Genomic DNA, 72,089 nt, shown 5'->3' on the forward strand with positions numbered 1-72,089 from the left:
GAGATGGGAATCTCCAGCTTCAGCGATTTTTGCAGTTTGTTCCAGTCAGTGGCAGCAGAGAACTGGAAGGAAAGGCGACCAAAAGAGGAATTGGCTTTGGGGGTGACCAGTGAAATATACCTGCTGAAGCGTGTGCTACGAGTGGGTGCTGCTATGGTGACCAGCGAGCTGAGATAGGGCAGGGCTTTACCTAGCAGAGACTTGTAGATAACCTGTAGCCAGTGGGTTTGGCGACGAGTATGAAGCGAGGGCCAGCCAACGAGAGCGTACAGGTCGCAGTGGTGGGTAGTATATGGGGCTTTGGTGACAGACTGCATCCAGTTTGTTGAGTAGAGTGTTGGAGGCTATTTTATAGATGACATCACCAAAGTCAAGGATCGGTAGGATGGTCAGTTTTACGAGGGTATGTTCGGCAGCATGAGTGAAGGAAGCTTTGTTGCGAAATAGGAAGCCGATTCTAGATTACATTTTTGATTGGAGATGCTTAATGTGAGTCTGTAAGGAGAGTTTACAGTCTAGCCAGACACCTAGGTATTTGTAGTTATCCACGTATTCTAAGTCAGAGCCGTCCAGAGTAGTGATGCTGGACGGGCAGGCAGGTGCGGGCAATGATCGGTTGAATAGCATGCATTTAGTTTTATTTGCGTTTAAGAGCAGTTGGAGGCCACGGAAGGAGAGTTGTATGGCATTGAAGCTCGTCTGGAGGTTAGTTAACACAGTGTCCAAAGAAGGGCCAGAAGTATACAGAATGGTGTCATCTGTGTAGAGGTGGATTAGAGAATCACCAGCAGCAAGAGCGACATCATTGATGTATACAGAGAAGAGAGTCGGCCCGAGAATTGAACCCTGTGGCACCCCCATAGAGACTGCCAGAGGTCCGGACAACAGGCCCTCCGATTTGACACACTGAGCTCTATCAGAGAAGTGGTTGGTGAAACAGGCGAGGCTATCATTTGAGAAACCAAGGCTGTTGAGTCTGCCAATAAGAATGTGGAGATTGACAGAGTCGAAAGCCTTGGCTAGGTCGATGAATACAGCTGCACAGTAATGTCTCTTATCGATGGCGGTTATGATATCGTTTAGGACCTTGAGCGTGGCTGAGGTGCACCCATGACCAGCTCGGAAACCAGATTGCATAGCAGAGAAGGTACGGTGTGATTCAAAAATGGTCAGTAATCTGTTTGTTAACTTGGCTTTCGAAGACCTTAGAGATGCAGGGTAGAATAGATTTAGCCTGGACCTGCATGCATAGTCACTTCACTCTGTCCAGCTTGATAAAAGTAATCGAAACAAAAGCTAGACAGTCAGGGAGCCTGGAATATTCCAAAATCGATGGATAGAGGACGAGTTTGAGCAAATGTTGACTGCAAGGAAGTATCTAAATGGGGGTCATCGCTGTTGGGTCACCTGACAGGTACTCGCCACCCTGAGTATTCTGGGAGCTGGATGGTACCGCAATCGCTACTCCTTCTTCCTCCATCAAGGAACTCAGAACCAGAATCACCTTTATTCACTAATGCATTTGTATGTACAGGAATTTGACTCTGTGAAATGGTGCTGCCACAGTAAACAGAATATGCAGACAGACAATAAACAAACAGATTATATACGGACTATAGACACATAATTAATTTAGCCTATAGACCAGGCTAAAAAACTACAAACTACACTATAAACAACAGGCTAAAAATGACAGACTACACTATAACCACCAGGCTAAAAACTACAGACTATACTATAAACACCAGCTAAAAACTACAGACTACACTATAAACACCAGGCTAAAAACTACAGACTACACTATAAACAACAGGATAAAAACTACAGACTACACTATAAACACCAGTATAAAAACTACAGACTACACTATAAACACCAGGCTAAAAACTACAGACTACACTATAAACTAAGTCAAAGGAGATGATTGTGGACTACAGGAAAAGGAGGACCTGAGCACACCCCCATTCTCATCGACGGGGCTGTGGTGGAGCAGGTTGAGAGCTTCAAATTCCTTGGTGTCCACATCACCAACAAACTAGAATGGTCCAAACACATCGAGACAGTCGTGAAGAGGGCACGACAAAGCCTATTCCCCCTCAGGAAACTAAAAAGATTTGGCATGGGTCCTGAGATCCTCAAAAGGTTCTTCAGCAATTGCTCGACAGCATCCTGACTGGGGATGTAGAGGTCCTGCATCACTTGTCAAAGCCTGGTACGGCAATTGCAGTTTTACCCCCGCCATAAGCCTCCAACCACAAGGCACTACAGAGTGTTGCACATTGGCTAACCGGGCTATCTGCATTGTGTCCCGCCACCTTCCGCCAACCCCTCTTTTATGCTACTGCTACTCTCTGTACATCATATATGCATAGTCACTTTAACCATATCTACACTACATACTACCTCAATCAGCCCAACTAACCAGTGTCTGTATATACAGTGCCTTGCGAAAGTATTCGGCCCCCTTGAACTTTGCGACCTTTTGCCACATTTCAGGCTTCAAACATAAAGATATAAAACTGTATTTTTTTGTGAAGAATCAACAACAAGTGGGACACAATCATGAAGTGGAACGACATTTATTGGATATTTCAAACTTTTTTAACAAATCAAAAACTGAAAATTTGGGCGTGCAAATTATTCAGCCCCCTTAAGTTAATACTTTGTAGCGCCACCTTTTGCTGCGATTACAGCTGTAAGTCGCTTGGGTTATGTCTCTATCAGTTTTGCACAGAGAGACTGAAATTTTTTCCCATTCCTCCTTGCAAGACAGCTCGAGCTCAGTGAGGTTGGATGGAGAACATTTGTGAACAGCAGTTTTCAGTTCTTTCCACAGATTCTCGATTGGATTCAGGTCTGGACTTTGACTTGGCCATTCTAACACCTGGATATGTTTATTTTTGAACCATTCCATTGTAGAATTTGCTTTATGTTTTGGATCATTGTCTTGTTGGAAGACAAATCTCCGTCCCAGTCTCAGGTCTTTTGCAGACTCCATCAGGTTTTCTTCCAGAATGGTCCTGTATTTGGCTCCATCCATCTTCCCATCAATTTTAACCATCTTCCCTGTCCCTGCTGAAGAAAAGCAGGCCCAAACCATGATGCTGCCACCACAATGTTTGACAGTGGGGATGGTGTGTTCAGGGTGATGAGCTGTGTTGCTTTTACGCCAAACATAACGTTTTGCATTGTTGCCAAAAAGTTCAATTTTGGTTTCATCTGACCAGAGCACCTTCTTCCACATGTTTGGTGTGTCTCCCAGGTGGCGTGTGGAAAACTTTAAACAACACTTTTTATGGATATCTTTAAGAAATGGCTTTCTTCTTGCCACTCTTCCATAAAGGCCAGATTTGTGCAATATACGACTGATTATTGTCCTATGGACAGAGTCTCCCACCTCAGCTGTAGATCTCTGCAGTTCATCCAGAGTGATCATGGGCCTCTTGGCTGCATCTCTGATCAGTCTTCTCCTTGTATGAGCTGAAAGTTTAGAGGGACAGCCAGGTCTTGGTAGATTTGCAGTGGTCTGATACTCCTTCCATTTCAATATTATCGCTTGCACAGTGCTCCTTGGGATGTTTAAAGCTTGGGAAATCTTTTTGTATCCAAATCCGGCTTTAAACTTCTTCACAACAGTATCTCAGACCTGCTTGGTGTGTTCCTTGTTCTTCATGATGCTCTCTGCGCTTTTAACGGACCTCTGAGACTATCACAGTGCAGGTGCATTTATACGGAGACTTGATTACACACAGGTGGATTGTATTTATCATCAATAGTCATTTAGGTCAACATTGGATCATTCAGAGATCCTCACTGAACTTCTGGAGAGAGTTTGCTGCACTGAAAGTAAAGGGGCTGAATAATATTGCACGCCCAAATTTTCAGTTTTTGATTTGTTAAAAAAGTTTGAAATATCTAATAAATGTTGTTCCACTTCATGATTGTGTCTCACTTGTTGTTGATTCTTCACAAAAAAATACAGTTTTATATCTTTATGTTTGAAGCCTGAAATGTGGCAAAAGGTCGCAAAGTTCAAGGGGGCCGAATACTTTCACAAGGCACTGGAGCCTCGCTACTGTATATAGCCTCGCTACTGTTATTTTTCACTGTCTTTTTACTGTTGTTTTTATTTCTTTACTTACCTATTGTTCACCTAATACCTTTTTTTGCACTATTGGTTAGAGCCTGTAAGTAAGAATTTCACTATAAGTCCTACTACACCTGTTGTATTCGGCACGTATGACAAATGAGCTTTGAGTTGATTTGAAACACCAGACTGGCAGCAAGCCATCAATAGAGGTCAAGTTAATGAGTTAGTGGGACTATGTGACAGACAAAACAGGATGCCAGTGATTTGAATAATGTGGTATAAAGTAAACATGGCGGGTGGCATAAGTAAACAAGAAACCTTTCAACACAATGGATCACTCTTAGTTTTTTTCAACTTTTAAAATTGCTATTTGCCATTGTTAAAAGCATGCTATACAAACATTGATAGGGAAAAGCTTTTACAGTATTAGTTATAACATTTTATACAGCAATTGCCCCACATTGATATTGGTAGTACAGTACAGTTCATTTGAGAGATATCATCAGCTCCAGCTCGTGGCTTCAGCCAATCAGACTGTCTCCATGCACCGGACACTCTGCCCATGCACTGCCCATGCATTCTGTGATTGGTCAGATGCTCCTAGCTAGCCCAACACTGGCCAGTCTGTTCCGTTGCATGCTCTCTCAAGCTTATCAGTATTAACTGCAAGAAAACACACATAGACTTGATAAAAGCAAATGAGATGTTTATGCAAATGTATTTCTAGTACAATAGGGTTCTGCTATAAAACATAGGAAGGGGAATAAGAATGTATTTTTAACTTAAATATTGTTCATCCTTCGTGCTGTCCTAATGCAGCGGGTGTATTCTGTCCTGATGGGGCAGGTGTGTTCTGTCCTGATGCAGCAGGTGTGTTCTGTCCTAATGCAGCAGGTGTGTTCTGTCCTGATGGGGCAGGTGTGTTCTGTCCTGATGCAGCAGGTGTGTTCTGTCCTAATGCAGCGGGGTGTTCTGTCCTTGGGGCAGGTGTGTCCTGTCCTGATGGGGCGGGTGTGTTCTGTCCTGATGGGGCAGGTGTGTTCTGTCCTGATGCAGCAGGTGTGTTCTGTCCTGATGCAGCAGGTGTGTTCTGTCCTGATGGGGCAGGTGTGTTCTGTCCTGATGCAGCAGGTGTGTTCTGTCCTGATGCAGCGGGTGTGTTCTGTCCTGATGGGGCAGGTGTGTTCTGTCCTGATGGGGCGGGTGTGTTCTGTCCTGATGGGGCAGGTGTGTTCTGTCCTGATGCAGCAGGTGTGTTCTGTCCTGATGCAGCAGGTGTGTTCTGTCCTGATGCAGCAGGTGTGTTCTGTCCTGATGGGGCAGGTGTGTTCTGTCCTGATGCAGCAGGTGTGTTCTGTCCTGATGGGGCAGGTGTGTTCTGTCCTGATGCAGTAGGTGTGTTCTGTCCTGATGCAGCGGGTGTGTTCTGTCCTGATGCAGCAGGTGTGTTCTGTCCTAATGCAGCGGGCGTGTTCTGTCCTGATGGGGCAGGTGTGTTCTGTCCTGATGGGGCGGGTGTGTTCTGTCCTGATGCAGCAGGTGTGTTCTGTCCTGATGCAGCAGGTGTGTTCTGTCCTGATGCGGCAGGTGTGTTCTGTCCTGATGCAGCGGGTGTGTCCTGTCCTGATGGGGCAGATCTGTTCTGTCCTGATGGGGCAGCTGTTTTCTGTCCTAATGCAGCAGGTGTGTTCTGTCCTGATGCAGCAGGTGTGTTCTGTCCTGATGCAGCAGGTGTGTTCTGTCCTGATGGGGCGGGTGTGTTCTATCCTGATGGGGCAGCTGTTTTCTGTCCTGATGGGGCAGGTGTGTTCTGTCCTGATGGGGCGTGTGTGTTCTGCCCTGATGGGGCGGGAGTGTTCTGCCCTGATGGTGCAGGTGTATTCTGTACTGATGGGTCTGGTGCGTTGTCCTGATTGGGCAGGTGTATTCTGTACTGATGGGGCTGGTGCGTTGTCCTGATGGGGCAGGTGTATGCTGTACTGATGGGGCTGGTGCGTTGTCCTGATGGGGCAGGTGTATTCTGTACTGATGGGGCTGGTGCGTTGTCCTGATGGGGCAGGTGTATTCTGTACTGATGGGGCTGGTGCGTTGTCCTGATGGGGCAGGTGTATTCTGTACTGATGGGGCTGGTGCGTTGTCCTGATGGGGCAGGTGTGTTCTGCCCTGATGGGGCGTGTGTGTTCTGCCCTGATGGGGCGTGTGTTATGCCCTGATGGGGCAGGTGCGTCGATCCATTCTGATGGGGTGCTTGCATTCCATTCATGCGGGTGTCTGCTATGTTAAAATATGGCTGAGCAATGTCACGCCACTCACCAAATGTGCATTCCTTCTTGGTCGTTTAAGTGGCCCAGCGTTGTCTTTATTCATCTTTCTTCTCCATCAGCTTCTTGGCTCTGGTCTTGTCATTTTGAGTCTCCAATATTATTTAATAGAGATACAATTAATTATGGCTAGCCCAGTGCCACAACTCACACAATTATCATCAAGATACGTAGTCTAATACATCTTATTCAAGACGCAATACTAATATGCATTACCAAATAAAATTGTTAGGAATTTTGTCCCTTATATACAGTACACACATATGCTGAAATGCTAAGGCTACCAGCTAGGCAAATGTTATATTGTAATTCAATATGCATGGGGGTCTCGACTGAAGTAAATTATGTGATAAACTTGCATGACTAATACTAAAAGATAACGCTATTTTACTTAGTTAGCTCTTGCAAACACAAACACAACTTTTCCCTGTGAGTTTGTACAAGCTCCCTGGCAAAACCATATAACGTATATTTGCTCCCTGGCAACTACCTAATCAACCCTGTTTCGCGTTTATTTCAAAGAACATATAACTCATTGGACGACTTTACTTGAAATGTGATTGGACGACAGTCAAAGACCCACGTGAAAGACGGTTGGAATTAAGATTGAGGTCATTGCTTTGCTGACGATGAGTGATCCACGCGGATCCTTGCCACAGATAGTTTGAATTTGCTAAGAAGATAAGAATCATAATTAACTGAATACACTGTGAACGATTACATTTTCGTACCCCAAGGTGAAATAATAACATATGTAATATATCATTTTCAGGGCTGTATCAAAATGGAAAATGATAGCGTGCTGTTGTATTTCTGAGCAGCCAGCTGCATGTAGCTACAGTAATATAGCTACAACCGGGTTAGCAGCTAAGAAGAATTGTCCTCCATAGAGACAAAGGTTTTCCACAAAGAAAGTGCAGGATATGTCTCCAGAATTGGACCCAAATGAGCATTCTGGTAAGTACTGCACTAATCTGAAATCATTTGAATGTCTGCTACCTGTAGGATAAGCACCAGGAGAATGTCTCACGTCTCAACCAGTGATCTTTTGAGTGGCATAAGGCTTTAACATTTTCTCTCCCTCTTTTCAATTTCTCTTTCAGGACATTTTGCTTTTGTGAGGTGTAAGAATGGATGCACTGCAAAACTCTTCCAAACATCTGATATTCTAGGTGAAGAGGCAGTTCCTATCAGACAGCTGCAAGATCTTAGGTCAGGAGTAACCATTCTAGCCAAGTGGTCAGACGGCACATTTTATAAGGCCACTGTTGAATACATTGGGCAGCCAGACCAGATTGAAAAAAAGGTTTGAAAGAAAAACCATGGCAGATTCTTAGATATGAACGAGCAAGAGAAGGGCTGCCCACCTCAACTAACAGTACGTCAGTCACCCACATCTGAACATTTAAGCTTACATGTCAAGTGTCAAGTGACACTAATAATTGAGGAGCCCACTGTCTGAACACAGTGAAGATGTCAGATCAATACCTACTCTCTGCAGACAAAACACAGCCTGTCCATCTCTATGGTGGCAATGCACTCGCCCTGGTGAGACAGCATCAACCAGCCCCAATTGAACAGCACGCACCAACCCCAGTTGGACAGCATTCCCCAACCCCTATGAGACAGCACACACCCACCCTGGTGAGACAGCATCCACCAGCAGTGCAGGGACAGCTTCCCCTAGCCCCTGTGGGACAGCACGCACCAGCCCCCACTGGATGGAATGCATCAGCTTCAGTGGGACAGCACACAACAGCCCCTGTGGGACAGCATGCACCAGCCCCCACTGGATGGAATGCACCAGCCTCAGTGGGACAACACACAACAGCCCCTGTGGGACAGCACGCACCAGCCCCCACTGGATGGAATGCACCAGCCTCAGTGGGACAGCACACACCAGCCCCAGTGGGACAGCACGCACCAGCCCCCACTGGATGGAATGCACCAGCCTCAGTGGGACAGCATGCACAAGCCCTCACTGGATGGAACGCACCAGCCTCAGTGGGACAGCACACACCATCCCTCACTGGATGGAACGCACCAGCCTCAGTGGGACAGCACACACCAGCCCTCACTGGATGGAACGCACCAGCCTCAGTGGGACAGCACACACCAGCCCCAGTGGGGCAGCACACACCAGCCCCAGTGGGGCAGCACACACCAGCCCCAGTGGGACAGCATGCACAAGCCCTCACTGGATGGAATTCACCAGTCCCAGTGGGACAGCATGCACAAGCCCTCACTGGATGGAACGCACCAGCCTCAGTGGGACAGCACACACCAGCCCCAGTGGGACAGCATGCACAAGCCCTCACTGGATGGAACGCACCAGCCCCATTGGGACAGCATGCACAAGCCCTCACTGGATGGAACGCACCAGCCTCAGTGGGACAGCACACACCAGCCCTCACTGGATGAAACGCACCAGCCTCAGTGGGACAGCACACACCAGCCCCAGTGGGACAGCATGCACAAGCCCTCACTGGATGGAACGCACCAGCATCAATGGGACAGCACACACCAGCCCCAGTGGGACAGCATGCACAAGCCCTCACTGGATGGAACGCACCAGCCTCAGTGGGACAGCACACACCAGCCCCAGTGGGTCACCTCACACCAGCCGCTATGTGATGAGGGATGAGGTTTAAAAAATCCTGTGTGACAAGGGAAGGATGGAGGAAGTAATTTTGAGAATAGGTAAGTAATTAATATCATGTCACCTATCAAACTTTATTTTGTGAAGTTGAATTGTAAATAATTTTGAACAACTTTTCCAACCCCATTTCTGTCTTTTTTAAAAACATTTTTTATATATTTGGAAGAGTGATTGGGTCTAATAATAATGAATGTACTGTATGTGCTATTGTCTCATCTCAGACCCAGTCCAGATCCGAGAGCTGCACGCTCTCATTGACATCGTTGGAGAGCAACACTGTGAGCTACAGGAGAGAAAGCCATCGGTGCTGTCCGGCGAGCAAGAGTTGTTTCCTGACAGTGGCATGTTCCTCTCATCGTTCCACCTGGCTGCCATCCATCAGGCATCTAGGCAAGATTTTTTACATCTGTTTCATATCATTTTTGACCGTTTTTTCTCAGTGGAAGAATGTGTCAATTCATTTGCCTTTGGACGCCATGGCAAGATCCCAGAGAGGAAGCGAGTCCTCGACCAGAAGAAGGTCAGAGGAATTCTAAGTAAGTATTTTCTCAAAGCTAGGTTACTTTGTTACTTAACTGCCTACAGCAAATTAGGATTGATTCTTGATGAAAAGGATTTACGTATGTTATATGGTAATTTATCTCTGCAATCAAGTCTAATCAAGTTTCTGAAAACTGTATCTTAAATACCTCTAAAACAAACTAAAATCCCCAATGTTTTTTTAAGATGTTTCTGTTTTGCATACTGTGAGTCCTTGAGTAGAAATGTCAGGTGTTATTTGTCAAAATATTCATGAAATGTTTTATATACTTTATTCCAGCCTGTCTTGCGATGTGCTTCCTTGGATGGTTGGACTGGAATCGATGAAGGCATTCATCAACAAGTGTAGGACCAGAGCAGGACAGAGTAGTGACTCAAATATTTTTGTTTGTGTACAATGTTCATATTTGCAATAAGGTTCATTTAAGAACATACTGCTATGTGCTTGGTGTCACATGTAGGTTAGACTTTTTGTTGACTACATCTGGTGGGTGACAACTGCCTATTTTCATCTCTACAATATTATTTTGGGGTTTAACTAATACAAGAGTATAACTACAAGAACTTATGCTATATATTCATTGTTTTTACATTCTTACAGTTAATGGAAACCAATCTCAAATCAAACTTTATTTGTCACATGCACCAAATACAACAAGTGTAGACTTTACCATGAAATGTTTACTTACAAGCCCTTAACCAACAGTGGAGTTCAAGAAGAGTTAAGAAAATATTTACCAAGTAGACTAAAATAAAAAGTAACGCAATAAGAATAACGAGGCTATATAGAGGGGTCACCGGTACCGAGTCAGTGTGCGAGGGTACAAGTTAGTTGAGGTCATTTGTACATGTAGGAGGGGGTGAAGTGACTATGCATAGATAATACATAGCAAGTAGCAGCAGTGTGCAAAAGGGATTGCTGGGAATGAAAAGTGAGATGCTTTGTTAATATAATAAGCACTGTTGAATACATTTGTTGAACTGTATCAGTTTTCATTCTTGTTTTGAACAGCTAATCATTAATACTGCAAATGAATGCTAACAAATTCAATTCTCAACTGTCTCATCTCATTAATCAAGCTGATGTATAGCTTCTGTAGTAATTTTAAGATAAATGAGACGAGGATGAGACGTTGCACATTCAATGTAGAGATCTCCTTTATGGCTCATACTACTTAGACATTTCTGAAATGATCCCCTCAGACAAAGATCATTAGCCTAATAAAAGTCTCAAACTTGTCTCAGGAACTTATCATTATTGCTCCTTTAAAATAAGAGGCAAGGATGAGCTCAACGGTTTACAATGATGAGACCTCTGCTGATCATACTTCTCGAATAATGCTAAAACGATAATCTCAATTCAAGTGTCCTATATATGTATCATAGAAGTCTCTAACATCTCAATATTTTTCCCAATGGGCCTTTAGGAGCAATAACCCAGACACAAATGGTCACAGAATGATTCAAAATTGAGAAGCTCTAGGTAGTCACAAAAGATCTGGAGGATATCCGAGTGAACAACAGATTTTTTTCCTATGGGCAGTACAGTATAGAGTAGTATAGTACAGTATTAACTCACAATTCCTCCTGCCTGTATCCCAGTGGATCATCCACTCTGTAACTAATTCCTAAGGTGAGGGACACCACAACCGCAGGCAGTCCTAAAAGACAGAATGTTATTGCCTGGTAGTTTTGCATTTTATTTAACTAGACAAGGCCATTCTTATTTATAACGACGGCCTACCCCGGCCAATCCCGGACGACACTGGGCCTATTGTGCGCCGGCCTATGTGACTCCCAATCACAGCCCGATGTGTGAGAGCCTGTAATCGAACCAGGGTCTGTAGTGACGCCTCTAGAACTGAGATGCAGTGCCTTAGACCGCTGTGCCACTCAGGAGCCCATGCATGCAGCCATATACATAGCATTCGGAAAGTATTCAGACCCCTGACTTTTTACACATTTTGTTACCATACAGTCTTATTCTAAAATTGAATAAATACAATTGTTTCCTCATCAATGTACAAACAATACCCCATAATGACAAAGCAAAAAGAGGTTTTATTGAAAACCAAAACAGAAATACCTCATTTACAAAAAAGTATTCACCCTTTGCTGTAAGATATCAAAATTAGTTTCCATTGATCATCCTTGAGATGTTTCTACAATGTGATTGGAGTCCACCTGTGGTAAATTCAATTGATTGGACAAGCTTTAGAAAGGCACACACTTGTCTATATAAGGTCCCACAGTTGACAGTGTATGTCAGAGAAAAAAACAAGCCATGAGGTCGAAGGAATTGTCTGTAGAGCTCCAAGACCGGATTGTGTCGCGGCACAGATCTGGGGAAGGGTACAAAAACATTTCTGCAGGATTGAAGGTGCCCAAGAACAGTGGCCTCCATCATTCTTAAATGGAAGAAGTTTGTAACCACCATGACTCTTCCTAGAGCTGGCCACCCGGCCAAACTGAGCAATCAGTGGAGAAGGGCCTTGGTCAGGGAGGTGACCAAGAACCACAATGGTCACTCTGACAGTGTTCCCCTGGAGATGGGAGAACTTTCCAGAAGGACAACCATCTCTGCAGCACTCCACCAATCAGGCCTTTATGGTAGAGTGGCCAGAAGGAAGTCACTCCTCAGTAAAAGTCACATGACAGCATACTTGGGGTTTGCCAAAATGAAACCAAGATCGAACTCTTTGGCCTGAAAGCCAAGCATCACGTCTGGAGGAAACCTGACACCATCCCTATGGTGAAGCATGGTTGTGGCAGCATCATGCTGTGGGGATGTTTTTCAGCGGCAGGGGCTGGGAGACCAGTCAGGAACGTGGGAAAGATGAACGGAGCAAAGTACAGAGCAATCCTTGATGAAGACCTGCTCCAGAGCGCTATGGACCTCAGACTGCCTGGTAGGTTGGATAATGATAATGGCGCTGGAGGGGTTTCGGAGCCCGTAAAGGGCAGCCATCAACTGTGCTATGTTTGTTTTTTTGCATTGTTTGTAACTTATTTTGTACGTAAAATGTTGCTGCTACGGTCTCTTATGACCGAAAAGAGCATCTGGATATCAGAACTGCGATCTGACGCGAAGGATATAGGATATAGGATTTAGTGCTTCCCAAAGACCAGGCCCGAGTCCTTGTCATTCCCGTGAAGCAAAGACGGAAATACAGGGGGCGGAGATCGGGATGCCTTGTGAGAATTTGTCGGCGAGTGGGTGACCCATCTCTACCATCCGTTCTATTGGCCAACGTGCAATCACTGGAAAAATAAACTGGATGATCTCAGTTTGAGGTTATCCTACCAGCAGGACATTAAAAACTGTAATATCTTATGTTTCACAGAGTCGTGGCTGAACGACGACACAGATAATATAGAGCTGGCTGGCTTCTCTATGCATCGGCAGGACAGAACAGCTACGTCTGGTAAGACAAGGGGTGGGGGTGTGTGTCTATTTGTCAATAACAGCTGGTGCACAATGTCTAATATTAAGGAAGTCTCAGGCATTGCTTGCCTGAGGTAGAGTACCTCATGATAAGCCATAGACCACACTATCTACAGTAGGAAGAGAGTTTATCTATATTCTTAGCCATCTATTTCCCACTATAAACCAATTCTGGCACTTATACAGCTTGTTGAGTACGGTCTATGGCCATAAGCAAGCAAGGAAATCCTCAGGTAGCCTAGTTGTTAGGGCGTTGGACAAGTAACTGAAAGATTTCTAGACCGAATCCCCAAGCTGACAAGGTAAAAATCTGTCGTTCTACCACTGAGCAAGGCAGTTAACCTACTGTGCCCCGGGAGCTGAAGACGTGGATGTCGATTATGGCAACCCCCCCACACCTCTCTGATTCAGAGGGTTTGGGTTAACTGTGGGAGACACATTTCAGTTGTACAACTGACTAGGTATCCTCCTTTCATCCAGAAGTGGTGCTCCTAGTGGCTGGTGAGTTTAATGCAGGCAAATTTGAATCCTTTTTACTTTTATTTCTACCAGCATGTCACATTTGCAACCATAGGAAAAAGAACTCTAGACCACCTTTACTCCACACAGATGTCTACGAAGTGAAGGATGTTGAGTGTCAGATGTTGGCGTGCCAGTATTTGGACAGCCGGGTCAGGTGGGCTATCAGTAGTTGGATGGTCAGGGGTTAAAGGGGCAGCAGTAGTTGGAGTATCTGTAGCTGGACTGTCAGTTTGAGTGTAAGTAGTTGAGGTAGTTATGTCAATGGAGGTTGGAATGGCAGATGATGTGCTGAGATCCCCCTGTTGTAAAGAGACTTTAAAAAAGTTAATTAACTCAGTAAACCACATAAACAAGAATACATAGTGTCAGTTGCTATAAACATAGGAGATGATCCATGCTGTTCCAGTTTCATTGTGTCTGCATCCGTGTAGAAATGTTTTCTACTGTACTTTGAGAGATGTCATTATCACTGCCAATAAATGGTAGAGTTGATAGATAGTTGATAACAGTGGCTTTTGCTGAGACCTGATAGTAGTCTATTGACAGTCTGTAAACAACAGTTTAGCGATAAATCTAAATAGTTTGGATTAAAATAGTCTGAAACAATGTCTTCTTTGATGCTACTGTGTCATGACGTTGGCATGTTGGGGGAGGTTTATGACCCCCATAAATACCTTTCCACTTTTTCCTCTCTCTACTCTACCGATGTAACTATTGAGAATCCCTTTGTTAACATAGAGTCTGGGAACATCAAAAGGTGGGAAACGGAACCCTATTTCAGTAATCCAACCAGTTGAAAATATGCATTGGTACTTAATGAATGATGTCAGATCAGTTGGCGTCTGAGACATTATTACTGTTGATAGGACAACATAAACTGTATCTTGGAAAGTCTACACATTCTAGTTATCAGATTCACATGGAATTGTTGTGCAATTTAAATGTTTAAATATGAAACTATTTGTGAAAAGATTAAATGTAATTTTAGCTTCTAAATGAGAGAATTGGTTTTCATGAGTGAACTATGCTCAACTCAGTGGCCCCGCCCATGTGAACAGACATCGGTTGTAAACTATGAAACACGGCCCTCTCTCCCAACCCTATATAAGCCCCTTGTAACTTTCTGTTCCAAGGATGTGCGGACTTGAGGTCCCCACGTTGAAAGGACAAAGACCACCTACAGAACCAACCTAACGAAATTAGCATCGAATTAGCATTTCAATGTGAAGGTGACGACCTACATGCCGGAAGGATGAATTTCGACTATACCAGCCAGAATATAGCATGAGCTTAAAGTATGGCAACTTGGCATGAACTTTGACCTCTTATTCACTAAAGAAGTGATATCTCCTAGCCATTGTGTTAGCGCAGCAGCTGTAGACGTGGGCAAGGAGAGGACGGACAGAGTATCAGTCCTACCACACGACGACGGTACTACCAAGTAGCCGTTCTACCACCAGACATTCTTCAAAGGACAACCCGGCCTCCCATCTACGACCAACCGATCGAAGCGCAGCTCAGAGTAAATATTTATTGCATTTTCCTTTTCCAAATGGGCGGTTATTTAGAATGCATAAGATTCCGTATTTACGATAGAGTAGCTGCCTACAGCCCGATAGACACAATCTTTTTGCTCCCCAACCCCCTTTCTGTATGTAACCAGCCGTCATATCTGTTCCGTCCGCTAGGGACGTTATCCTTTATGACATTTGTAATCAATGTATGATCCATTCTGTGTAGATGTAATTCTGTGTGATTATTTAGGTATTTAGTAAATAAATAAACCACATTTTGTATTGCTGATTCAACTTGTTAGCCAGGGTTCGTGAAGATAACCAAGAATTTGCAACTTTCAGATGAGACTGAATAAGGCGACGATTAAATATGGACTGCTATTGATGTAAAAGATTACCAGGTCTTTAAGAGTTTATTCGGAAGATAACAGCTCTATAAACATTATTTCGTGGTTCCCTGACTTTCTAGGTAATTATTTACCTGATTAGCTCAAATCAGGTAATATTAATTACAGAGAAATGATTTTATAGAACAGCATGCCATATCACCTAATCCGGCATAGCCAAAGACACAACTGTATCCCTCACAGATTATGGCAGCCAGCTCCATAGATCAGGACTGAGACATAAAGAGGACGCTTTCTAAAGGCAGCAGAACAGGTCAACATTAAACCCTGGAGTCTCAGACAACTCCAGTCTTAATCTGTCCACAGGCACCAGAGCCAGGAGATGAGATAATGGAGGTTAGAGGGTTACCAGGAAGACGACAGGACAGTCTGCTGAGTATTCCAATTAGTCCTACAACTATCAATTAGGGATGGCGAGATGGGGATGTAGAATTCAAATATAGATGGAAGATGGGCCTAGAAGTGGTGTCAGACAGTGGCAGGCAGCAATAGTCATTCCTTGTCAGTTGTTTAAATAATTTAGTCCTCTGTCCTCATTTCTTCTTCTTGTCTTGTGTGGAGGTGAACCAGGCGTCCAGCAGCTTCTTGCTGTAGTAGATCTGCCAGCCGTGCACCTGCACCGCGATCACCATCACCAGGTACATGACGGACACGGCAGAGAAGCCGAAGATGAAGCGGTAGGCCTTGCCGTGGCGGTACAGCTGCTGGGCCACTGGGAACATCTCCATGCCCCCGTAGATGAGCGGTGCTATGCAGAAGAGGCCAGCACTGATCATGGAGATCACCAGGTAGCTGATGTTGTTTTTGGGCAGGGCCATGAAGCTGAAGAGGGAAGGGATGACACTTAGCAGGTAGGGGTACTCCCACTGGTAGGGAGCAGCCACCACACTGTGGGACACTAGGTTCAGCTGGCTCACTGTCACCTGGGCAGCTAAGAGGAGCCAGATCAGAACATGGACGATGTTCAGCTTACGGATCTCGGACTTGAGGGCGACACTGATGAGAAAGACAGAGGAGAAGCACAAGAATGTGATGTTTCAAATGGGTCACTGTGAACAAAACCTGTCATCTTGTTTTATGTAGGCACTTAACCCTAATCGCTCCTGTAAGCCGGTCTGGATAAGAGCGTCTGCTAAATGACTAAAATGCATTAACATTCAAATGAGAGCGAACCTCATCTGGTAGTGTGAGGCCACTCTCTCGCGGTGCTGAAAGTCACTTCCATCTGTGCCAGTAGCTCGAGGTCCAGCTCGGGAAGCCATGGTTACCGCCTGTCCAAAAAACTCAAAGTAAAACCTGTCATTCATTGTGTTAGAGCTTTCTAAGGTGCTCATTAGTGCTCATTAGTTATTTCACAACTGCAGATAAGTATACAGCATAAGCTATCACTCTCGAAGACATTGTAACCTAATGGCAGGCTAATTACATTAGACAACTAGCCTTTAAAATAATAGAACTAATACAATTTGTATGAAATGAGCAATACCAATAAATTAAGAATTGCATTAGTCACATGCTCTGTAAACAGGTGTAGACTAACAGTGAAATGCTTACTTACGAGCCCTTCCCACAATGCAGAGAGAATAATAGAAAGATAATAATAAATAATAAATACACAATGAGTAACGATTACTTAGCTGTATACACAGAGTACCAGTACTGAGTCAATGATAACATGGCTATATACACGGGGTACCAGTACTGAGTCAATTATAACATGACTATATACACGGGGTACCAGTACTGAGTCAATGATAACATGGCTATATACACGGGGTACCAGTACTGAGTCAATTATAACATGACTATATACACAGAGTACCAGTACTGAGTCAATTACAACTTGACGAAATGCATGGGGTACCAGTACTGAGAAATGATGACTTGGCTATATACACTGAGTACCAATACCGAGTCAATGTAATTGAGGTAGATATTTACATATAGGTAGGGGTAAAGTCTTTAGGCAACAGGATAGATAATAAGCAGTATCTGCAGAGTATGTGATGACTCAAAAGGTAGCTATTTGGTTAACTATTTAACAGTCTTATGGCTAAGGAGTAGAAGCTGTTCAGGGTCCCATTGGCAGTAGGTACCGCCTGCCGTGTGGTAGTACAGATAACAGTCTATGACTTGAGTGAATAAGGTCTATGCATTAGGCTAATAGATTAGTTGAGGCATAAATACAGAAATGACTTGTACAAAGCATAGCTGATCCTCCTAGTTTTCCTGAAGGTTACCCAGTTAACTTGACAGTGGACACATGAGGATGATGGGCATGTGGATTAATACTAGCTTGGCTACCCTCTGCTTTCCTGTCCCCTTCTGCTGGCTTTTCAGATAACGCCAGGCCAGGCGAGGATGATTTCTAGTTAGCCAGTAAAATATTTAAATCCCCCTGTGGACTATTTAGAAAGAGACCAGAGGCCCATGTGTTAAAACATTCATCAACAGGTCTGATTCCAATACAGTTTTAAGACCGAGTTAGTTAGCTAGCAAGCACCATCAGCTATTAGTATGTAGTTTATAAAACGACCTGCTGCTTGTAAACTAAACAAGCATACTCACAGTTCGTCCTGGACTGTCAGTGGGGAAATGCATGACAATGTAACGTTACAAGTCAAAATGTAAAAAGTCACCCAGACAATTTTAAAGTTACCAAGCTAGCTAGCATCATCAGCTATTAGTATGCAGTTTCTAAATCGACCAGCTGTTTGTACTAAGCAAGCATGATCACCGTTTGTCATGCATTTCCTCATTTACAATCCAGGACGATGTACAAGTCAATTTAGTGGTACTGCTAGCCAGCTTGCCAACTTAGTGGTACTGCTAGCTAAGTCTCATTGCCGTAGACACCTTGCAAAAACAAACTACAGACAACTGCAGCTAAAGTTTAGTTTGCTAGACATATGTTAATGTAATACTTACTGTATGTTCAGTACAACAATAGTCGTTACACGTTCAATTAACAAACGTATTGCGACTAAACTCTGTGGACATTCCTCCTTTCTCCCGTAGACATGTGCAATACGGAAGTGTTGACTATTCAATCTGTGATTGGACAGATGACTGAACGGATGGCAGTGGGGGACAATCCAAAAAGTTATACTACAGTTGGAAACAGAAACGCTCATTGCGACAGGCTATGATCTTCTTCTTCGTGAGGTTCGAAATAAGTTTGTTAATTGAACGTTTAAAAATCCATCGAACAATATTATAAATCCATTACACTTTGTGATACAAAATAGGAGAAGGGGAAACGGGAAAAATAAAATATATTTTTAATTACCCTACCAACTAACCTTACACTCATTAAAACCCACCACCTTATTTCACTACTTTAACCGTATCTGATTCTACCCCAGGCCAACGACCTGAGAGGACGGGACACTACCACTCAACACACCCTGTAACTCTTCTGAAGTCAAATCTCGTACGCCCAAGTACTTTTCTGCAGCTGCCACCACAACATATATTTTCTGTGACTTACATTCCATCACTGTGGTACAGTTGATAACCATTGGAGGAGCCAACCTTACTGAAACATACAGTATATCGCTCATTGGCCTATCCCTCTGTTCTGGCACAGATCTACTATTCACAGGGATCCTCTCAGAATCCCTTACCCTTTATCCACCCTCTACCTTCTTCACTGCCTCATAATAGGACAGCTTCTGCACTATGACCCTGGCCACCTCAACCTGCCTCTCTCGCACCGGACACCTCCAATTTTCCGCAACATGGGCACAGTATACACACTTTTTTTCCATCGAAACTACACATTGCTCTGTCCCATGTCCTCCTTCACACTTCCCACATCTTGGATTATCCCTCCTACACACTGCTGCAACCTGCCCATAAATGTGACACCTATAACACCGCAGTGTATTTTCTGATATTCATCTGTTTGTAGCTATATGAGAGATGTTTAACTAGTGGTCTGTCAAATATAAATGATTCTTTATGTAAACATTCAGCAACAAATGCATTATATTGAATTTTGTGAGTGTATGCAGTGTTGTACAGGTATTGACAAAAATGATGATGATGATGATGATCTTCTTGAAAACAGTGAGTAACCAACAATAGCATGTGTTGGACCCTCGAATCAGGTTTGTTTTTGAAATCCGTTTTGGAATATTGGCTGTACAAACAGCAAGTTACAAGTGACCAAATGGGATATGTGTGTGTTCAGACAGCAGTCTTTTTTGCTGACATGGCTATGGCAGTTGTCACAGGTGTGTGTGCTGTGATGTAGGCTGATTGGTGCTGGTGCTCCTGGTTCCTATCGCTCAAAAGTTATGTAACAGGCTAAGGTGACAACAATGCCTGCCATGGACGTTTACTAGTTGATTTAAATGTTCAAAATCATAGTGTAAGAACTCAAAGGATAAGATGATTCAACTTTAAAAACAAGTCCTTTTTGGATGGCCATAGCAGTCAACTTGCTCGCTAGGTAGCACATTCACTAATTTGCTTGTAAACAATTAGCAAGTTGGCTACCGCATGTTCTTGTCAAACTGTCAGAGTGGCCAGCAAGCAACAAGATATGCCAAATAAGTTTAAAAATAAGTCAGATTAGACAGATCAGACTCAAGTCGCATGGCCAGGACTCAGATTTGTATCTGATTTCATACCACCTACGAAGATGATTTGAAATGTGGCTTGAAATATCTGATTCCATGTGCTTTTTGGCGGTTCAGATGGCAGGAAAAATAACAGATTAAAATCGGATATACAAAAAAATTGGATTTGAGTCACTTCAAAATGCCAATGTGAACACAGCTTGTGTGCAGGCCCAAAGTGAACACAGCTTGTGTGCAGGCCCAATGTGAACACAGCTTGTGTGCAGGCCCAATGTGAACACAGCTTGTGTGCAGGCCCAAAGTGAACACAGCTTGTGTGCAGGCCCAATGTGAACACAGCTTGTGTGCAGGCCCAATGTGAACACAGCTTGTGTGCAGGCCCAATGTGAACACAGCTTGTGTGCAGGCCCAATGTGAACACAGCTTGTGTGCAGGCCCAATGTGAACACAGCTTGTGTGCAGGCCCAATGTGAACACAGCTTGTGTGCAGGCCCAATGCAGGTGAACACAGCTTGTGTGCAGGCCCAATGTGAACACAGCTTGTGTGCAGGCCCAATGTGAACACAGCTTGTGTGCAGGCCCAATGTGAACACAGCTTGTGTGCAGGCCCAATGTGAACACAGCTTGTGTGCAGGCCCAATGTGAACACAGCTTGTGTGCAGGCCCAATGTGAACACAGCTTGTGTGCAGGCCAATGTGAACAATGTGAACACAGCTTGTGTGCAGGCCCAATGTGAACACAGCTTGTGTGCAGGCCCAATGTGAACACAGCTTGTGTGCAGGCCCAATGTGAACACAGCTTGTGTGCAGGCCCAATGTGAACACAGCTTGTGTGCAGGCCCAATGTGAACACAGTGCAGGCCCAATGTGAACACAGCTTGTGTGCAGGCCCAATGTGAACACAGCTTGTGTGCAGGCCCAATGTGAACACAGCTTGTGTGCAGGCCCAATGTGAACACAGCTTGTGTGCAGGCCCAATGTGAACACAGCTTGTGTGAACACAGCAGGCCCAATGTGAAACACAGCTTGTGTGCAGGCCCAATGTGAACACAGCTTGTGTGCAGGCCCAATGTGAACACAGCTTGTGTGCAGGCCCAATGTGAACACAGCTTGTGTGCAGGCCCAATGTGAACACAGCTTGTGTGCAGGCCCAATGTGAACACAGCTTGTGTGCAGGCCCAATGTGAACACACTTGTGTGCAGGCCCAATGTGAACACAGCTTGTGTGCAGGCCCAATGTGAACACAGCTTGTGTGCAGGCCCAATGTGAACACAGCTTGTGTGCAGGCCCAATGTGAACACAGCTTGTGTGCAGGCCCAATGTGAACACAGCTTGTGTGCAGGCCCAATGTGAACACACAGGCCCTTGTGTGCAGGCCCAATGTGAACACAGCTTGTGTGCAGGCCCAATGTGAACACAGCTTGTGTGCAGGCCCAATGCAACAAGTAGCAATCGAAGAAGAGAACACATTGTTTTAATCACTTCATCTTTTAGAAAAACAACAATAGTGCCAAAAACATTATACTAAGTTCTTCATTTGGTTATATGTTTAGCACCATTGTCAGGTAACATTTATTTTTTCATTCAAGGCAGTCTCAACAGGGATACACATTTACAATTTCAGACAAAATCAGTAGTTAAACAAATAAATGACAGAGAGGAATACTGCCACATACCTTAGAGAAGTGTGGTTGACTTTTTAACTTAATGTGCATATTGGAAATGTTGACTATACACCCCTTCAAACTCTCATAACTCATTTATTTATTAATGCACAACAGATGAAATGGGCAGCTTACAACCAAATGTCTTCACTATGTTGCATGTCAATTTAATTTTATGTTAGGTTCCAAACCATGAAACAATCTAATTTCCAAATATGATATCAATAAATAAAAATGGTAGACTCTTCTGCATAATCTGGAACAACGTGAATAAGTGGATGATAAAAAAGAAATCAATCTGTCGTGGAGGAACTATGGGATCGGGAAAATCATGTTGTTAAAGGGGAACAATGTATGGTAAAACATACTGTGAATGTAACAGTGTTACTTATATGCCAAAAGTATAATCTGGCATGAAATAAAGACGTTAGAATGTCTTCTGAAAAGTCCACACATGGAAGAATGACCTCTGAAGAATAATTGTGTACTAACATTAGGTATGCATGACAGATAAAGCGGATGCGTTGATGCTTGCTTATGAAAGCTGCGGTAGACGGCTTGCCCTTTAGTGGCGTCATATGGCTGTTGGAATGCAAAGAACGGATATACTGAGTGCACATAACATAAATCTGATATGCAAATATAAAATACAAACAAATGCTATGTATTCACATAAGGAGAAGAACATGTTGGGCAAATGTAATAATTCCATCCTGAAAATAGTTCTCTTTAATAAAAAAATAACACATTGTTTCCAATGTAATATGCTGCTATCCACAGTAGCGCCATAGCATGTCAGCAACCATGTTTTCTCTATAAACACTGTCAATCACGTGAGGTGGATGACACTGCTACAACTGGGATAGTCAGTATTCTCAATCATTTGCAACATTTTTACCCCCTATTAACCAACAGAAATTGTAATTTGCATAATTATCTGAATATCTACATACAGACATCTCAAATAATTTATCTGAGGGTTTTGCCAAATTAATTTCTGGGGTAAATTAAATGTATTGCAGAGATTGATCTTTTTTTTCACCCATCTAATACTGCAATACAAAGGCAGAAACATACTATAGCTGTAGCACTCACACATTCACCATTGTCATGTGTGACTATTGAGGTCAACAGTTTAAAATGAATAAAACACTAATAAAACAGCTATGTAGTGAGTTGTGGTGTGGATGCCCTTTTTGTTGTTGATCTTTACATTGGGTACAATAAATATCCGGAGAATGAAGAGTGGACATATTGACCGGCATAAAGTCCTGCTGCCTGGTCAGATGGAAGCTGTACATGCACAGTGTCTCCTTGCTGTAAGGGGAGCACAGCGCTCCCTGACGCCTGGTCCAGGCTGCCCTTTTTGTACTCATCATATGTGTACATCACAGGCTCATTGTTCTTGACCAGCGCCACCCACACATTCGCTCCTTTGCAGTGGACGTGGTAAGCAAAGTAATAGATTCCCGGTATGGTACAGCTGAAGACGCCGGTTTGGGGATTGTAGTCCTGATGACCATTGTACAGGAGCTTGTCGAAGACCACAGGGGAGCCTACGGGGGGGAAAGGATTGGTGAGCTGAGCCGTGAATGCTGGCATCTCCAGGCCGTTCCTGTCCCCTCCATTCTTTGGTTTCTTGTAACCGCCTTGTTTAAGACCGTCCAGACCAGGACCCAGCTCAGGGAGGATTTCACCAAGACCAGGTGGTTGGGTGGGGGGTCCTGGTGGGCCAGGGGGACCAGGTTGTCCTGGTTGTCCAGGCTGACCAGGGGGTCCACCGTTGCCAGGTTTCCCTTGGGGCCCTAAAGCGCCTGGAACACCAGGTTTACCTTCGCCGGGGTAGCCAGGTTTCCCTGGTGGACCAAGCTCGCCTTTTGGCCCGGGAAGACCGGGAGGACCAAGTGGCCCACCTGGACCAAAATTTCCAGGGATTCCCTTGGGTCCCTGGTGACCTTTTTCTCCGGGCATTCCACCTTCTCCCCTTGAACCGGGCATTCCAGGAGCTCCAGGGAGGCCAGGTAACCCTTTGTGGCCGTTATCCCCTTTCGGACCCAGTGGCCCTGGTATACCTCTCGGTCCTGGTTGACCACCCTCTCCAGGATACCCACCCTGTCCAGGAAGCCCTGGGGGCCCTGGCTCACCTTTAGGACCTGGCAGCCCCTTTGGCCCTCCATTGCCACCTTCTCCCTTCGGACCTGGGAAACCAAGACCCCCAGGTGGCCCAATGGTACCGGGTAGGCCCGGTGGCCCGTTGGGTCCAGGAAGGCCTTCCTGCCCTGGGAGACCTCCATGACCTTTGTCACCTTTTGGGCCTGGAGCTCCAGAAAAACCTCCATGTCCTTTGTCTCCTTTTGGTCCAGGATATCCTGGCTTTCCGTAACCAGGTAGGCCTGAGCCCCCTGGCAAACCTGGTGGGCCTGATTCCCCTTTACCGCCTGGGAACCCTGGTTGTCCTGGCAAACCATCATGCCCAGGCTTGCCAATACCTGGTAGCCCAGGTGGTCCTGGTTCTCCCCCTTCACCTGGTGGACCAGCAAGTCCTCCTTCTCCAGGTGGGCCTGGTTTTCCTGCCCCCCCGGGCAATCCTGGTAGTCCATTCAGACCTGGTTTTCCAACCCCTGGCAAACCCCCTTGACCAGGAGGCCCAGGAGGTCCACCAGGTCCTTTCAAACCTGGCAATCCTGGCAAGCCAATCCCTTTGTCTCCCTTGGGCCCAGGAAGACCAGGCAGTCCAGGTATGCCCTTGTGTCCAGGCTCCCCTCGAGGCCCAGGCTGCCCAGGCAGTCCCTGACCCCCTGGCTTCCCGATGCCTGGCAGGCCTGGTGGCCCTGGAAGACCTGGCCCCCCAGGCATCCCCATTGGTCCTACATCACCACCAGGACCAAGGTCGCCCTTCGGACCAGGCTGGCCGCCTCCACCAGGTTTACCGGGCATTCCCGGCATTCCGGGTTTTCCTATCCCAGGATACCCTTGGGGACCAGGAGGGCCTGGTTTTCCATGGGGGCCGGGCATCCCTTGACCTAGCATCCCTGGAGGGCCCTGTGGTCCTGGAGGCCCTTGGGCTCCTGGTGGCCCCTCGGGACCAGGACCCTGTAGTCCCCTATCATCAGGTGGTGGGCCTCCAAGGCCTTTCCCATTACTGGGATATGACTGACCTGTGGATGACATCAATTAGCATTTATCATGAATTACTGACTTGAGTTAGTGACTTGAGTATCTCATTGAGCACATAGGAACATGACCAATTAATATGCATGGACATTTGGGTAAGCCCAATGTACCTTCAACCGTAGATGATGGGCCAAATTATTATCTTTGAAAATGAATGCTAAAAGCTGACTTTAATGTCCCCTTTGGACACAGGGTGCTGATAGTGGATGTTAAAAGCATGTTACATTTCCTAGTTATCTATCAAACATACTTTCTTTCCGCCTTCTCTGATTCCTTGCTTGATTGTAGAAACAGTCAAAATACACATTTATGTGAAATGTCTTACACTCTTCGAAAAAAGGTTTCCAAAAGGGTTCTTTGGCTGTTCCCATAGGAGAACCCTTTTTTGTTCCAGGGAAAACACTTTTTGGTTCCATGTAGAACTCATTTGGGTTCTACATGGAACCAAAAAGGTTCATACCTGGAACCAAAAAGGTTCTTCAAAGGGTTCTCCTATAGGGACAGCCAAAGAACCCTTTTAGGTTCTAGATCACACCTTTTTTCTCAGTGTGTACAGTATCTGCAATATGCCGTAACAGTTCTCTAGCTGTCCCCACAGGAGAACCCTTTGAAGAATCCTTTTTAGTTCCAAGTAGAACCCTTTTGGTTCCATGTAGAACCAAAAAGGGTTCTCCTATGGGGACAACCAAAGAACCATTTTTTTCTAAGCGTGTACATTCCTGTGATGTAGACAATCTATTAAAATCTCACCTTTTCCTTTGCCCTTATTGGGTGGCATCTGGGGTTGTTCGTGCATCTGTGGAAGCATCTGTGGAAGTTCTTGCCCATACTGTGGCAGCACATATGGCATCTCTTTGCTGTATGGCATATGTTGTGGCATTTCCTTCCCGTACTGTTGCTTGGGCAGCCCGTCCCCATTCCCGTTCCCGTTCCCATACCCGTTCCCTAGGGGCATGTGAGGTATCTGTTGCATGGGCTGATGCTGCTGGGGAAGGTGCTGCTGTGGGTGCTGCGGCTGCTTGTGCCCGTAATATGCCGCCCCACGGGCATGGTGGCATAGTACTAGACACAGCTGGAGTGCCACCACCAATAGATGAGTAGAAGGGAGTGGCTTGGCCATGTCCTAGGAGAGAGAGAGGGCAGGTCAGCAGAATGAGATTTTCAAGACCATATAATGGGTTAAACAGATGAGTTTCAAGACCATAGAATGAGTTAAACAGAGGTATTCTGACAGACATATTAGAGAAAATGTATGGCAGTACGATAACCCCTCGCCGAAGTTTCTCGGAATCCTGAGAGCTAAGATAAGTGTGCTATTTAACATTTTGTAGCGAGGCCTCAGGATGCGCACTATAACCATATGACTATACACAGCGAGGGACTCCCAAATTTTCTGATCATACTGTACTCTGAAACATTTTAAAAGCCATCTTGTTGTGGAACAGATAATAAATAGTTCTGACAAGTTAAATCACATGGATTTGAGTTTGATACTGCCAGGGTGGACAGCCAGGCCACTCCTCAAGGGCAGACATTTTTGGCTCTGAAACCACAACACTCTTATTCAGAGGTGGGGTTTTGAGTTACTGGGTGTGTAGGAAAATAGAGTGGGCTCGTTGTTGTGGATGTCAGTTCCTGCTCTAATGAAGAAATGTGTTTTGCATCATTGAGAAGCGAATGTGCAAAATTTCAAACTGAAAATAATCCAACGCGTTACTTCGAAGCTTCACACAGTACAGTTGTTATTGATCCAGTGGGCCTACCCCAGTGTAACGAGGGAAGAGGTGATTCATCATACGACTCTATTTCTCTATTTTGAAAGTTATATATCTTGATAACTTGATTGTTGACACGCAAAACATTTTGAGATAATATCAACCACAGACTAATGAAAGAAATACCAAAAGAAGAGTATTAACACTACAGTATGCTTGTTTGGATTTTAAAGAGAACATTTGATTCAAACAAGGTGTTAGAGTACATTTGGAGGGACACTGAGCTAGCTGTAAGATTACTGTTGATCAGTGGAGGCTGCTGAGGGGAGGACGACTCCTAATAATGGCTGGAACGGAGCCAATGGAACGGCATCAAACAGATGGAAACCATGTGTTTGTATTTGATACAGTACCATTCCACTGATTCAGCTCCAGGCATTACCACGAGCCCGTTCTCCACCAACCTCCTGTGCTGTTCATACATTATGATTAGTCTCATTCCAGACACCTAGACAAAACAATGTGAAAGGTGAGGAGTTAGATGCAACATGGCAGAGTTTAAACATGACAAAGTCTTCACAGCACATCTATTCCCACTGGGCAAGAACTGGTTGAATCAACGTTGTTTCACATCATTGCAACAAAATAAATAATGTGATGACGTTGAAGCAACATGGAAAACTGATTGGATTTGCTCATCAGTGCAAGGGAACTTTGTATTTTTTTTTTCACCCAAATGTGTACCTAAATCCAATGGCATGGTAACACTGTTTGTGGATTTCACGTTGAACTCCTGTTAATTGACAACTCAACCAAATGGAAATCAAAACTAGACTTTTGAACAGACGTCTGTGCACAGTGGGTTGTCAGTATATGCTAAGTACATGCAGTACAACACTGACATGGAATTTAAGTGACCTCCTCAGACCAAAGGAAAAGCAATGACTAAATGGACAATTGGCATGTGTGGTTCTTGTAGACATCAGCATGGACCACAGACTACCATACCACCTGAATCAAGTTATTTATGGTTTGACTTGGCAAAAAATATCTCTGCTTGCACTAATCATTTAATGCACAGTTTGTCTACGCAGTAACCATTTGTACGCGCTCAACACTGGATGAAATGACCTTACTCTGTCCAAGTCAAGGTTGTGATTCTCCATGCTTTCATAAGAATCAGTCTGGCCCGGCTGTGAACAGCAGAGAACAGCAGTGAATTAATTTATAGCCCACATGCCAGATGTATTATGTCTCAGAAAACAAGCAGGAAGCAAGGGAACAGGATAACATTTGGTTTAATGCTCAGCCAAAATTAATTGCCCTAAAAAAGCTTCAATGCTGACTTTATCAAGTCTTGGTTGTGACAGACTGCTTAGAAGCAGGAGGTCGGCACATTGGACCTAATCAAAGCTACAGAACACTTTGACTTTCACTCCACACTGTTCCTTAACACTGCCAACTACCAAGCTATGAAAGCACCATAATATACATCCAGACCTTCGCATTTTTACCATGATGTCTTGGAAATGAGCACATTACCATGTCATTAGACTGAAGGGCGTTACCCACATAAAAAATACTACAGTTTACTATAGAATACTACACTACTTATTATAGAATTCTGTATAAAACTGTAGTATGCTATAGAGTACTATACTACACAGTGTAGTATTCTTCGATCATGTGTAGTACTTAGTATAGAATTTTGTAGTATACTATAGTAAATACTAGTGTTATCTGCAAAAAAATACTATAGTAAATAATATATAAATGTCAGCAAAAACACTTAAAAAACTATAGTAGATACCACAGTATTTAATTTGCATATACCCTGCCCATTCCCCACCTCCATATCCCAATTTGTGCCAGCCATAAGTGAGAAACCTACATGCCAAGTATAGACCATAATTATATTGTGTTCTGTATGGCTATTGAAAAGAACTACCTGTTCAGACCCCAGTCCAACCTTTTTACCTACATGTTATGGAAAATGTGCTCTTTTAGTATTTCTCCAGTTGGTTTCCTCAAAGCGAAAACCCCCACTTCTATGTCAAAGATAATACAACTAAAACACTATAGTAAATACTACAGTATACTTCAGTCCACAGAAACACTACCATGGTATACACTATAGTGGTTTTTCATGTGGGTAGGCTGCTGGAGCCACACAAATCAGAGGGCTGCCGACAGTGTTACACAGTCCACCCGCTTACTGTTAATGCAATGTCAGTGTTGTGTCAGCTAACATTGGCTCAGCCAGCAGACATTCCAATTTCAGCTGCAAATTCTTTGTGTATAGTGTAAGTAGTGGATCTGTAGACACATGAATATGGTTGATGTTATCACTCTATAGACTGCGAAGGCTGCCAGACTGTATTAATGGATAACATTTGTAGGCCTATAGTGTACAGTAACTCACCACATCCATAACCTGTTGCATTGTGGGGGGACGTGTGCTGTAGGCCGGTGACTACTTATTAAATTATTCTATTTCCCTCTGCTTATTTTGCTTTAGTGTTTTAATAGCAACATCAGCCATTTTGTTAGAGTTTGGAATTGGTTTTGGAAAGCAGCGCTGGATGGATTCTCCACGCCAGAATAGCAGTCATTAGGTTGATGAATAACACACGAGAAGTCATGGGAATAATGCCTCTCTTATTCCAACCACCAATATTAAAATAATACAATTACAATAAGTCCATGGAGGAAGCATCAAGAGGCTGTGCCACATGTCAGTGTAGAGCAGACCAGAGACTGTGAGGAAGAATGGCCTGTAATATTCACTCTGTTCATTCTCAGAGCAACAACATGAGTGGAGCTACGTCCATTCCCTTCATTCCATCGACAACCTCCTATCCGCTGTAATTACACTGTGCTGTGTGAAGAGAAACACTGATCTGCACAGCAAAAATACAAAACGGTGTGGATTACCCTCACAGAAAAAAAACAGGATTTCACATCAAATTCAACAACGTGATCACATGACAAGTTGTGTTTTTGTGATCACGTGAGATTCAGGGTCCAGTTAGGTGTTGTATATGTAACCTCTGTGGTCACTCACCTGCACACCTCTTAACTTGTTTTGATCTGCACTGTGTCTTTCACTTGTCTTTTCTGTCCGAATAACCTAAACTAAAACACTCTGGTTCTGGGTTGCAGCACGATCTCATCAACACAAGTTGTCTGATATGTCCTTCTCTCTCTTTCTGCTCTTTCTACAAAATGATGATGGAAAGTTTAACTGTGTGTGTGCGTGTGTGTGTGAATGCGTGTGTGTGTGTGTGTGTGTGTGTGTGTGTGTGTGTGTCTAATATGTTTGGTTGTGTGTATTCATTCCTTGTGTCACTATTTCAGTGTTTTATTGAAATTGTTATCTTTATCTTAAACTCTGCATTGTTTGAAAAGGACCGGTAAGTAAGCATTTCACTGCTTGTGTGCACCTGTTGTTTACGATGAATGTGACAAATCAAATTGGATTTGATGTAATCTCTTTGACCACCAGAGGGCGCGAAGCCCAATCATTTCACTCTCCACACATCTACAGTAGCGGAGAAGATACCCCTGATACCTATACCTCACCCTTTAACTAACACCCTACTTTCACCACTAGGGGGCAGAGATCAGTACAACACTTGACAGACGCAGTGAAGACATCATGAGAAAATAGCATTTGTACCTTGTGTTATGGCAATTTGTGATTCTGGACGATTGAGAATTTGTTTTAAAAAACAATTTGCGGCCAATTAGCACACACACACACACACACACACACACACGCTTCCATAGAAGGCCAAACCCAAACGCCCTCCACACCCTGGATGTGTGTACATTCCTCTTTTCCTTTATTTTCCTTTCCCATCTTTCCTCCTTCCCTCAATCACCTCCTTCCTCTCTCCACTGGCCCGTCGCTGAATAAGGATGAGAGAGAGTCACGTTTCCCCTCAGAGTGAGTTGTTCCACACAGACAGCACATGCTGCTAAATGGGAGATGATTAGAGACAGGAACCTAGGACGTGACTGTGTGTGTGTTTCTGCGTGTATGTGTGTGTTTTTGCGTGTGTGTGGACACAACACCACACTTTCTCTCAGCCGCGCTGAGCGCTGAGATCAAAGCATTGACTTATGGAGAGAAGATGTTTATTCTGCCTGCTGAAATAACCTCCCAAGTTGTTCTATTGTGGAAAGATTAGTTACACTTGTATAACCGGTGTGAAATGACTGGCTAGTTAGCCGGGCGCGCTGTGGGGCATTTCAATCAGTGATGTCACTCACTCTGAGACCTTGAAGTAGTTGTTCCCCTTGCTCTGCAAGGACTGCAGCTTTTGTGGAGCGATGGATAACGATGCTTCGAGGGTGACTGTTGTCGATGTGTGCAGAGGGTCCATTCAAGCCCAGGTTGGGGGAAGGAGAGGGACGGAAGCAAAACTGTGACACTTCATGCTACAGGTGTGAGGAGAAAAGGCACTAGTACAGAGAACAATCTGTACTCTACATAACACCCTTCAGACATCGAATATGTCTGTCTGACTGTGTCACGCCCTGACCTTAGTATTTTTTGTTTTCTTTATTGTTTTGGTTAGGTCAGGGTGTGACATGGGTGATGTATGTGTTTTTGTACTGTCTATGGGTTTTGTAGGTTTATGGGGTCGTTTACTAGCTAGATGTTTATGTATGTCTATGGTTGCCTAGAATGGTTCTCAATTAGAGGCAGCTGGCATGGAAGCAGGTGGAGAGAGCACAGGAGGAACTGCGACGGAATATAGATACAAGCCTAGCACGGAAGCCCGAGAGGCAGCCCCAAGAAAAGTTTTGGGGTGGGCACACGAGGAGTTTGGCTAAGTCAGGTAGGAGACCTGAGCCAACTCCTCGTGCTTACCGTGGCTGGAGCGCAAGGTGTCCCCAGCTCCCCGCATCTGCCGGGCTAGGGTGAGGATCAAGCCAGGGCAGATGGTGCCAGCCCTGCTCTCCAAACAGCCAATGTGTCTCCTCGTGCCAGGGTATCCTGTGCAAGCGTTGCGCACTGTGTCTCCCGTATGTCTGCACAGCCCAGTGCGTCCTGTGCCTAGAGTCACCATCCAGCCAGGACGGGTTGTGCAGGCCATTAGCTCAAGACCTCCAGTGCGTCTTCACGGTCCGGTCTATCAGTACTACCAGTGCCAATACCACGCACCAGACCTCCAGTACGCCTCCAGGGTCCAGTACTCCCTGTTCCTGCTCCTCGCACTCGCCCTGAGGTGCGTGTCCCCAGCCCGGTACCACCAGTGCCGGCACCAGGCCTATAGTGCGCCTCGGCAGTCCAGTACGCCCTGTTCCTCCTCCCCGCACTCGCCCTGAGGTGCGTGTCCTCGGCCCAGTACCACCAGTGCCGGCACCACGCACCAGGCCTACAGTGCGCCTCGCCAGTCCAGAGCGTCCGGCTACAGTACCCAGTCCAGAGCGTCCGGCTACAGTACCCAGTCCAGAGCGTCCGGCTACAGTACCCAGTCCAGAGCGTCCGGCTACAGTACCCAGTCCAGAGGGTCCGGCTACAGTACCCAGTCCAGAGCGTCCGGCTACAGTACCCAGTCCAGAGCGTCCGGCTACAGTACCCAGTCCAGAGCGTCCGGCAACAGTACCCAGTCCAGAGCGTCCGGCAACAGTACCCAGTCCAGAGCGTCCGGCTACAGTACCAAGTCCAGAGCGTCTGGCTACAGTACCCAGTCCAGAGCGTCCGGCTACAGTACCCAGTCCAGAGCGTCCGGCTACAGTACCCAGTCCAGAGCGTCCCGGCAACAGTACCCAGTCCAGAGCGTCCGGCAACAGTACCCAGTCCAGAGCGTCCGGCAACAGTACCCAGTCCAGAGCGTCCGGCTACAGTACCCAGTCCAGAGCGTCCGGCTACAGTACCCAGTCCAGAGCGTCCGGCTACAGTACCCAGTCCAGAGCGTCCGGCTACAGTACCCAGTCCAGAGCGTCCGGCTACAGTACCCAGTCCAGAGCGTCCGGCAACAGTACCCAGTCCAGAGCGTCCGGCAACAGTACCCAGTCCAGAGCGGGCCGCAGTCCGGAACCTCTCAGGACGGGCCGCAGACCGGAACCTCCCACGATGGGTCGCAGTCCGGAACGTACCACGAAGGGTCGCAGTCCGGAACGTACCACGACGGGTCGCAGACCGGAACCTCCTCCGACGGGTCGCAGTCCGGAACCTCCTACGACGGGCCGCAGACCGGAACCTTCTACGACGGGCCGCAGACCGGAACCTCCTACGATGGGTCGCAGTCTGGAACCTACCACGATGGGTCGCAGACCGGAACCTCCTACGACGGGTCGCAGTCCGGAACCTACCACGACGGGTCGCAGTCAGGAACCTACCACGATGGGTCGCGGACCGGAAGCTCCTACGACGGGTTGCAGTCCGGAACCTACCACGACGGGACGCATTCCGGAACCTACCAGTCCGGATCCGCCAGAGTCTCCCTCCAGTCCGGATCCAACCAGAGTCTCCCTCCAGTCCGGATCCGCCAGAGTCTCCCTCCAGTCCAGTGGCATCCTCTAGTCCGTGGTCGGCGGTGAGGGTTCCCGCTCCAGAGACATTAAGTAAGGGTGAAGTGGAGCGGGGTCCACGTCCTGAGCCAGAACCCTTGACCTTAGAATTTTTTGTTTTCTTTATTGTTTTGGTTGGGTCAGGGTGTGACATGGGTGATGTATGTGTTTTGTACTGTCTAGGGGTTTTGTAGGTTTATGGGGTCGTTTACTATCTAGGTGTTTATATATGTCTATGATTGCCTAGATTGGTTCTCAATTAGAGGCAGCTGTTTATCATTTAGGCAGCCATCTTCTTTGGGTATTTCGTGGGTTATTTTCTATGTTTAGTTGCCTGTGTCAGCACTAGTATTATTATAGCTTCACGTTTTTTAAATATATTTTTTATAGTTTGTTAAGTGTTCTTCGTCTTTATTAAAAGTATGTATTCATCTTACGCTGCGCCTTGGTCTCCTCCATGCGACGAATGTGACAGACTGTCTGTCTCTGTCTCTGACTGTCTGTCTCTTTTTTTATTGAACAATTATGCACGTCCATTTCCTTCCTCCCTGACCTGCTAACCTCTTGACCTGACAAACAGAAAAATCCTGCTCCTCTTACCCTTAGTGTCTCCTCTCCTCAAACCCAAGGGCCTGTCGCGACGACGACCTAACCTCTCGCTCTGTCCTTTGGCCTGCAGGTCTCTGTACTTTCCCTCTGTTTTTGGTGTTTTTGGAGTTGGGGGCTTCCCAAGGCATGAGACTGCTTGTGACTCTGGCCACAGGTCCGATAAGTTGCGGTGCAGTGCAGTCTAGGGCCCTGCAACAGAACAATGATGAATGAGCGATCCTGGAGCACCATGACTTTTCTCAGACAGCTGGGGTTTTAACACTGAGCTGCCATTTCCATCTCACTGCCCTGCCCAACTTGGCCATCATACAGCACTGTACAGTAGTAGAGGTGTTATCACTCTGGACAGTAGTAAAGGTGTTGTCACTCTATAGTAGTGGAGGTGTTATCACTATAAACAGCAGTAGAGGTGTTATCACTATAAACAGCAGTAGAGGTGTTATCACTCTGGACAGTAGTAGAGGTGTTATCACTATGAACAGTAGTAAAGGTGTTGTCACTCTATAGTAGTGGAGGTTATCACTCTGGACAGTAGTAGAGGTGTTATCACTCTGGACAGTAGTAGAGGTGTTATCACTATGAACAGTAGTAGAGGTGTTATCACTATGAACAGCAGTAGAGGTGTTATCACTCTGGACAGTAGTAGAGGTGTTATCACTCTGGACAGTAGTAGAGGTGTTATCACTATGAACACAGTAGAGGTGTTAGACAGTAGTAGAGGTGTTATCACTCTGGACAGTAGTAGAGGTGTTATCACTATGAACAGTAGTAGAGGTGTTATTATCACTCAGGACAGTAGTAGAGGTGTTATCACTATGAACAGTAGTAGAGGACAGTAGTGTTATCACTCTGGACAGTAGTAGTATGAACAGTAGTAGAGGTGTTATCACACAGTAGTAGAGGTGTTATCACCAGGACAGTAGTAGAGGTGTTATCACTATGAACAGTAGTAGAGGTGTTATCACTATGTACAGTAGTAGAGGTGTTATCACTATGAACAGTAGTAGAGGTGTTATCACTATGAACAGTAGTAGATATGTTATCACTCTGGACAGTAGAGGTGTTATCACTCTGGATAGTTGTAGAGGTGTTATCACTATTTACGGTATTAGAGGTGTTATCACTCTGGACAGTAGTAGAGGTGTTATCACTATGAACAGTAGTAGAGGTGTTATCACTCTGGACAGTAGTGGAGGTGTTATCACTATGAACAGTAGTAGAGGTGGTATCACTATTTACGGTATTAGAGTATACGAAATGCTTCAGTCTGGTTTTAGACCCCATCATAGCACTGAGACTGCACTTGTGAAGGTGGTAAATGACCTTTTAATGGCATCAGACTGAGGCTCTGCATCTGTCCTCGTGCTCCTAGACCTCAGTGCTGCTTTTGATACCATTGATCACCACATTCTTTTGGAGAGATTGTAAACCCAAATTGGTCTACACAGACAAGTTCTGGCCTGGTTTAGGTCTTATCTGTCGGAAAGATATCAGTTTGTCTCTGTGAATGGTTTGTCCTCTGACAAATCAATCTTTCGGTGTTCCTCAAGGTTCCGTTATAGGACCACTATTGTTTTCACTATATATTTGACCTCTTGGGGATGTCATTCGAAAACATAATGTTAACTTTCACTGCTATGCGGATGACACACAGCTGAACATTTCAATGAAACAAGGTGAAGTCCCAAAACGTCACATTGCAAAAATCAGAAACTTTCTGTCCAAAAATTATGCAGAAAAATTCATCCATGGTTTTGTTACTTCTAGGTTAGACTACTGCAATGCTCTACTTTCCGACTACACGGATAAAGCACGACATAAACTTTAATTAGTGCTAAATACGGCTGCTAGAATCCTGACTAGAACCAAAAAATGGGATCATATTACTCCAGTGCTAGCCTCCCTACACTGGCTTCCTGTTAAGGCAAGGGCTGATTTCAAGGTTTTACTGCTAACCTACAAAGCATTACATGGGCTTGCTCCTACCTATCTTTCTGATTTGGTCCTGCCGTACATACCTACACGTACGCTACGGTCACAAGACGCAGGCCTCCTAATTGTCCCTAGAATTTCTAAGCAAACAGCTGGAGGCAGGGCTTTCTCCTATAGAGCTCCATTTTTATGGAATGGTCTGCCTACCCATGTGAGAGACGCAGACTCGGTCTCAACCCTTAAGTCTTTACTGAAGACTCATCTCTTCAGTGGGTCATATGATTGAGTGTAGTCTGGCCCAGGAGTGTGAAGGTGAACGGAAAGGCTCTGGAGCAACGAACCGCCCTTGCTGTCTCTGCCTCGCCGGTTCCCCTCTCTCCACTGGGATTCTCTGCCTCTAACCCTATTATGGGGCCGAGTCACTGGTTTACTGGTGCTCTTTCATGCCGTCCCTAGGAGGGGGTGCGTCACTTGTGTGGGTTGAGTCACTGACGTGATCTTCCTTTCTGGGTTGGTGCCCCCCCTTGGGTTGTGCCGTAGCGGAGATCTTTGTGGGCTATACTCGGCCTTGTCTCAGGATGGTAAGTTGGTGGTTGAAGATATCCCTCTAGTGGTGTGGGGGCTGTGCTTTGGCAAAGTGGGTGGGGTTATATGCTTCCTGTTTGGCCCTGTCCGGGGGTATCGTTGGATGGCGCCACAGTGTCTCCTGACCCCTCCTGTTTCAGCCTCCAGTATTTATGCTGCAGTAGTTTATGTGTCGGGGGGCTAGGGTCAGTTTGTTATATCTGGAGTACTTCTCCTGTCTTATCCGGTGTCCTGTGTGAATTTAAGTATGCTCTCTCTAATTCTCTCTTTCTCTCGGAGGACCTGAGCCCTAGGACCATGCCTCAGGACTACCTGGCATGATGATTCCTTGCTGTCCCCAGTCCACCTGGCCGTGCTGCTGCTCCAGTTTCAACTGTTCTGCCTGCGGCTATGGAATCCTGACCTCTTCACCGGACATGCTACCTGTCCTAGACCTGCTGTTTTCAACTCTCTAGAGACAGCGGGAGTGGTAGAGATACTCTTAATGATCGGCTATGAAAAGCCAACTGAGATTTACTCCTGAGGTACTGACTTGCTGCACCCTCGACAACTATTATTTGACCAACTATTATTTGCTGCACCCTCGATTATTATTATTTGACCATGCTGGTCATTTATGAACATTTGAACATCTTGACCATGTTCTGTTATAATCTCCACCCAGCACAGCCAGAAGACGATTGGCCATCCCTCATATCCTGGTTCCTCTCTAGGTTTCTTCCTAGGTTTTGGCCTTTCTAGGGAGTTTTTCCTTGCCACCGTGCGTCTACACCTGCATTGCTTGATGTTTGGGGTTTTAGGCTGGGTTTCTGTACAGCACTTTTAGATATCAGCTGATGTACGAAGGTCTATATAAATACATTTGATTAGATTTGATTTAGAGGTGTTATCACTATTTACCGTATTAGAGGTGGTATCACTATGAACAGTAGTAGAGGTGTTATATCTATGAACAGTAGTAGAGGTGTTATCACTATGAACAGTAGTAGAGGTGTTATCACTATGAACAGTAGTAGAGGTGGTATCACTCTGGACAGTAGTGGAGGTGCTATCACTCTGGACAGTAGTGGAGGTGTTATCACTCTGGACAGTAGTGGAGGTGTTATCACTCTGGACAGTAGTGGAGGTGTTATCACTCTGGACAGTAGTGGAGGTGTTATCACTATGGACAGTAGTGCTATCACTCTGGACAGTAGTGGAGGTGTTATCACTCTGGACAGTAGTGGAGGTGTTATCACTCTGGACAGTAGTGGAGGTTTTATTGCTCTGGACAGTAGTGGAGGTTTTATCACTGGACAGTAGTGGAGGTGTTATCACTCTGGACAGTAGTGGAGGTGTTATCACTCTGGACAGTAGTGGAGGTGTTATCACTCTGGACAGTAGTGGAGGTGTTATCACTCTGGACAGTAGTGGAGGTGTTATCACTCTGGACAGTAGTGGAGGTGCTATCACTCTGGACAGTAGTGGAGGTGTTATCACTCTGGACAGTAGTGGAGGTGTTATCACTCTGGACAGTAGTGGAGGTGATATCACTCTGGACAGTAGTGGAGGTGTTATCACTCTGGACAGTAGTGGAGGTGCTATATCACAGTAGTGGAGGTGATCTGGACAGTAGTGGAGGTGTTATCACTCTGGACAGTAGTAGTGGACAGTAGTGGAGGTGTTATCACTCTGGACAGTAGTGGAGGTGCTATCACTCTGGACAGTAGTGGAGGTGTTATCACTCTGGACAGTAGTGGAGGTGTTATCACTCTGGACAGTAGTGGAGGTGATATCACTCTGGACAGTAGTGGAGGTGCTATCACTCTGGTATAAAAAGATGTTCTGCATTTTTGACACAGAAATCAACTGTACTAGTCGTTAAGGCTCTGGTCTTGATTACTGTCTGGTAATATGGTCAGGTGCAGCAAAGAAAGACCTAGCAAGGCTGCACCCGGCTCAAAATGGAGCAGCACGCCTTGCCCTTAACTACGCATACAGAACTAACACCAACAACATGCCAGTCCTTCCTGGTTGAGGGTTGATGAGAGATTAACTGCTTCTTTCCATGAGAAATATTACTGCAATGAAAATTCCAGATTGTCTGCGTAATCAAATAACATTCAGCTCAGACACCCATACATACCCCACAAGACATGCCACCAGGCATCTGTTCACAGTCCCCAAGTCCAAAACGAATTCACGGCAACGCACGGTGTTATACAGAGCCATGATCGCATGGAACTCCCTTCCATCTTCCATCACTCAGTCAAACAGAAAGATTACTGTACCTTTAAAAAAGCGGGACTATGAGGGGACACACACAAACACACACATTGTTTTTTAGTTTTGGTGTTTGTAAATTGTTGTGTTTAAAAGTTGTGACTGTCCTTGTCTATCAGTGTTCTGTTACTTGTCATGTTTTGTGAGTTTTGTAGACCCCAGGAAGAGAACCAAATAAACAAATAAAAAGATGAACCCAATATTTTATATACAGCAGGTTTTTAAAGAGTATGATCTGCCTCGTGTTTTCATTTTTGCAAAATAAAAATACTGGTATCGTCTCGGCCCTAATATATAGTATAATTTATTTTATATCTGTGTCCATATTGTCTACAAGTTTCTAGTATATAGACTTTCTGGTTCAAGAGAAAATCAACAAAATAATGAAAAAAGCATGAAAAAAGCTCATCAACATTATTTTCAGTTAACTCTGCAACTCTCCAACTTTTGTATTATTTCATAACTGCCACATTTACATAACTAACACATTTACAACAAAGACATATTGACATAGAAAACTAAATACAAGTGTGTAAAAAAAATACAGATAAATGATATTTCATGCTGAAACCCTCATATTAAACACCAATGGTATTCACTGAGCTGATGGTTTATATTTAGAATAATGTTTTACAGCTTTGTCATTCTATTTTTTTATCATCTTATTATATATATATATATATATATATATCAGTACTAGTCAAAGTTCAGACACACCTACTCATTCCAGGGTTTTTCTTTATTTAGACTATTTTCTACATTGTAGAATAATAGTGAAGACATCAAAACTATAAAATAACACATATGGAATCATGTAGTAACCAAAAAAGTGTTAAACAGATCAAAATATATTGTATATTTGAGATTCTTCAAAGTAGCCACGCTTTTCCTTGATGACAGCTTTGCACACTCTTGGCATCCACAGTGATCAGCGAGACAATTATTCCCAGACTCAGAAGACATCCCTTAGGCTTCATGTCGGAAATGACTCTGAGACCTCTGGATTAAGAATGATTTACAGCTTTGATTAAAATAATACACAAACATGAAAGAGCTGAGAGGGGATACCAAGACACCAGCATTTACTTTAAACCAAGAGGTATATTTCTGATCCGATAAGATTTTCAGGAAGAAAAAGATTGAACTATTGTGTTTACAATGTATGTATCCAGCACCATGGACAGAGGACTGAGTGCTGCCAAACGCGAATGGATAAACACCGGACAGCACTGCAATATATTTTTTTTTATTTACTCGCTTTGTAAAGAGTAAATAATAATAATAAAAAGTATATGACCTGGAAATAAGGGGTTACTGACAACAACAATAACAACAACAACAGCAGAGAAAACAGAGAAGAGCAATAGGCTCCTTAAAACAGATGCATCATGGCACGTCTCCAAGGACGTGTCAATCTGCCTCCCTGCTGAGAGCAACCAGACCAAAATACATCCTATTCAATTACCAAAACCTGTCCTACCAACACCCCTAGTTCATTTAACAATACTGTGCTTTAACTACTCCCCCTGTGGACAGTGAGGGCCAGACACCCAGAGTTAAAGAGAGCCGGGGTACAAGGGTTCACAGCTGCTGTTTTCCAGTCTCCACGCAGCCCACTCACACATCAACCAATCGGGTGACAATCTTGGATATTCCAAGGGATTCTAGACGGACCAATTGCAAGAGGCCTGTGGGAGCCATCTTCTTTGGCTCCTCAATTTGGCCGAGGAGCTAGGGAGACGGAGTCCGGCACACAGCAGAGTCAGAATCCAACAACTGAGCCGGGTCCAAGCTCTCAGCTGCAAAAGCAACCTGTTTCCTCCCCACTCCCTGCCTTATTTACTTATCAGATTCACATGACTGCAATAAAATTCTCACGTTGTTCTCTGGGGCTTGCAGTTGGAACAACAAAAGTCAGTCAAACGTCTAAATATTCCTTCAACAGGCTGCCAAAATGTATTTCTCCGAACCCTCTGTCAATACTTAGACCAGGACTCTCAAACCCTGTTCCTGGTGAGCAACCCCCCTGCAGGTTTTCTACCTATAGGACGGTAGCTTTCCAGGAACGGGGTTGGAGATCCCTGACCTAGACACTAACCTGGGATTTTTAGTGTGGTGCAAAACAATAATGATAATGCAACAAAGTGGCTCCCGAGTGGCGCAAGGGTCTAAGGCACTGTCCTCAGTGCCAGAGGTGTCACTACAGTCCCTGGTTCAAATCCAGGCTGTATCACATCCGGATGTGATTGGGAGTCCCATAGGATGGCGTACAATTGGCCCAGCGTCGTCCGGGTTTGGCCGGGGTAGGCCGTCATTGTAAATAAGAATTTGTTCTTAACTGACTCAAATCAATTTAAAAAAAAGCTATTGCCATTCTACCACAGGATGTCTGTTTGCCACCACTTCCAACCACAGCAGTGTCTGCTTGGTCCTGCGCCACAACTCTTTTATCGCCCCCAACTCGGGGGTTTGAAAATAATCACATTTCCATTTCTCCACGGTATTTCCCTGACTGCTTCCAGATGGTAACTTTAATTCTCAATAATCAAAAGGGGATCATGAGGAAAAGCATGTTGAATACCAACCATGCTGTTGAGATATGTGCTTCTTTAGTAGTCTGTAGTCAGGTCTGGCATCGCTGTTTCAACGGCACCCCTTGGCCTAATACCCCTTCACTATGTAAACATGCAGTGAACAAGAAAAGTTGACAAGTGAACTTATACGTGAACATTACTGGCCCTGTCATCGTCTATCCAAATCGAACACGGCTTGTTTCTGATTCTGATCAAACTGCAACCTCACTTCAAACACCGACACAGCAAGCAAATAAATAAGGGATAATATCATATTTTCCACTGATCTGAACTCTGGACTGTTGAGGTGGTAAAATCAGACTCTCTGTTATGAGGCTCAGTAAGACAATATGCAGCTCAGAGGACCCGTTCCTTCTCTACCCAGAACACCATCAGATGTATTTCTAATGTTTCTAATGTTCACAAAAACTGAAAACCGTTTTTTTATCCTGCCATATTGTACTTTTAGTGTATTTTTTTAATCATATTTTCTAATATTCTCTATAGTATTATCATTATCACTGCATTGTTGGGAAAGAGCTCTCAAGGAAGAATTTCACAGTACTGTTTTACACCGGTTGTATCCTGTGCACGTGGCGAATAAACGTTGAAACATATTCAACACGGAGTATATGACGCATATCACTCGAAGACTGGCAATGGAGACAAGCTAAGCTGGAACAGACTCCCAGTCAAAAGGTTAGTGGGTGAAACATATTCTATGGAACAGAGATGGAGTGAGGGAAAAGGAGGGAACAAAAGGAAGGATTTTCATTTTTACCACGTTGGGCTTTACTTGATGCCATTTTGCTTGCGTCGGTTCCAGAAATCAAGCCTGAACAGTTTAAGTTGAATGCGGATCATGTCCTCTGAACACAAAGGTAGGACGCGTGACTGGAGACAAAGTACTGTAAATCTTACAAAGCTGCCCTTGGAAACTCTACACAGAATACCAGAGGGAAATACCTGACACCTTCCCATGGACCAATCTGTGTGCTCTCTTTCCTTCCCTGAATAAAAGGAGTTTTACCCTACAGATGTAGGGTCTTAATTTGATCACTCTTTTCTTGCTGAAACTTTTTGTTTTGTTGCTGAAACTTGTAGTGTATTCAAGGTTTAAAAAGGCTCCTAAAGGTTGTAATTTCCACTTTAAAATGTCAGACTTGATTTGTCCCAATGAAAAATGTATCAACCCATACAAAAAAAATTCAATAATTATAATCCACATAATTCACATTTCCTATTGCTGCAGCATTATCTTTCTGCTGTAGGAAACTGGCTCAAAATAAGATCCTACATCAGTACTCACTGATCCAAGGTCAAGTTTAGCATTTCCCCATCTAATAGGTAAGGTTAGGATATGATGAGAGTAAGCTGATTTTAGATCAGAGCCTCAGTTCAGGTTCCCTTCCTACAGGCTGTGGCTGGTGCCCTAAAGAAGCCCATTGTCTTTGGTGTCATCCCATTCCCTTTGCCCAACCGATATCCACAGGTAACCATGGCAACCACTCCAACCTTACTCTACCACACACACACACAAACGGTAATGACGAGCAGAATCAGTGGAATGGTATCAAATACATCAACACATGGTTTCCATGGTTTCCAGGTGTTTGATGCCATTCCATTTGCTCCGTTCCGGCCATTATTATGAGCCATTCTCCCCTCAGGAGCCTCCAATAATGAGTAGTGTGTTAAACAGAAGAAGAGCAGCTCCGTATTAGCAGCAGTATGTGTTAGTGATATCTGGGAACCTTGTGACTTCCCGACCTTAAACCCTAAATCCTAACCTTATCATTTACCCTAATCTTAAACATAACCCTTACCTAACACTAACTTAACTGATTTATATTTCAAGTTCAATGGGGTGACGTCAGAGTTGGGACGTCCAAAGGTATCCCACTTAGACTTTTTCCCAGCAGCATTCTGGAGTTTCAAAGGGAAAGACACACCACTGGTTCCACAGGAATGTCCGATCAGCTGACAGAGCCGAGCGGGAGCCAAACACACATCTGGGGACTGTAAAACCCATCGGGACCTAAGCCTCTCTCTCTCCTTCTAGTCTTCATCTCCTCTGTGGGTGCTCTCTCTGTGTATTCAGGAACACCACTCCACACTTCACTCAGCTGACCTGGTCTAGAGGTGAAGACCCTTGGGCAGCAGAGACAGAGAGACAGAGCGGGAGGGAGGAAAAGAGGAAGAGAGAGAGAGAGAAAGAATGAGAGAAAACAAGAGAGAGAGAGGAGAGTGAGACACAGAGACAGCAAGAGAGAGACAGCCCAAGAAAGAGAAGTAGAGAAAGAAAGAAAGAGGGAGGGAAAGAAAGAGAGCTAGACCTGTTAGCCCCATCAGACAACTGTATGAGGATGAGATGGCTGTGAGGTCTCCTGTCCCACTCTGACAGCAGTAGTGTGGGGAGCAGCAGAGGAATCAATCCTCCCTCCAACTCACTCCTGATCCTTTGTCTTTCTCTCACTTTAACTTTGTTCCCCAGCTCTCCTCTCCATTCCTCCCTCCTTCACCTCTCCCCTCCCCTCTGCTCTCCCTCCTCTCCCCTCTCCTCTCCCTGTATGTGCTGTTCATCTGGCCTTGTCCGATGTGATTTATCCCATCACAAACACTACTCCACTCCCAACTCCCAGCAGCCTAAATACCTGCCCGGCAAAGGTCAGCGCCTCTGCCAATACTCCCGTTGTCCTGCCCATTTTATGAGCTGATCGATGTGTGTGTGTGTGCCTGGCCTTTTCCAGCATTCCTTCACACATAGACGCTCTCTTTACAGAGCAAGGCTACAGGAGTCACCCTGAGTTATTTGGTCGTAGCTCTCAGCCTCCAGAGGTGGGAAACCAATGGTGATCACGATGACCTCAGCAGTACACAGTTCACAGAGCTGGGTGGAATAGGACGTCGTAATGGAGGTCAGGGTCAACGAGGGGTCAAGAGGGTCACAAATAAGCTGAGGAGAGGCTGACTTTATGTTGGGAAGGCTTTGGTACCTTCACAATACTTGGTGATCTCAGACTAAGACTATTTAAGTTGTTAACACTGGGAACTGTGAGCTGTCGCATATTTTAGGCCACACTTTTGTGGAGAGGCACGATATTCTTGTTAAGCTTGAGCTGTATTGAATGTTGTAAACCCTCCAGGAACTGAACTCTAATCTAATTTACAATAAAGGTATTCTATTCTATACCTGTTTAAATCCATGGACATAACTGATATAAATGACTGATGATAAATGATGTCACAGTATCAGTGGTGTAAAGTACTATGTTGAAGTATTAGAGTAGTTTTTTGGGGTATCTGTACTTGACTTTTCTATTTATATTTATGACAAATTTTACTCCACTACATAAGAAAATATGTACTTTTTACTCCCATACATTTTCCCTGAGACACAAAAGTACTCATTATATTTGGAATGCTCAGGCAGGACAGCAATATGGTCAAATTCACACACCTATCAATATAATGCAATGTAATCCCTACTGCCTCTGATCAGGAGACTCATTATGTCTGAGTGTTGGAGTGTGCCCGTCTGTCCGTAAATATAAAAAACAACCTGTGTAGTCTGGTTTGCTTAATATAAGGAATTTGATGTATAGCATTTACTTTTTTAGTATGACAATTCAGTACTTTTTCCACCACTGTACTTAAGTACATTTAAAATCAGATACTTTAAGACTTTTACTCAAGTAATATTTTACTGGGTGACATTCACTTTGACTTGAGTTATGTTTAATTAAGGTATCTTTACTTTTACTCAAGTATGACTATTGAGTACTTTCCCAACTACTGCAGTGTGAGAAATATCCCATCCAAGAGACCAGTCTAAGGGACTTTAGCTTCTGTCGTCGATGCTCTCTTCACAATAACACTGGTAACACTTTACCCTGCAGTTACAAAGCAGTTACCATGTAACGCCATGTTAATAATAAAATGTTATTACCGTTGGTTACATAAGGTGATACCATAACACATATTTCTCCTTCCCCCCTGTACCATAATCCACCATAAAATATATATAACAGCATGTTGTGTTGTTTTTACCCACATGCTGATGGCTTCACTCCAGACCATTAAACCAAACCCAGGATCATTTAGGATCTCTCAGAAGAGAGATGTACAGTACGGCCATGGGCCAGACAGGATAGTGATGAGAATAGTGATGGATGTCAGAGACAACTTAACGTATTATACAGTTCAGCAATCAAATATGTTCTACATCACATGCCATACAAAACTGACGTAGGAATTCTGAATTCCATGCCATTCGCTTGAGACATCATCCGCGTAACTTTCAAGGATATTTTATTAAGAATATGACTCCACATATCTGCATAACTTTCAAGCTATTTTATTTTAGATATCCACATAACTTTCAAGTTATTTTGTCAGTAATATTATTAAATTCACTATGAATACTTCAATTCAGAATCTACATAACTTTGAAGCTATTTTATTTTAGATATCCACATAACTATCAAGTTATTTTATCAGAAATGATTTATACCATTTGACTTATTGCACATTTTGTTGTGTTACAAGCCTGAATTCAAAACAAATTAAATATATTTGGTCTCACCCATTTATACACAATACCCCATAATGAAATAAGTGAAATCATGTTTTTAGAAATTGTTGCAAATGTATTTCAAATTAAATACAGAAATATCTCATTTACACAAGTATTCCCTCCCCTGAGTCAATACATGTTAGATTCACCTTTGGCAGTGATAACAGTTTTGAGTCTTTCTGGGTAAGTCTCTAAGAGCCATTACAGCTGTGAGTCTTTCTGGGTAAGTCTCTAAGAGCTTTGCTTTGGATTATACAATATTTGCACATTATTCTTCAAGCTCAAACAAGTTGTTTGTTGATCATTGCTAGACAGCCATTTTCAAGTCTTGCCATAGATTTTCAGGCATATTTAAGTAAAAACTGTCACTAGGCCACTCTGGAACATTCAATGACATCTTGGTAAGCAACTCCAGTGTATATTTGGCCTTGTGTTTTAAGTTATTGTCCTGCTGAAAGGTGAATTTGTCTCCCAGTGTCTGTTAAAAAGCACACTGAACCAGGTTGTGTGCTTAGCTCTATTCCATTTTTTTTCATCCTAAAAAAACTCTTTAATCCTTGCAGATGAAAAGCATACCCATAACATGATGCAGCCAACACCATGAGGTGTTGGATTTGCCCCAAACATAATGCTTTGTATTCAGGACATAAAGTTAATTTCTTTGCCACATTTTTTTTGCAGTTTTACTTTAGTGCCTTATTGCAAACAGTAAGAATGTTTTTAAATATTTTTTATTTTGTACAGGAAGTTCCTTCTTTTCACTCTGTCATTTAGGTTGATATTGTAGAGTAACTATAATGTTGTTGATCCATCCTCAGTTTTCTCCCTTCACAGCCATTAAACTCTAACTATTTTAATTCACCATTGGCCTCATGGTGTATCTTTGTAGTGACTGGGTGTATTGACGCACCGTTCAAAGTGTAATTAATAACTTCACCATGCTCAAAGGGATATTCAATGTTTGCCTTTTTCTTACCCATCTACCAATAGGTGCCTTTATTTGCATTGGAAAACCTCCCTGGTCTTTGTGGTTGAATCTGTGTATGAAATTCACTGCTCGACTGAGGGACCTTAGATATTATTGCACACAGAGTGAGTCCATGCTATTTATTTTGTGACTTGTTAAGCCCATTTTTCCTTCTGAACTTATTTAGGCTTGCCATAACAAAGGGGTTGAATCCCTATTGACTCAAGGCACTTCAACTTTTCATTTGTAAAAAAAAATTATGATAATAACATACTTCCAATTTGACATTATTGGGGTATTGTGTGTAGGTCAGTGAAACTAATTCTCAATCTTCAGGCTGTAACACAACAAAATGTGGAAATACTTTGTGTGACAACTTTCTGAAGGCACTGTAATTAAATGCACTATCAATACATCTATTCAGTGGGTGTTACATCCTGACGAGCTACTAAAGAACCAGATACAGCAGCTGCAGTGGAACGGAACAGGGCTTCTCTGCTCCCGGCAGTAGGGCTGATCTGCTAGGGATAGACTGCTACTGTCCCGTATTTGGTAGTGTGCTCAAATCACAGCCACTGCAGCTGTGTGATCCCAGGGCACATTCCCCTAAACCTTATAAACACGTATTATACAACAGCATTAGCTGAGAGTAGGAGAGAAAAAGACAGACAGACAGACAGAAGGGAAAGAAAGAGAGAACGAAAGAAAGAAAGAGAAAGAGAGAGAAAAACCTGGCTCCCTGTAGAGGAAAGGCTGTGCAACGACAGCAACACAGCAGAACCCGAGACAGAGCTGCATTTCCTGACAAAATGTCAGAAATATAAAACAATTAGAGAGTGTAATTTCCCCAAATTTGAAACCCTTATTCAAGGTTTCAAAGACCTCTCTGATGAGAGTAGGCTTCCCATCCTGTTGGGGGAGGACGCAGAGAGCTGAGGGTTGGCAGCGCACTACATTGCTGCCTGCCATAAGATGAGGGACAGTGTCTGACAGACCAACCAACATGTCCTCTATATTGTTCAATAGTTATTTTGCCCCTTGGTTATTGTTGTTACTGTTGTCCTGTTGACAATATTCATTACAATTATTTTAATATTGTAAATATTCAAAGTAAGCTTTGGCAAGATGTACATTTTTACATCATACCAATAAAGCAAATTGAATTGAATTGAATTGAATTGAATTGAGAGAGAGAGAGAGAGAGAGAGACCTACTAATTTATGAGCTAGAGCAGTCACACAATGTGCTTTTGTCCAATAGGTTGACACTAATTGCCTAAGCAATACAGGTTTAAATCTCATTTCTTTATGTGATTTGTTTGTTGAAAATGTAAATGTTCCTCCCCCAATAATCAGAGCAACCCTTTATAATACACAGCCACTTGTCAGTCTGAGGCGAGGGTTGATGTTCAATATTCTGATTTTATATGTGTTAAGTGTTTTTTTGTCTATTTGTCTATATGTCCTTCCTGTTGTTTTTAAATGTCTGATATACATATGTTGTCCTTTTGTATATAATGTTGTCGTGGTTACAGTATATGTTCACCTGCCCAGGGACAACGTATGTAAATGAGCTGTTTGCTAAATCTGGAGCAGCGCATGTTTTTGTTGCACGCTGTCCCTGTCCAAATAAACTTCAGAAAATAAATAAATAAATGACATCACCAGGTGTGATTTGTTTTAAACTAGCAAAGAACACAGTTATAACCATGTCAGAGACTCAATCTCCACTTTTCGTTGTCGAGTCAATCTCTGCCAACTCACTACACCCGAATCACCTCTTCACCCTGAACAAGGCAAGGGCACCACCCTTAGCTCACACAACACATACAATAGGTTGCGGCTTATAAGTTGAATTCCAAATGATTTCATCCACCCCTCCCTGAAATGGCTGAGCGGTCTAAGACAGATCACACCGGGTACTGTTGTTCCACACCTTCAGGGGGAGAGTGACCCTCTGGGGAGGGTAGAGTGACAACCCGCTGCCCAGGCCTTTTTCTGGCCCTCTCTCTCAGGCTGCACAGCAGACACACAGGAACGCTCCCACAATGAACCTCAGAGACAACAAAAACAACCTGCTGCTGTATCTAATCCTTGTATAGGAAGAGTGGGAGGAAGAGAGGGGAAAGAGAGAGAGCAAAAGAGGGGGAAAGAGAGAGAGGAAGAGACGGGGGACAGAATAGAGTCGCCCTCAGGGTCCAGGCTCAGATCTATGGGCCAGGAAGTGAAGGTAAAGCTAGGATGCTGCATGGGGCTTTAGGGAACCCATTAAGAAGCCCAGAGCTACATAGTCATGTCTAGTGGACACAGGGCCTACTGACTTTAAAAGGACAGGCCATCAGACTGCACATATCCTGACTGCTGGAGGTATGTTTTCAATGGGTTAATCTGTGTTCAAAAGCCTCTCTCTCTCTGCCTCGAATGATATGAATGTGAATAATATGAATAATATTTGAATGCTAAGTGAAGGATTTAGGATATGATCATATTCAGGAGATGACATCACCATCCTAATACATGATGTGGTATTAACTAACTAGACTGGAGATGACATCACCATCCTAATACATGATGTGGTATTAACTAACTAGACTGGAGATGACATCGCCATCCTAATACATGATGTGGTATTAACTAACTAGACTGGAGATGACATCGCCATCCTAATACATGATGTGATATTAACTAACTAGACTGGAAGTAAAGCTACTGGGTCAATTCTTTCAGAGTTAACACCTCTGACATCACCATCCTAATACACGATGTGGTATTAACTAACTAGACTGGAGATGACATCACCATCCTAATATATGATGTGGTATTAACTAACTAGACTGGAGATGACATCGCCATCCTAATACATGATGTGGTATTAACTAACTAGACTGGAGATGACATCACCATCCTAATACATGATGTGATATTAACTAGACTGGAGATGACATCACCATCCTAATACGTGATGTGATATTAACTAACTAGACTGGAAGTCAGTTCTCTCAGAGTTAACACCTCTGACAAGCCCTGGATTTCTACTGAACAGACTATTTCACATGTCCTTTTCTCTTTGGAAAAAGAAGTGCCTCATCATCACGAGATTTAGGGTTATTCCAGCAGGATCTTTTTCAGGGAATCTCTCAGTGAAGAAAGGATACAAAAGTCCCAATGAACACTGAAAAATTTGAGCTGAATGTTCTCCTCATTTTAACCACATAGCCTTCAGAACAACCCAGACACGTGCAAAGAATCTCGCCCCGTTCCCTCGTCACCCTTGCCAGAATACACAAACTCACCGGAGGAGAAAAATGCAGACATTGAAAGCACCAAATAGTCAGGTGGTACCAGGTCTAGAGAATGAGAATACACTCCTGATAAACACCCAGTTCACAAAACCCCTCCAAATCATCATCATAATATCAGCCAAATTAATCCTGACAGACCACACCTTCCTCCAGGAAACCTATAGGATGTCCTTACCTTGCTCAGTGTGTGTCTGTTGAGGGGAACTATCACTGGAGTTACAGAAGTGTGATACAGACCCCTGAACAGAAGTAAACAGCATGGACTAGGCTTTTATGTGCAGGTGGGTGGAGCTACTGGGGAGGAGACTAGGCTTTTATGTTCAGGTGGGTGGAGCTACTTGGGAAGAGACTAGGCTTTTATGTTCAGGTGGGTGGAGTTACTGGTGAGGAGACTTGGCTGTTATGTGCAGGTGGGTGGAGCTACTGGGGAGGAGTACCCCTAAGAGAAGGTGGGCAGAGGGAGAGGTGAGGTAGCCCCCGAGAGAGTGTGAAAGAGGGAGAGAGAAAGATAATAGAAGAGAGGGGGAGAGAGAGAAGAGAGGGAGAGAGTGGAGAGGTATTCTCCTAAGTAGTAGGGATACAGAGTCAGAGAGAGGGAGAGAGAAAGAGAGAGGGAGAGAGAAGAGAGATGGAGAGAGACTGCAAGAGAGGTGAATAGAGAAAAGAGAGGTGGATAGAGAGAAGAGAGATGGATTGGGAGAGGAGAGGTGGATATAGATAAGAGTGGTGGATAGAAAGAAGAGATGGGGATAGAGAAGAGAGTTGGACAAAGAAGAGAGATGGGATAGAGAGAAGAGAGTTGGATAGAGAGAAGAGAGGTGGATAGAGAGAAGAGAGGTGGATAGAGAGAAGAGAGATGGATAGAGAGAAGAGAGTTGGACATAGAGACATGGCAGGTCACTCAAAGGAAATAAATCCAACCTCTAACACTACTACTCCTGTAAGGAGCTTCTCCTTGATTCTCATTTGATTTTATCTGTTAAAACCATTCTTTAGCGTGATGATTTCCTACGATAGAAGTTTGGTTCAGTGGACCGGTGGTGTTTAGGTGAAGTAGAAGAGCTATATCTCCCAGTATCTGTCCACTGGGCCGGCTGCTGATCTCTAGCACCGTACAACTCAGTGGTGCTTCTGCTGCAGAGCTTCACATCAACAGAACACAGCGAGTGAACAGCTGGTTCAATTTGTGGTATTAATTTGATGGCGTATTGAAACTGTGTTGTAATGTTGCAGTTTTCCATGTCCTTCCTGCGCCATTCCTGTTGATCTAGAAAAAATTATCCTAACCACCACCCATTCCTGTTGATCTAGAAAACATTATCCTAACCACCGCCCATTCCTGTTGATCTAGATAACATTATCATAACCACCGCCCATTCCTGTTGATCTAGAAAACATTATCATAACCACAGCCCATTCCTGTTGATCTAGAAAACATTCATGTTTATCTAGAAAACATTATCATAACCACCACCCATTCCTGTTGATCTAGATAACATTATCATAACCACCCCCCATTCCTGTTGATCTAGATAACATTTTCATAACCACCATCCATTCCTGTTGATCTAGACAACATTATCATAACCACCCCTCATTCCTGTTGATCTAGATAACATTATCATAACCACCCCCCATTCCTGTTGATCTAGATAACATAATCATAACCACCTCCCATTCCTGTTGATCTAGATAACATTATCATAACCACCCCCCATTCCTGTTGTTCTAGATAACATTATCATAACCACCTCCCATTCCTGTTGATCTAGGAACATTATCATAACCACCGCCCATTCCTGTTGATCTAGATAACATTATCAAAACCACCCCCCATTCCTGTTTATCTAGATAACATTATCATAACCACCTCCCATTCCTGTTTATCTAGAAAACATTATCATAACCACCCCCATTCCTGTTTATCTAGAAAACATTATCATAACCACCTCCCATTCCTGTTTATCTAGAAAACATTATCATAACCACCCCCATTCCTGTTTATCTAGAAAACATTATCATAACCACCCCCATTCCTGTTTATCTAGAAAACATTATCATAACCACCCCCATTCCTGTTTATCTAGAAAACATTATCATAACCACCCCCATTCCTGTTTATCTAGAAAACATTATCATAACCACCCCCATTCCTGTTTATCTAGAAAACATTATCATAACCACCGCCCATTTTATTGTCAGCTGCATCTGTCTTGCATCCACTTTAGGCACACTCCTCATTAAAGTATTTTCTAATACAAATAGGCTGTCCTCAAGTGCTGCTTCTCTCTCTCTCTCTCTCTCTCACACGCACACACACACAAATATCAACCTTTTTCTGGACACTTTTTGTCCATTTGTTCTACTGCCCCACCTGTCTCACATTATGGTGTCTGGCAGGAACCACTCATCCTATTTCTATTGATCTATTAGACACCGTATTATCTTCCATTACATATCAAGGAAAAACATTGAACAGCCACCAGTTGAATGGAATCTTTGACATCATACCTGCCCAGACTTCCTATCCATGTAGTTAACCTGCATGTGCTTACATCTCAAGGCCAAAATGTTATTATGTCAAACAGCGGCCCCAGAAATGTGGTATGCATATGCCATTATATCTCTGCTTCCTGTTGTTTGATCAACTTCCTTTAATCTGTCCCATTGGCAGTTAGTGGGGATGACTAATATGTCAACTGAGTTCACTCCCACACTACAGGAGTAGTCCAACTATCAAAACATGATGTGAACATTTGTACATGATAACGACAATATCTGATACACCACGGTATGTTGATCTGTGGTCTATCATTTAGTTTGACTGTCTTTAAATCCTCAGTGACTAGTTCTTACAGACAGACAGACAGACAGACAGACAGACAGACAGACAGACAGACAGACAGACAGACAGACAGACAGACAGACAGACAGACAGACAGACAGACAGACAGACAGACAGACAGACAGACAGACAGACAGAGACTGCTGCTACGTTGGACTTGTGTTACTCACACAGCTCATGTTCTCTGGTGCTGACAGGCTGTCTGTTAGAGACACAGGCAATGTTTCAGTATGAATGTGTTGGATCGACAGCTCAAACGTGACCGGCAGCTGGGCCCTGGTCCGGGGCAGATAATTCCAATGCCAGGAGCCTGGTTGAACCCTGCAGCTGCCGAGAACAGCAGTCCCTCTGGTCAACCCAGGTTACACACAGACATTCCCAGCCACAGCACTAAACACTCAACCACAGACAGAGAGATGAGAGATGACATGGCCATTTGTCCCAACATGGGACCATTCATTAATAAGTCATGTTCTGTAGCTAGTCTAATACAATGCATGATCTTTCTCGAAACCAAACTTGAACAATTACATTTACATTCCATGTTATCATTCTTGAATATTGTACATATTATAAATAGCTACATGTATTCATCAGTGTGTCTGTCAGTGCTGAGATATCAAAGAAGTATATTGTAGGGCTGTACGTTGTAGGGTTCATCAAGGTTTCTGCTGCTATTCTAAGGAGTCACAGAGCAGCTATGACGTAACAGAGGTTCAACAGAGAGGATGTTCAAGAACACTCCATTTTCACAGAACACTAATGCAGAGCAGAGATGTGTTCATTGCGTGACTCACAAACACTGCATACACCATGTGTCTCATTGGGAGAGTTCTAGATAAAAATGTTATGTTAAATTGACATCATTACATTTTCACAGACTGTCCCAGCCCTGACTGAGATATACAGTCACAGAGGGGTTGCAAAGGGAGGGTACTGTATATTACTTTAGAAGTTTATCAGAATTTCGAATAGATTTTTGGTAACTTTCAAGGATTTTAATGTAATTTAGCACAAGATGTCTGGTAAGTCTTTTGGGTAATTCCAATTATCACAGGTGTTTTCTGGCCCTCCGTGTGGCCTTATCACATGTCAAATAAGATGATTTTTAAATAAAAGATACAATGACAAAGCTGTAAAACATTATCTGAAATATTAACCATCAATTTAGCGAATGAATACCATTGTTGTTTAATTTGAGGGTTTCAGCATGAAATATATTTTATAAACATTTTTACACACATTTTCTTTACTATGTCAATGTCTTTGTTGTACATTTTTTGATGCCAAACTGGTGGCAGCTGTGAAAAAAGTCAATTGTTGGAAGAGCTGTAGAGCTAACTGAAAATAATGCCATTGTTAATTAGGCTATTTTCTGTTGAACCACGTGGTTTATCCACTAGAAACTCATGGACAATATGGACAGAGATTTTTAAAAATGAATAAAATATGTGAATACATTTTTTAAAAGCTATGAAACGTAAGTGACCAAAGTTACCATAAATTGCCATAGACTACCAAAATTACAGAAGATTTTGGTAACTTTGGTAAATTACCACTAGCTTTGCAACCTTAGTTACAGAACATTCACTTCATTAACTGAAAAGTCCCCATTGGCTGTAAACCATGACACTGATCTGCAGCAGCGTTAGCGAAGTCAAACAGAAAAAGAAGAGAAGACAAGAATGAGATTCCATTGGTCAATTATTCAAATTCTGCTTGGTCAGGTGACCTCAGATTCTGGCCGACGGCCGCAGACTACAGAGATGATCGATGGTTGTCTTCTGTGGTTCCCATGGTCAGAGGAAGTCAGCTGAAGTTTAAGAAGCGAGAACGAGAGAGGCGCAAGAGTGCAGCTGGGTGCGACTCTGAATATCGTTTCTGTTACTGCGGTGTTATATCGCCGCCGAGTTGTGTTCGGGTTGACTGTTAACTCACTCCCATTTAGTAGAATTACAGCTGTCGAGTTTGGCCGAGGATTGGACACGTTTGCCTGTGAGAACATTAAATAAAGCTGCAGTCACATGCTCCTCTGAAAAATGCAGACGGTCCCCTTTTCCAGAGATCTTAATACAGCATCCACTCCATCGCCCTGCCAAATGAAAGCTAGGTTGGAAAATATTCCTCTCTGTTTTTTATGGGCCTTCAGAACAGCTTTTGATAAGGTCGTCAAAACGTGTCGGAATTCATTGCCATTTGATACCAAATTAAGGATTCAAGAACTACTTCTGAGAAGGACGAAAAGTAAAGGATAAAAAGTTGGTGCAAGATTGAGACAGATTCATCATGTGAACATCAGCCTTCAGATGGTGTTGGAACGGCCCTATTTATCACTTTAAACCAGAAAGGACGGTCCCCAGATATGCAACTGGTCTTCCAGCACAGATACGTCATGACCTCTGGAAAGTTGAAACTGTTCCGACAGAGACCAATGACCTGTCTTTCTGCCTCGTTATTACGTCTCTGTCTATTTTGGCTCGGGTGCAAGGACAGGTGAAGTCACCAATACAGAGCAAAACATGAGGGAGCGCCAACACTGCTGAGGTCGTTTCAGGAAAAGGGAGTGCAGGCTTTTGTTCCATCCCTGCACTAACACACCATCTGAACCTGAATGACGTTTGTTAGAGCCGTATGCCCAGTAGCTCTCCAGCAGGGTTTGTTTGCCCTGTTTGTCCCATGATGAATACATTAAAACTGTATCCCAGACATACATTTGTTGGAGAATATTAACCTTACTGACCTGAGCTGGACAACAGTGTGTGACAATGACACACACAAAGTAGAATCTCAATTCAACGGCTCAGACACATGTGGCAGGGTCTACAGTCAATCACGGACTACAAGAAGAAATCCAGCCCAGTCACGGACCAGGATGTCTTGCTCCCAGGCAGACTAAATAACTTTTTTGCCCGCTTTGAGGACAATACAGTGCCACTGACACGGCCTGCAATGAAAACATGCGGACTCTCCTTCACTGCAGCCGAGGTGAGTAAGACATTTAAACGTGTTAACCCTCGCAAGGCTGCAGGCCCAGACGGCATCCCCAGCCGCGCCCTCAGAGCATGCGCAGACCAGCTGGCCGGTGTGTTTACGGACATATTCAATCAATCCCTATACCAGTCTGCTGTTCCCACATGCTTCAAGAGGGCCACCATTGTTCCTGTTCCCAAGAAAGCTAAGGTAACTGAGCTAAACGACTACCGCCCGTAGCACTCACTTCCGTCATCATGAAGTGCTTTGAGAGACTAGTCAAGGACCATATCACCTCCACCCTACCTGACACCCTAGACCCACTCCAATTTGCTTACCGCCCAAATAGGTCCACAGACGATGCAATCTCAACCACACTGCACACTGCCCTAACCCATCTGGACAAGAGGAATACCTATGTGAGAATGCTGTTCATCGACTACAGCTCGGCATTCAACACCATAGTACCCTCCAAGCTCGTCATCAAGCTCGAGACCCTGGGTCTCGACCCCGCCCTGTGCAACTGGGTACTGGACTTCCTGACGGGCCGCCCCCAGGTGGTGAGGGTAGGCAACAACATCTCCACCCCGCTGATCCTCAACACTGGGGCCCCACAAGGGTGCGTTCTGAGCCCTCTCCTGTACTCCCTGTTCACCCACGACTGCGTGGCCACGCACGCCTCCAACTCAATCATCAAGTTTGCGGACGACACAACAGTGGTAGGCTTGATTACCAACAACGACGAGACGGCCTACAGGGAGGAGGTGAGGGCCCTCGGAGTGTGGTGTCAGGAAAATAACCTCACACTCAACGTCAACAAAACTAAGGAGATGATTGTGGACTTCAGGAAACAGCAGAGGGAACACCCCCCTATCCACATCGATGGAACAGTAGTGGAGAGGGTAGCAAGTTTAAGTTCCTCGGCATACACATCACAGACAAACTGAATTGGTCCACTCACACAGACAGCATCGTGAAGAAGGCGCAGCAGCGCCTCTTCAACCTCAGGAGGCTGAAGAAATTCGACTTGTCACCAAAAGCACTCACAAACTTCTACAGATGCACAATCGAGAGCATCCTGGCGGGCTGTATCACCGCCTGGTATGGCAACTGCTCCGCCCACAACCGTAAGGCTCTCCAGAGGGTAGTGAGGTCTGCACAACGCATCACCGGGGGCAAACTACCTGCCCTCCAGGACACCTACACCACCCGATGTTACAGGAAGGCCATAAAGATCATCAAGGACATCAACCACCCAAGCCACTGCCTGTTCACCCCGCTATCATCCAGAAGGCGAGGTCAGTACAGGTGCATCAAAGCTGGGACCGAGAGACTGAAAAACAGCTTCTATCTCAAGGCCATCAGACTGTTAAACAGCCACCACTAACATTGAGTGGCTGCTGCCAACACACTGACACTGACACTGACACTGACTCAACTCCAGCCACTTTAATAATGGGAATTGATGGGAAATGATGTAAATATATCACTAGCCACTTTAAACAATGCTACCTTATATAATGTTACTTACCCTACATTATTCATCTCATATGCATACGTATATACTGTACTCTATATCATCGACTGCATCCTTATGTAATACATGTATCACTAGCCACTTTAACTATGCCACTTTGTTTACATACTCATCTCATATGTATATACTGTACTCGATACCATCTACTGTATCTTGCCTATGCTGCTCTGTACCATCACTCATTCATATATCCTTATGTACATATTCTTTATCCCCTTACACTGTGTATAAGACAGCAGTTTTGGAATTGTTAGTTAGATTACTTGTTGGTTATTACTGCATTGTCGGAACTAGAAGCACAAGCATTTCGCTACACTCGCATTAACATCTGCTAACCATGTGTATGTGACAAATAAAATTTGATTTGATTTGACAAGTTAGATGTGGGAAACTCAGCCACCGGGACTGAGCCTGTACCATACCTCTGAGACGACTATCCTTCTAAAGCTGAGAAGTTGAGAAAGTTGAGAAATGTATAAACTGTCTGTGGGTTTCCTGCTACCACAGGTTCATTATTCACGCATTCATATATCAAGCACTCGCTACAGAGGCATTTCCTCGTTCCCTGTTTTGTTTTGGCACACAAACATGGAAAATATCATTCTCTCTTAATAAATGTCCCCCCACCGAACCACCTGCAGCCTGCATAACGTGTCGTCTGTTTATTCAAAATGTTCTCAATCCTAATTGTTAATGGGGCGGTTTGAACAACACTATATAGAGTTCTGGAGAAGAAAACAAATCCACCCAGACAGTGATATTCCCAAGTGTGTGTGGCAGCAGACTGAAATCTCCCAATGGATTATGTGTGGTGTTGTGTGTGTGTGTGTGGCAGCAGACTGAAATCTCTCAATGGATCATGTGTGTTGTGTTGTGTTGTTTGTGTGTGTGGCAGCAGACTGAAATCTCCCAATGGATTATGTGTGGTGTGTTGTGTGTGTGTGTGGCAGCAGACTGAAATCTCTCAATGGATCATGTTGTTGTGTTGTGTTGTTTGTGTGTGTGGCAGCAGACTGAAATCTCTCAATGGATCATGTGTGTTGTGTTGTGTTGTGTGTGTGTGGCAGCTGACTGAAATCTCCCAATGGATTATGGATCATGTGTGGCAGCTGACTGAAATCTCCCAATGGTGTGTGTGTGTGTGTGTGTGTGGAAGCAGACTGAAATCTCCCAATGGATCATGTGTGTTGTGTGGTGTTGTGTGTGTGTGTGTGTGGCAGCAGACTGAAATCTCCCAATGGATCATGTGTGTTGTGTGGTGTTGTGTGTGTGTGGAAGCAGACTGAAATCTCCCAATGGATCATGTGTAGGCAGTTAACCCACTGTTCCTAGGCCGTCATTGAAAAGAAGAAGTTTTTCTTAACTGATTTGCCTAGTTAAATAAAGGTTAAATCAAATAAATCAATGTGTGTGTGTGTTGTGTATGTGGCAGCAGACTGAAATCTCCCAATGGGTCATGTGTGGTTAACGTCCCTCCCCACGACAGTGAGTGTCTGTTTAATATTATGTCTGTAATAGCATTACGAAAAATGGAACATATTTAAGGGTAATTTAGTTCAAACAGATCTCTCAATCATCACAGGATGGGTCTTTACACTTTAATTGGTATGATGTCATTAAAGCAAATGATGCAGAACAAAACATCACTTTCTGCCATAAAGCTAGTCGGCTATTACAGGACCTGTTCCTTCACTGTAATAGGTAAATAATGTATTCAAGCCCTCAATCTCCACTCTCCTTAAGGAGAGGGGTTGTAATGTTGACATCGTGAAGAAAGGGTTCATCCTTTCTCTGGTAACTATGGTAACACTACCATCGAGGGTTGGGCTACTGTGTGAAATACCAGTCGGACCACTTGTTTGCTAACACTAGCTTTGGAAGTTGGGCACAGGTTGAATTTGCTGTCCTGCCATCAATCTCTCTGGCATTTGTGGGTTTGTTTTGAGTTGGTCTACTGCTCTGTGTTTTTCTCCAGTACGGCAGGCTGGCGGCGAGGTTGAACCTCCGGTGTGGGACGTTGTATGAAACAGAACCAAACACTAGTCCCTGCGCTGGGCTCCTCACACTGGGCTTTGGGGCAGAGAGACTCTGCGTGTTCCCGTCTGTCCTCTACGACCCAGACGACCCAGCCGTTGGGAGATACATCACGTGTGAGAAGAGTTCAGCTGCTGGTCGCTCCTCTCCTCAGACGACAAGCAGAGATAGACAGGCTATGAGGGACATTATTAGTTACACATGTCCTCATTTTTAAAGAGTACCTCATCTAATGTAAGATACTCCACAGTGGTGACCAGAACTAGACAGTCAGTTGAGCCCAGAATAAAAGGAAGGTTGTCTGCAGTACACAAAACACGTATTTTCAACCATGTACAAAGAACAGGTATTCCCAAATATATTGTAGAAACAACACTTCATAACTGAGTCAGCAGCTGTTCTTCCTCCTAACCATGTCTTCACTTACGTACAAGTTACTATTTCCCCAACAACAACAGCCATTTACCATGAGGGTGGAATTTCCCCAACAACAACATCCATTTACCATGAGGGTGGCATTTCCCCAACAACAACATCCATTTACCATGAGGGTGGCATTTCCCCAACAACAACAGCCATTTACCATGAGGGTGGCATATCCCCAACAACAACATCCATTTACCATGAGGGTGGCATTTCCCCAACAGCCATTTACCATGAGGGTGGCATATCCCCAACAACAACATCCATTTACCATGAGGGTGGCATATCCCCAACAACAACATCCATTTACCATGAGGGTGGCATTTCCCCAACAACAACAGCCATTTACCACGAGGGTGGCATATCCCCAACAACAACATCCATTTACCATGAGGGTGGCATTTCCCCAACAACAACATCCATTTACCATGAGGGTGGCATTTCCCCAACAACAACATCCATTTACCATGAGGGTGGCATATCCCCAACAACAACAGCCATTTACCATGAGGGTGGCATATCCCCAACAACAACAGCCATTTACCATGAGGGTGGCATTTCCCCAACAACAACAGCCATTTACCATGAGTGTGGCATATCCCCAATAACAACAGCCATTTACTATGAGGGTGGAATTTCCCCAACAACAACAGCCATTTACCATGAGGGTGGCATTTCCCCAACAACAACAGCCATTTACCATGAGGGTGGCATATCCCCAACAACAACAGCCATTTACCATGAGGGTGGCATTTCCCCAACAACAACATCCATTTACCATGAGGGTGGCATTTCCCCAACAACAACAGCCATTTACCATGAGGGTGGAATTTCCCCAACAACAACAGCCATTTACCATGAGGGTGGCATTTCCCCAACAACAACAGCCATTTACCACGAGGGTGGCATATCCCCAACAACAACAGCCATTTACCACGAGGGTGGCATATCCCCAACAACAACAGCCATTTACCACGAGGGTGGCATTTCCCCAACAACAACAGCCATTTACCATGAGGGTGGCATTTCCCCAACAACAACAGCCATTTACCATGAGGGTGGCATTTCCCCAACAACAACATCCATTTACCATGAGGGTGGAATTTCCCCAACAACAACAGCCATTTACCATGAGGGTGGCATTTCCCCAACAACAACATCCATTTACCATGAGGGTGGCATTTCCCCAACAACAACAGCCATTTACCATGAGGGTGGCATTTCCCCAACAACAACATCCATTTACCATGAGGGTGGAATTTCCCCAACAACAACATCCATTTACCATGAGGGTGGAATTTCCCCAACAACAACAGCCATTTACCATGAGGGTGGCATTTCCCCAACAACAACATCCATTTACCACGAGGGTGGCATTTCCCCAACAACAACAGCCATTTACCACGAGGGTGGCATTTCCCCAACAACAACATCCATTTACCATGAGGGTGGAATTTCCCCAACAACAACAGCCATTTACCATGAGGGTGGCATTTCCCCAACAACAACATCCATTTACCATGAGGGTGGCATTTCCCCAACAACAGCCATTTACCATGAGGGTGGAATTTCCCCAACAACAACATCCATTTACCATGAGGGTGGCATTTCCCCAACAACAACAGCCATTTACCATGAGGGTGGCATTTCCCCAACAACAACATCCATTTACCATGAGGGTGGCATTTCCCCAACAGCCATTTACCATGAGGGTGGCATATCCCCAACAACAACAGCCATTTACCATGAGGGTGGCATTTCCCCAACAACAACATCCATTTACCATGAGGGTGGAATTTCCCCAACAACAACATCCATTTACCATGAGGGTGGAATTTCCCCAACAACAACAGCCATTTACCATGAGGGTGGCATATCCCCAACAACAACAGCCATTTACCACGAGGGTGGCATATCCCCAACAACAACAGCCATTTACCATGAGGGTGGCATTTCCCCAACAACAACAGCCATTTACCATGAGGGTGGCATTTCCCCAACAACAACAGCCATTTACCATGAGGGTGGCATTTCCCCAACAACAACATCCATTTACCATGAGGGTGGAATTTCCCCAACAACAACAGCCATTTACCATGAGGGTGGCATTTCCCCAACAACAACATCCATTTACCATGAGGGTGGCATTTCCCCAACAACAACAGCCATTTACCATGAGGGTGGCATTTCCCAACAACAACAGCCATTTACCATGAGGGTGGCATATCCCCAACAACAACAGCCATTTACCATGAGGGTGGCATTTCCCCAACAACAACATCCATTTACCATGAGGGTGGCATTTCCCCAACAACAACAGCCATTTACCATGAGGGTGGAATTTCCCCAACACCAACAGCCATTTACCATGAGGGTGGCATTTCCCGAACAACAACAGCCATTTACCATGAGGGTGGCATATCCCCAACAACAACAGCCATTTACCACGAGGGTGGCATATCCCCAACAACAACAGCCATTTACCATGAGGGTGGCATTTCCCCAACAACAACAGCCATTTACCATGAGGGTGGCATTTCCCCAACAACAACAGCCATTTACCATGAGGGTGGCATTTCCCCAACAACAACATCCATTTACCATGAGGGTGGCATTTCCCCAACAACAACATCCATTTACCATGAGGGTGGCATTTCCCCAACAACAACATCCATTTACCATGAGGGTGGAATTTCCCCAACAACAACAGCCATTTACCATGAGGGTGGCATATCCCCAACAACAACAGCCATTTACTATGAGGGTGGAATTTCCCCAACAACAGCCATTTACCATGAGGGTGGCATTTCCCCAACAACAACAGCCATTTACCATGAGGGTGGCATATCCCCAACAACAACAGCCATTTACCATGAGGGTGGCATTTCCCCAACAACAACAGCCATTTACCATGAGGGTGGCATTTCCCCAACAACAACAGCCATTAACCACGAGGGTGGCATATCCCCAACAACAACAGCCATTTACCACGAGGGTGGCATTTCCCCAACAACAACAGCCATTTACCATGAGGGTGGCATATCCCCAACAACAACAGCCATTTACCACGAGGGTGGCATTTCCCCAACAACAACAGCCTTTTACCATGAGGGTGGCATATCCCCAACAACAACAGCCATTTACCATGAGGGTGGCGTTGATCATCAAAGTAGCTGTAAGGCATGAGCTTGTTATTGTTATTGCATGGTAACCCCGTTCAACCCCGTCACGGCGCTACATGCAAACGCTTTTGACCTGGGTCATGTAGTGCACGTTCACAGCAGGTAAGGATCAGTTCCTCGCCACATGCTGCACTTCACTCTGCTGCCCAGGGACTACGCATAGCTCCCAAAAAACAAGACATAACATTCTCACTCAGCTGGAGCATCAGTCCGAGCATGTGCCAAGTAGCTGAAGTAGAAAGAGAGCTTGGCGAGCGGTTTCCACAGAGGTGCTATCCCTCATCCTCCATTTCAACAGGCCCCTGTCTCTTCCCTTCATCCCTCTAGCTCTGTACAGCTCCAGCCTCTGTCCCAGCCAAGCCAGCCGTCAAACCAGCCCCATCTCTTCCCTTCATCCCTCTAGCTCTGTACAGCTCCAGCCTCTGTCCCAGCCAAACCAGCCCCATCTCTTCCCTTCATCCCTCTAGCTCTGTACAGCTCCAGCCTCTGTCCCAGCCAAACCAGCCCCATCTCTTCCCTTCATCCCTCTAGCTCTGTACAGCTCCAGCCTCTGTCCCAGCCAAACCAGCCCCATCTCTTCCCTTCATCCCTCTAGCTCTGTACAGCTCCAGCCTCTGTCCCAGCCAAACCATCCCCATCTCTTCCCTTCATCCCTCTAGCTCTGTACAGCTCCAGCCTCTGTCCCAGCCAAACCAGCCCCATCTCTTCCCTTCATCCCTCTAGCTCTGTACAGCTCCAGCCTCTGTCCCAGCCAAACCAGCCCCATCTCTTCCCTTCATCCCTCTAGCTCTGTACAGCTCAAGCCTCTGTCCCAGCCAAGCCAGCCCCATCTCTTCCCTTCATCCCTCTAGCTCTGTACAGCTCAAGCCTCTGTCCCAGCCAAGCCAGCCGTCAAACCAGCACCCTGTCATGCCAAAGACATGACCCGTTCACACTCGTTCACACTCAAACAACTAACTAACATGACCCGTTCACACTCAAACAACTAACCTAAGGAGGCAGGACTGATCAGAGGAACATGGGAACGTATGAGCATGGACCCCAGCAGAGTATGTCTGGACCCGGACTAATACTAAAACACATAACCAGGGTCATCTGAAATGTGATGTAGCTACAGAAACATGTCGTTTGACTAGCCAAGACTAAGCTAGTATTTTGCCATTTCAACAGTGACCATACCATTGAACACTATACAGTAACCCTAGTAACCCAGGACCCTAAACGTCAGTAAGCTAACGTACACATCCAGTGTATACCATTCATCCACTTGATGACACACACACAGAATTTATGAACATCACAAACGTCTGCAGTCCCATTCTTCACCATTGACTTCCCTCTGGTGGGTGAGGTCAGGGGTAAATAGCAGAGGAACGTAAATACACACGCCGGTATATACACACGCCTCCATGTGAGGAAACAGGTCATTATCCCAAACTGACGTTTCCTGTGGAGGGTAAGTCACTGGTCACGACACCTACAGCAGGGGCAATGTGAGCAAACCACCTCTGTGAGCAAAACTTCCTCTCCTGTGAATTTTATTTTATTTTTTAATTTTTATTTAACTAGGCAAGTCAGTTAAGAACAAATTCTTATTTACAATGACGGCCTACCAAAAGGCAAAAGGCCTCCTGCGGGGATGGGTGTCTGGGATCTTTTTTAAATGAATGAGCACAATATAAATACAGGACAAAACACACAACACTACATAAAGAGAGACCTAAGACAACAACATAGAAAGGCAGCAACACATGACAACACAGCATGGTAGTAACACAACATAACAACAACATGGTAGCAACACAACATGGTAGCAGCACAAAACATGGTAGAAACATTATTGGGCACAGACAACAGCACAAAGGTCAAGAAGGTAGAGACAACAATACATCACACAAAGCAGCCACAACAGTCAGTAAGTGTCCACGATTGAGACTTTGAATGAAGAGATTGAGATAAAAGAGATTGTGATGCTAAATCCTGTTGAGCTGAGCCAGGGTCGTGGGTTCAATTCCCACTGGGGCCACAAACACTAAGATATAAGATGTTGACACATTCTGTCCTGTTAGTCACATTGTATTATATACCATTATTATTGAGTCTGGGGACACAAAGAACTTGGCTCCGTTGACTCCTCGTCTGCATGGAGCAGACACCAGACACTGTTGTTGTTCCTGAATGAACTTCTTGGACACCAGAACCCCCAAACAGTACTCCTACATTTCTCCTAAATGATGATAGATTAATATCCATGTGCAACAGTGCATAACATGGAATTCAGGCTTAAATAAGAAAGATATAGGGGAATTACAGTGCATTCGGAAAGTATTCAGATGCCTTAACTTTTTCCAAATGTTGTTACGTTACAGCCTTATTCTAAAATGGATCAAATAAAAACCATCCTCATTAATCTACACGCAATACCCCCATAATGACAAAGCAAAAGTTTTAGAATTTTTTTCTATTTTATATAAAAATAAACTTATTTACATAATTTATAAGTATTCAGACCCTTTGCTATGAAACTCGAAATTGAGCTCAGGTGCATCCTGTCTCCATTGATCATCCTTGATGTTTCTACAACTTGATTGGAGTTCACCCGGGGTAAATTCAATTGATTGGTCATGACTTGGAAAGGCACACACTTGTCTATATAAGGTCCCACAGTTGACAGTGCATGTCAGAGAAAAAACCAAGCCATGATGTCTAAGGAATTGTCCGTAGAGCTGAGACAGGATTGTGTTGAGGCACAGATCTGGGGAAGGGTACCAAAACATTTCTGCAGCATTGAAGGTCCCCATGAACACAGTGGCCTCCATCATTCTTAAATGGAAGAAGTTTGGAACGACCAAGACTCTTCCTAGATCTGGCTACTCAGCCAAACTGACCAATCAAAGGAGAAGGGCTTTGGTCAGGGAGGAGACCAAAGTTCCTCTGTGGAGATGGGAGAACCTTCCAGAAGGACAACCATCTCTGCAGCACTCCACCAATCAGGCCTTTATGGTAGAGTGGACAAGTAGAAGTCTTTCCACAGTAAGAGGCACATGACAGCTCGCTTGGAGTTTGCCAAAAGGCACCTAATGGACTCTTAGACCATGAGAAACAAGATTCTCTGGTCTGATGAAACCAAGATTGAACTCAATGTGACACCTGTATACCAAGTGTCACATCTGGAGGAAACCTGGCGCCATCCCTACAGTGACACATGGTGGTGGCAGCATCATGCTGTGGGGATGTTTTTCAGCGGCAGGCACTGGGAGACTCGTCAGGATTGTGGGAAAGATTAATGGCTCAAAGTACAGAGAGTTTCTTGATGAAAACCTGCTCCAGACAGGACAACAACCCTTAAGCACACAGCCAAGACAACGCAGGAGTGGCTTCGGAACAAGTCTCTGAATGTCCTTGAGTGGCCCAGCCAGAGCCGGGACTTAAACCTGATCGAACATCTCTGGAGAGACCTGGAAATAGCTCTGCAGCACACTCCCCATCCAACCTGACAGAGCTTGAGAGGATCTGCAGAGAAGAATAGGAGAAACTCCTCAAATACAGGTGTGCCAAGTTTGTAGTGCCATACCCAAGAAGACTCGAGGCAGTAATCTCTGCCAAAGTGCTAAGTAAAGGGTCTGAATACTTATGTAAATGTGATATTGCTGTTTTTTATTTTAAATCTGCAAACATTTCTAAAAAACTGTTTTTGCTTTGTCATTATGGGGTATTGTGTGTAGATTGATGAGGGAATAAAACAATTTAATACATTTTAGAATAAAGCTGTAACGTAACAAAATGTGTAAAAAGTCAGGGGGTCTGAATACTTTCTGAATGCCCTGTAGATCACTATATAGGCTGACTTGGTGACTCAGGAATAAAGCACTATATAGGCTGACTTGGTGACTCAGGAATAAAGCTGTAACGTAACAAAATGTGTAAAAAGTCAAGGGGTCTGAATACTTTCTGAATGCCCTGTAGATCACTATATAGGCTGACTTGGTGACTCAGGAATAAAGCACTATATAGGCTGACTTGGTGACTCAGGAATAAAGCTGTAACGTAACAAAATGTGTAAAAAGTCAAGGGGTCTGAATACTTTCTGAATGCCCTGTAGATCACTATATAGGCTGACTTGGTGACTCAGGAATAAAGCTGTAACGTAACAAAATGTGTAAAAAGTCAAGGGGTCTGAATACTTTCTGAATGCCCTGTAGATCACTATATAGGCTGACTTGGTGACTCAGGAATAAAGTGGGGCAGCAGAACCGGAACCACCTCTTCTTTCCTTTTCCACTGAAAACCGGATGCTTCCGGTTTCTTCCGACTCAGCTGAGGTTGAGTCATTTCTTAAAACAGCTGCAGTGCCTGTGAGGTTGGCATATTTTCAGTACTCCTGAAAAGGTGAAAAAAAATTAACCAAGGAACATTGGCAGGACATATTCTCTGGCAGCTCACACAAAACATATTTTTCAGGAAGACTTACAGTAGAAAAAAATGATACATCATGTTTCGATGTTGTATCAGGGAATAACAACTTAGAAAGCAACAAAGTCCCTAAATGTTTTGTTTTTAAATGTTTACATTAATAGATTGTCCACGATATTGTTTACATTCCTTTGCACAGTAACTGGGCAAGAAGTATGTCATTTTGTGGTCAGAACCTGTCATTGCAAGTACATGTTCTGCAAGTCATCTTTGTCCACACATGGTGCACATTTCCAAAGGAAATGTATAATGTATAAGGTTACAACTCTACAAAGACATATTGATCCCTGACCTTCTCCTTTTCATTATCACGTGTGTCGACATTTCTGAAGCACTGTGTATATCATGTAGTTTATTTTAGCATGGCTTGATCATGTATAGAAGTTGTAGTCATTTTACATCAATAAAACATTGAACATGGGCATATTAACTTAAAAAAAAAAAATCTTAATAATCTTGAATTATTGAGTCAATGCATGTTCACTATCTTAAAAATGCTGGCAAGTCGACAAGAGAATTCAAGAGTCAGTGGACACTGATTCTCCACTTCTTCCTGTGTCTTCAAAGGATTCTGCTATTTATCTCAGAGCACAATTCATGGCTGTGAACGTCAAGGGAATCCTTCAGCGTCTGATTACTGGATAATCTATGAGTGAGCTGTGGGGTTCACAGAGACGCTGAGACTTCTCCTCTTCAAATGGTTTATTTATTTGCCCGTGACCGCGATCCAAACGGTTTCTGCTCTGCTGAAAGTTTTGGTCCAACGCTTCCCTTGGAACAGCAGCCATATATTTTGACTGGAAACCATGTTGATCAGAGGGAGCAAATTAATCCATTTAGATCCAAAAACCTGAGTAACGTTCGTACATGAAAGGCACTGAGTCATCGTCTAATGATTCGACAGTCTGTCTGGCCAATGTCTGGACACACTTAGTTAAAGTTTGAGGCAAATGTTTGAGATTTGCTTTAAACCAGGGAGCTCAAAGCATAGCGAGGTGAAAAGACATGATCCCCCTTCTCCTCCTCTTTTTCTTTCCTTCCTTCTTCACATTTGTCCGGTTTCCATGGCAACCGGTTGGAAGACGTGTCGGGGTGGGTTTGGATTGAGAGTTTTGTTTTGGGATGCCCACAATATCATCTGGTGTGCTTTGTGAAACTCCTTGAAATGTCTAACGGTGACCAACAGGTTAGGATATGCTGTTCGAGGTGATAGGTGACTACATGGAGAGGCCTAATTCTATCAATAATGTATTTACAATTCTACCACCAGTCCCTACATTACAGGTCCTGTAAATAGTCCTACTTTACAGGAATAAACAACACAATGTGAAAACTGTACTGTATATCCAATGTACTACAACAAAAACAGAATATTGGAATATAAATATCCTACATTTGACTACAGGAAAATGCTGACTGGGAGTTGCCTCATCTCATCCATCATGTCTAGTCTGACCTTTAACCTTCTGGGTCATGCAGTACAGTGTAGTTACAACCCAGTGTCTCTCTCCCCACTGGGCCATACAGTACTGTACAGTGTAGTTACAAACCAGTGTCTCTCTCTCCCCACTGGGCCATACAGTACAGTGTAGTTACAACCCAGTGTCTCTCTCCCTACTGGGCCATACAGTACAGTGTAGTTACAACCCAGTGTCTCTCTCCCCACTGGGCCATACAGTACTGTACAGTGTAGTTACAACCCAGTGTATCTCTCCCCACTGGGCCATACAGTACAGTGTAGTTACAACCCAGTGTCTCTCTCCCCACTGGGCCATACAGTACAGTGTAGTTACAACCCAGTGTCTCTCTCCCCACTGGGCCATACAGTACAGTGTAGTTACAACCCAGAGTCTCTCTCCCCACTGGGCCATACAGTACGGTGTAGTTATAACCCAGTGTCTCTCTCCCCACTGGGCCACACAGTACAGTGTAGTTACAACCCAGTGTCTCTCTCCCCACTGGGCCATACAGTACAGTGTAGTTATAACCCACTGTCTCTCTCCCCACTGGGCAATACAGTACAGTGTAGTTACAACCCAGTGTCTCTCTCCCCACTGGGCCATACAGTACAGTGTAGTTACAACCGTGTCTCTCTCCCCACTGGGCCATACAGTACAGTGTAGTTACAACCCAGAGTCTCTCTCCCCACTGGGCCATACAGTACAGTGTAGTTACAACCCAGTGTCTCTCTCCCCACTGGGCCATACAGTACAGTGTAGTTACAACCCAGAGTCTCTCTCCCCACTGGGCCATACAGTACGGTATGCAGTGAACGGTCTACTCTTCCAGTGGGAGGTTTTTGGATGAGGATGAAGAGGGCCCAGGGTGAGTTCCTCATGGGGTTGCTGTTTGAACAAGGCCAGACGGGTGTCTCCTGCACTTCACTGCACCCCCTCCACCCCCCTGCGCGCGCACATGCACACGCACACACACACACACCGTCCTGAAATGGACAGCTTGTGTCTGACTTGTGCTTGAGGGGGCTGGCTGACCCAGCCACTACACAGTCTGAGAGTTAAAACATGCCATTACTAATCATCACAATCTGTAGTCTACTCAGCAATGACATCCAGACACAGTCAGCAACGTCATTATTACAAATAGGGGACCTCATGAGTCACTGATGTTAGTTCATGTAACACATTATCAGCAGAAATTCAGGCGTTCCATGGAACCTACCGCAGGAACAGCAAAAACTAAATACCAAGCATGTTTGATAGTTCATCAGGACGTTCACAGCCCTCACACGGTTTCCACTAGATAACCCAGCCACACAGTCAGATTTCACAGCTACAGAATTGGCTACAGAATTTATTTTTGGTCTTCATTTAAGGTTAGAGTTAGGCATAAGGTTAGCAGTGTGGTTAAGGTTAGGGTTAAGGTTGGTGTTAGGTTTCAAATCTGATTTTAGAATGGCTGGGTTATGACTTTGTGTCTTGTGTTCACTAGTGAAAACCCTCACACATCCACTGATATTAAGTAAGCTTTCGATAGAGTATTGATTATAAAATAATGTCTCTGTGGTGCGATTTTAAATAAACAGCATGTTAGAGAAGAATCCCGAAAGCAGCCTCCATGGTATGGTTGGTTCTGGGACTGCCTCCATGGTATGGTTGGTTCTGGGACTGCCTCCATGGACAGTATAGTACATGAGGTATGGTTGGTTCTGGGACTGCCTCCATGGACAGTATAGTACATGAGGTATGGTTGGTTCTGGGACTGCCTCCATGGACAGTACAGTACATGAGGTATGGTTGGTTCTGGGACTGCCTCCATGGACAGTATAGTACATGAGGTATGGTTGGTTCTGGGACTGCCTCCAAGGACAGTACAGTACATGAAGTATGGTTGGTTCTGGGGCTATAGATCACAACATAACAACAAAGCTTCATATTGTACCCTAGGCAGGGTTAGTAAACAATGATATTACAGTGTAACGGAGCGGTTGAGTAATAATGGTAGCATGTAGTTTCAGACGGTTCCATAGTCTCTATCTGTCAAGAGAAAGTTGGATTTTCACAGACTTGCATCAATGTGAAGAGAGTATTTTCACTTAACTGTTTTACGGAGATTGATAGGGATCAGACTGGGATAGGACTGCTACCAGCCAGGGGAAATATATTGTACTTTCCTTTATAAACCAATCAAAGAGAGCACATTGAAATGATTAATCACTCTTTTGCACGCTCTCTTAATAGGCAGTTTGGGAAAGGATTTACCGTCGGTGTTCATGGGTAATTTGCGCTAAAATCACACTGTTCATGTCTCCCTTGACAACATAAACCACAACTGTTCAGATCTATTTCAATGAAAGGTCAGGAAATATTTTGACATTTAACACGATGTGTTTTCAAGTATATAAAAATGAATGTGAGTGTGATGCTGAGCAGAAACATTCTCTAACGCAGAGGAAGCAAAATAATAGAATTCCATGGTTGATGTGTCAGATGAAGTTAGAAGATCCTGTATTATTTCTATCCTTGGTGAAACATTTGTATTAATCTCTTCACAACAATAGCGGCTGACAGATTCCACTTTCCAATGTAGCCGGGATGCTGTCATGTTCCAACATCGCCAACTGCTTTCCCAGTTCCTGTCTTTGAGAACTTAATGCATTTCGACCCTCATACCATCCCTCCTCGGCACAACCAACCGACCCATACCAACACCACACAAGACAAATACATGCTACTACAGCCTGCGGTTTGTAGACCGCAACCACAAGCCCTTTAGACAGACGAGATAAAACTAAAATTCATACATTTCGTGCCAGGTGATGTGGAAGCACAAGGCCCTGCCAGAAGCAGCACTGAAGCAGACAGAGCAAACAATTCCAAGCATTCCTTGGAGAACCAGAGTAAAGTGACACAGACATCCTCTACCACACAGCAGAGGTTACAGAGGCCTGGCCAGATGCAGCAGGCTGCAGAGATAGAGACGCCACTCAGAGAAGAGGACGCTTTGGTCCTTTGGAAATAACCAGTCAGCCCTTCCAGTGTACTACTGCTTTTCAAGCCTCTAAACTCATCACAATTATTTTTTATTTAGCTTTTATTCAACTAGGCAAGTCAGTTAAGAACAAATTCATATTTTACAATGACGGCCTACCCCGGCCAAACCCTCCCCTAACCCGGAAAATGCTGGGCTAATTGTGCGC

At 44.4% G+C, this 72,089-nt stretch overlaps 2 protein-coding genes and 1 non-coding gene across 4 annotated transcripts; 1 reads left to right on the plus strand and 2 right to left on the minus strand.

Annotated features, from left to right (window-relative positions):
- Positions 1-15,478: 15,478 nt before the first annotated feature.
- LOC112266322 (protein jagunal homolog 1-B) lies at positions 15,479-18,555 on the minus strand. Its single transcript, XM_024443712.2, has 3 exons — positions 18,427-18,555; positions 16,672-16,769; positions 15,479-16,494 (listed from the first exon to the last, which is right to left on the minus strand). Exons 2-3 carry the CDS (start codon positions 16,758-16,760, stop codon positions 16,032-16,034), a joined length of 552 nt encoding a protein of 183 aa, XP_024299480.1. The 5' UTR covers positions 16,761-16,769; positions 18,427-18,555; the 3' UTR covers positions 15,479-16,031.
- A 3,019-nt stretch (positions 18,556-21,574) lies between these two features.
- Positions 21,575-50,234, minus strand: LOC112266317 (collagen alpha-1(VIII) chain). Of its 2 annotated transcripts, XM_024443704.2 has the most exons (4): positions 50,144-50,234; positions 33,764-33,961; positions 25,674-26,046; positions 21,575-24,907 (listed from the first exon to the last, which is right to left on the minus strand). In XM_024443704.2, exons 3-4 carry the CDS (start codon positions 26,041-26,043, stop codon positions 22,959-22,961), a joined length of 2,319 nt encoding a protein of 772 aa, XP_024299472.1. In that variant the 5' UTR covers positions 26,044-26,046; positions 33,764-33,961; positions 50,144-50,234; the 3' UTR covers positions 21,575-22,958. The 2 variants fall into 2 exon arrangements, with proteins under 2 accessions (XP_024299472.1, XP_024299473.1); XM_024443705.2 differs by lacking the exon at positions 33,764-33,961.
- LOC112267763 lies at positions 28,630-28,682 on the plus strand. The gene has a single exon (XR_002956145.1). It is a non-coding gene; the product is annotated as a U7 small nuclear RNA (small nuclear RNA).
- Positions 50,235-72,089: the final 21,855 nt, after the last annotated feature.

This window comes from Oncorhynchus tshawytscha, linkage group LG14, assembly GCF_018296145.1.
Source record: "Oncorhynchus tshawytscha isolate Ot180627B linkage group LG14, Otsh_v2.0, whole genome shotgun sequence".
Classification (NCBI taxonomy): Eukaryota; Metazoa; Chordata; class Actinopteri; order Salmoniformes; family Salmonidae; genus Oncorhynchus; species Oncorhynchus tshawytscha.

Excerpts from the sequence above, each read along its gene's own strand:
- LOC112266322 (XM_024443712.2), bottom strand. The coding sequence starts at position 16,760 with ATGGCTTCCCGAGCTGGACCTCGAGCTACTGGCACAGATGGAAGTGAC. Across the intron at positions 16,495-16,671 it reads GCCTCACACTACCAGATGAG|TGTCGCCCTCAAGTCCGAGA; the intron begins GTTCGCTCTCAT and ends CTTTCTCATCAG.
- LOC112266317 (XM_024443705.2), bottom strand. The coding sequence starts at position 26,043 with ATGGCCAAGCCACTCCCTTCTACTCATCTATTGGTGGTGGCACTCCAG. Across the intron at positions 24,908-25,673 it reads CAATAAGGGCAAAGGAAAAG|GTCAGTCATATCCCAGTAAT; the intron begins GTGAGATTTTAA and ends TGTCATCCACAG.